Source organism: Dipteris shenzhenensis, chromosome 1 (genome assembly GCF_047967505.1).
Source record: "Dipteris shenzhenensis isolate YYH24624 ecotype China chromosome 1, Dip_SZ_1.0, whole genome shotgun sequence".
Taxonomy (NCBI): domain Eukaryota; kingdom Viridiplantae; phylum Streptophyta; class Polypodiopsida; order Gleicheniales; family Dipteridaceae; genus Dipteris; species Dipteris shenzhenensis.
Window position 1 is genome coordinate 22310314 of NC_141596.1, and position 71505 is coordinate 22381818.

The 71505-nt window shown below is 43.8% G+C and overlaps 3 protein-coding genes and 1 long non-coding RNA gene across 5 annotated transcripts; 1 reads left to right on the top strand and 3 right to left on the bottom strand.

Moving 5' to 3' along the window:
* The first annotated feature begins 1004 nt into the window (after nt 1-1004).
* Nucleotides 1005-35146, top strand: LOC147905542 (uncharacterized). Its single transcript, XM_087380492.1, has 8 exons — nt 1005-1060; nt 1102-1458; nt 1552-1673; nt 1822-1911; nt 2047-2099; nt 2198-2300; nt 34424-34571; nt 34705-35146. Exons 2-8 carry the CDS (start codon nt 1221-1223, stop codon nt 34713-34715), a joined length of 765 nt encoding a protein of 254 aa, XP_087236618.1. The 5' UTR covers nt 1005-1060; nt 1102-1220; the 3' UTR covers nt 34716-35146.
* Nucleotides 35147-42975: 7829 nt separating this feature from the next.
* LOC147905543 (chlorophyll a-b binding protein 7, chloroplastic-like) lies at nt 42976-44872 on the bottom strand. The gene is made up of 4 exons (XM_087380503.1): nt 44576-44872; nt 44104-44141; nt 43445-43959; nt 42976-43336 (listed from the first exon to the last, which is right to left on the bottom strand). The coding sequence occupies exons 1-4, from the start codon at nt 44797-44799 to the stop codon at nt 43319-43321; spliced, it is 795 nt and encodes a 264-aa protein (XP_087236629.1). The 5' UTR covers nt 44800-44872; the 3' UTR covers nt 42976-43318.
* A 21862-nt stretch (nt 44873-66734) lies between these two features.
* LOC147905544 (putative methylesterase 15, chloroplastic) lies at nt 66735-67492 on the bottom strand. Its single transcript, XM_087389860.1, has 3 exons — nt 67407-67492; nt 67242-67362; nt 66735-67134 (listed from the first exon to the last, which is right to left on the bottom strand). Exons 1-3 carry the CDS (start codon nt 67490-67492, stop codon nt 66862-66864), a joined length of 480 nt encoding a protein of 159 aa, XP_087245986.1. The 3' UTR covers nt 66735-66861.
* LOC147905545 (uncharacterized) lies at nt 67410-68122 on the bottom strand. 2 transcript variants are annotated; one of them, XR_015541751.1, is made up of 3 exons: nt 67996-68122; nt 67758-67920; nt 67410-67591 (listed from the first exon to the last, which is right to left on the bottom strand). It is a non-coding gene; the product is annotated as an uncharacterized LOC147905545 (long non-coding RNA). The 2 variants fall into 2 exon arrangements; XR_015541754.1 differs by having other exon boundaries at nt 67758-67914; nt 67996-68116.
* Nucleotides 68123-71505: the final 3383 nt, after the last annotated feature.

The window sequence follows — 71505 nt, forward strand, 5'->3', positions numbered from 1 at the left end:
CAATGTGGTGCTGATTGAAGAACGGGGAGATACATTGATATGTCAGATCAAGCCAACAACTAATATGTATGTACAACAATGTGATTGCTTGACATGCTCTACAAAGGAAGAAGTGCATCATAAGAATCCTGAGAAGATCGATGTATACTCGTTAACAAGATCTAAACTCCAAGTTTGAGATCTCATTTCAGAGGCACCATGGAAGGAGAAGTGTTTGCACTAGAAGGACCAAGAAGAGGTCCGCATGACAACTTTGAAGAAGATTGAAAAGATGCAAGAATCTGGCAAGCAAAAGGAAGAATCACGATCACTTATACCGGTATAATGGGAACACACACCATATTCTCCCAAAACGAATGCAGTCTCGCCATAGCATCCAAAGGTAGCCCCCATAACTCATGTTGATGTATAAAGGCCTTGAACTAGGAAAATTTTTAATTGGACTTTTGAGGCTTTGAAGAAGGCAAAAGTGAAAGTCTGTCTTGGCCTTTGTCCCATCCACGTCTCGTTTACCCGCACGCCACGTTAGCTCTCGTTTTGCCAACGGAATGCCATGTCACCATGTACCATGTTGCCAAACTCTCCGTCCCCAATAAACCATAGTAAAACACTGCTAGCGCTAGTAAGAGAGGAGTCACACGAGGCAGGCAGTTTTGGAATCCATGACGTTGGAAGCATCTACTACTTGTAGCTAGAAAACTGCTTCTTCGAACCATGGGCTGTCCTTTGAAGGAGGGGGATCATAGCCAAATTTCATTTATTAACATTGCCCTACTAGGGGCAGGCTATAGCATCGAGATGGATTCCGTCTAAAGCGGGATAACCATGTCCTCATAAAAAGCTGCGCTTTCTTCATTGGATCCCTTCTTAATTATTTCAGCCCCTCTCCTCTCCCTTCTCACCCCTTGCCCTTCTCGCCCGTCTCCCTCTCTTCAGAGATGTGAGTGGAGGGCAGTGCGCCTGGCACCCGGCACCCTGTGCCTAGGACGTGGGCATGCTCACACTTGTGTGAATCACTAGGATGGCGACGAGGCGTGATTGCGCTCTAAAACCCGTGCACGTGTCTGGTAGGGAAGCGGTCGGAAAAGGGCGGTAGTGAAGTGTGGCTTGCGGGGCGTCCCTCTTGGGAGGCACTTTTGCGTGCAACCATAAAACCGTCACCGTGGAGTATATATATAGATCACTGTAGTGTGTGTCGAAAACGAGGCTTAATAGGTAGGATGGGTAATAGGCTGCCTGTGTTGAGCGTGGCGTCTACCTCATCCCTGCAAGTTTGTTGTGCTTCATCATGTTTCGTACCCCCTCAGGCTTTCGCTTGGCCTTGGAATCCCCGTCCACCGTCGCCTCAGCACCCGCAGCTGCTACAGGAGCAGCCTGTCGTTTCTCATCCCAATGGAGTCTCTTCTACCAAACCGGAAAAGATAAGAAGTCCCTCTTTGGCCTCTGGATTCGACCAAGGTGCCATCATTTGTTCCTTTTGTGACCTTCTCATTTCCAACTTTTGATTTTGGAGCTTGTCAAATTGGGTTTTGCTTTTCCGATGCGTTGCAGGGAAGGAAGACAATAAGTTGGAGGGAGGGCAGGTTTGGCTGCCAGCTGCTCCACATGTGCCCAGACCAAGAGCATCGTATAATGCAGCATCGTTGGCGTATCTGGGGGATTGCATTTATGAGGTGCTTCTTTGTGTTCTCCCCAGTCGACGGAGAAAGAATTACACGTAACTGTACTGCTGCATTGGAAAATATGTCCTCGAGTCTGTTGAAGTTTGACTAGAGTAAACATCTTCTCATCTTTGTTGATGTCGTCTATAAAGGTATGCAGCTGTACGTGCGGTGCCATTTTCTAAACCCACCTCAGAGCATTGACAAGTATAATACCTTAGTAATGGGTCTGGTTTGCTGTGAAGCACAGGTAAGTGATTGAAGTTGTGGCTTATGCTTCTTCCCTGACTATATCAAATTCATATTTCACATGAAGGAAATCTGATGTTCAATCAAGTATAATATTTAGGCTTGCGCTCACTGATCAACATGGCTTACTATGCAGGATGCGTTTCTTAAGAGATTATTAAAAGACAATTTCCTTTCGGAAGAGGAAAGGTTTGATTCTCCACTTAATGGCAAGCGCTTTCATTTTCTGCCAACAGAATTTTGCAAGGACTTGTTTCCCTTCAAACACTTGTGGCTCATTGTACTAGGAATGTAGTTCGATGGGGAAAGAATGTCAGCACTAACCACAAGCGGGCAACCAAACGCGCTGGGACTGCTGTCTACTGCAGAGCTTCATCTTTAGAAACACTTGTAAGTTAAAATTTGGTTGCTGTCTACTCAACTTTTGAAACACATATTAGTTGAAACTTTTTAGAAAGAGGAGTCACACAAGGGCTGCAGTTCTGTGGCCAGAGTCAATCAGAAGTATCAAGATTAATCATGATGTAGATGTAGTGTTACTCACTAGAGTGATGGTTAGTGTGAATTTTAGAAGTATTCATTTGTATATGTGATTGTCCTATGGAGATATTTTCGATAATTGAGTGAAACCTTCTAGATGATCTTCGTGTTCAAGTAAAGAATGAGAAAATACTAAGTTTCATATTTTATATTATTATCTTAGGTATGTGTCATTAAGCGTCTTGAACACAATCCTTGCCTCTTGCGAGAGAGAGTTTATGATGCTTGGATCCCAGCTGTATATATTACAAACAGCCCAAGGAATTACCTTTACATGCACAAGACACATGCATCTAGGTGAGTCGTTAGTTGATCCATAATTATATTCAGGTATTCGCTCAAGGAGGTAGAGAGGCATACCTCTCAACGGCTTCCAAGTATGTTTCTAGCTCTTCAGAAGATCTCAAAGGTGAGAACAGCCAGTCATCAATAGCAGCTGTCAATATGACTGCCTTGACTATGGAGAGCCTTGCCCTCGAAAATTGTGGCTCGAATAAGGCACAAGCCGGCAAAAAGTACGATTCAATGGGTCTCTGTCTTAAGGGATTCAAGTCTGCCAACCCTCTTTCTTTGCACCATCTAAGTCAAGAAAATGAACAATGAAGAAGCAATGCCATGCTAAAGTGATTGCAACTAAAATGAACATAAAAGAAGCAATGTCATGCTAAAGTCATCGCAACTAATTTTTTAAAAGCTTCTAGCTTGTACTTTACCTTTGCAATTCTTGGAGTGAGTATAAAAGAGCGGTTAATGATTTTGATGCTTGCCAAACTTATACCCCTTGTGTTACCTATAGTATAATAAATTTTATTGGGAATCAGTTGTTCCCCCAATGAGTTTTTTTGGGAAAGCACCGGTATAGTTACAAAAATATGGTTGAAGTAGATGATCTCTTTTTCTACCTTGATTTGTGAGGACGTGGCTAAAGGGGGGGAAAATGTCATGTTGTCGATGGGACTAACTGAAACCGGCCTCTAATCACTCAGAGGACAGTGGAACTAAACCTTAATCACTTCAGTACTTATTTATAGCTCACAAAGCATATATCACAACCATTAACCATTGCATGATCACCATTTGGCCATTTGTTCACAAACAAAACCATTGAAAAAGGGATGGAGGCTAGAATATCCTTGCTTAACAAACATAGACAAGTGCACCTGATTGGCCCCAAACACCGTGGCGCCCCTTTCGGTATTTCTTAATGATTACAAGTTGCATCTGGGAGACCTTCCCTGCAATTGAGCATGCAGTCCCAATTCACTGAGCCTTCGCAAGGCTTTCAAGCACAGAACACCATTAGAGAAGTGCACTTAACCCATAGGCTAAATCCAAAGGCATTAATTGTAGCTATAAAATCTTTGCTAAAGCTCTGGCTCTGAGTATTAAAAACAGAATGGCCAAGTGGATCCTATCTATTAAGCAACTAACAATCCCCAATTTCTGGGGCAATCTACCAGCTTACAGGCCAGCCAATACAGCTTACAGGCCAGCCAAAAGGCCAGCCACCTCAGCCAAACAAGTGGCGAGAAAGACCAGCTGGTCTGGCCGACCAGAACTGGCCGACCAGCTGGCCGACCAGCTAGGTCTGGCCTATAAAGGCACAAGCCCCCCACACTCCTCCTGACAGGATAGGACCTGCAGCAGCTCCTCATCTCCGCCATCCTTTGCTGCAGCCCCGCCTGCTCCATCTACCTCTCCTCTTCCTCTCTACCTTCTCTCTGCCTCTCCTTCCTGCCTCCTGGCTGCTCCATCTTCTCCTCCAGATCTGCCCCATCCTGCTCCAGATCTGCTCCTCTGCTCCTTCTGTTAGAAAATAGGAGGGAATGAATCACTCAAACCTCCACCCAAGATCTCTCCCACTCTTCCAACACACTCAACTCAGATAACTGATCACAGATGCAATAAACACTCACTCAGAGATAACTTAAACGGAGAGAGAGAAAGAGTATATTCATCCACCGGATGGTGGGCAGAAATGGGCTCCAAGGGAGCAATACAAAACTCAGCCAAGTGCTGAGGAGAACTGATGGAACTCTCTCGTCAAACTGAACCAGCTCTGAGTGCACAGCACAGCCTAGGAAGGAGGCTTTCTGTCCTGCACTGGATGCTGGAATGAAGGAAGGAGTGGGCCTTTTATAGGCACTGCCCAGGCCCTCTGGATTGGCCGACCAGCAGGGTCGGTACCCTGTCTGGTGGCCGACCAGACTGCCCTGGAAATCTGACCAGGGTTGGCCCTGGTCGGTGGCCCTGGTTGGGCCGACTGGCCTTGCCACAGGTCCCTATAAAAGGGTGCCTTGTGCAGCCAGTCTGGGACTGTAGAAGCCTCTAAGGGAGGCACATGGCCCCCCTATTTCTCTGCTGTTGCAGGCAGCAACCAGCCCGTGTGCTGGTTGCCCATGATGCCAGCCTAGGTCTCTCTTTCCCAGCCCTCCTACCTCTCACTACCCCTTGTCGCCTCAAATCGGGGGCTCACAGGTGGGCACAGTGAGTCTCTAGCACCCTCCCTCAATGTCACAACTATGGGCCAATCCCCATGCGTTTGATGAGGTGCTCCATCTGGTCTCGAGGGAGTGCCTTCGTGAAGAGGTCGGACAAGTTGTCGGCGGTCGGGCAGTAGATAAGCTCGATCACGTCGTCGATGATGAGCTCTCGAACGAAGTGGTAATGAACTTCGATGTGCTTGGTCCGCGCATGGTACACTGGATTCTTGGCAATAGCTATGCAACTCTGATTGTCGCACATCAGCATTGTTGCATCCTCCTGACACACGTCCATGTCCTCCAGAATCCACCTTAACCACAGTGTCTCACAAGCTGCTGTACACATGGCTCTGTACTCTGCCTCTGTAGATGAAAGGGCCACTGTGGGTTGCTTCTTACTTAGCCAACAGATGGCACCAGATGCAAGTAAGAAACACTACCTTGTTGTCGATCTTTTGGTGTCAGCATCACCCGCCCAATCACTGTCACAGAACCCGCCTAATTCGATGCCTTTGGTGTAGGTGATCCCATAGGTGCAAGTACCCTTCAGATACCTCAGCACGCGTAAACCTGCATCCCAATGACTCTTCCTAGGAGAAGCAGAGAACTGGCATAATAGCCCAACTACATAACAAATATCAGGTCGAGTATTGGTAAGGTAAAGCAAACTTCCTACCAATCGTCGGTACAAGGGAGTATCAACCGGCTGAGATGTGTCGTGAACACTTAGCTTGAGCCCGACCTCCATGGGAGTTAATGCTGTCCTGCAATCCTCCATCTGAAATCTCTTCATAAGTTCTCTGCAATATTTCTCCTGTGAAATGAAGATCCTGTCTTTGGCCTGCTTTACTTCAATCCCAAGGAAGTAATGTAATAACCCAAGGTCAGTCATCTCAAACTCAGACATGAGTAGCTCCTTGACCTGTGAAATCTTCTTGACATGATCACCTGTCAAGATAAGATCATCAACATAGAGGATGAGTACCCGTCGCAATCCCTTCTCAATGAACAAGTAAAGGTTTGCCTCAGAAGGACTTCGACTAAGCCCTATCTTCTGAAAGAATATATCAATCCTTTGGTACCAAGCTCTGGGGGTCTGTTTCAGCCCGTATAACGCCTTCTTCAACCTGCAGACCTTTAATGGGGACCCTGGATCTTGAAAGCCCGTTGGCTGCTCCACGTATACCTCCTCCTCCAGGGTTCCATTAAGGAATGCGGACTTCACATCCATTTGAAAAATAGGCCATTGGAATTGGGCAGCAAGGGCAATCACTGTCCGGATAGTAACCATGCGGGCTATGGGAGCAAAAGTTTCATCAAAATCCATGCCTTCAGTTTGAGCAAAACCTTTCACCACTAACCTTGCTTTATACTTATCCAAGCTGCCGTCTGATTTGTATTTAAGTTTGTATACCCACTTAGTGCCGATGGCTTTCCGTCGCAGGGGCCTGGCCACTAAGTCCTATGTATTGTTCTTCAGGATAGCATCCATCTCTGCCTTCATGGCAGCCTACTCTGGATTGTCCTTCGTCTCCTCGAAGGTCCTTGGCTCATCAAGCTGAGCTACCAATGCAAAATTCACGGATGGGGTCTTTTGAAGACGTTGAGACCGCCGCAATCCGGAACTGCTACTCTCAGGTAATTCGGTGACCCGAGACTCTTCCAATGTCCGTAGGTACCATTGGGGCAACCTTTTCTGCTTCTTTGTGGGAGGAGGAACGGGAACTTCTTCTGGAACATCCTGCTCTTCCTGAGTAGCTTGTGGAACATCAGCTTCTGATTTTGCCACCTCTTGGATGGTCAACCTGGGATGGGATAGGTTCGGGGGTTGAACAATCTCCTCCTCCTCAATCTGAGGCTCCTCCTGGGGTTCAGGTTCCTTTTCCTCGAAGACAACATCCCGACTGATAAGGATTTGCTTCTTTACTGGGTCGAAGAGGCGGTAGGCCTTGGATTCTTTGCTATACCCAACAAAGATACATTTTCTGCTCTGGGAATCAAGCTTGGTCTTGTCTTCCTTGTGCACATGCACCCATGCGTTAGAACCAAAAATGCGAAGATGAGTGATAGAGGGCTTCTTACCATAAAATGCCTCATATGGAGTCTTGTCCTTGATGGCCTTCGTCTTGGTCAGGTTGAGAATGTGTACGGCTGTATTGATAGCTTCACTCCAATAGGCTTTAGAAAGGTTTCTCCCTCAGAGCATAGCAAGTCCTGTCTCTGTGGTGGTTCTATGCTTCCTCTCGGCTACCCCGTTTTGCTGAGAAGTAGGTGCGGTGGTGAGTTGTCGCTTGATCCCATGCTTGCGACAAAATGTGTTGAACTCAGTTGAGGTGAATTCTCACCCCCTGTCTGTGCGGAATGTCTTGACATCCTCCCCTGTCTCCTTTTCAACTCTGGCCTTCCAGTCTTTGAACTTCTCGAAAGCCTAAGACTTTTTAGCCAAACAATAGACCCAGGTCATTCTACTGAAATCATCCACAAAGAGAAGTGAGTACCTGGATCCTGCCCACGATGCTGTAGACATTGGACCACAAATGTCGGCGTGAACCAACTTAAGTGGTTTGTTGGCCCAAAACGAGGCCTCTTGTGGGAACTTATCCCTGTGCTGCTTGCCTTCTAGACAAGCCCTACAGACATCATCCTTGTCTGTAATTGGTGGAAGTCCATCCACCATCTTCGACTTTGACATTTCAGCCAAGATTCCATAGCTGACATGACTGAAGCGCTCATGCCAAAGTTTGGACTTTCCGTTGTCTTCATGAACCAACATTGCATTGAGACAGTACAGTCCATTCTCTTCAACGCCTTGAGCCACCATCTGCCCATTTCCTTTGGATGTCACGGTGACCTTGCCATCTTGAAAGAGAACTGCCATGTTGTTTTTGTCCATCTGACTTACAGACAGTAAATTCTTGCATAGGTTGGGTACATAAAGTACTCCAGAGATATCCTTCTCCTCACCCGCCGTTGTAATGAAAGGAATGCTACCGATGCCCTTCACAGGACATGTCCGGCTATCCCCGACAGAAACTTTGGAATCCGGGTGTGTACTTTCCATGGTTTTGAACCAAGTCCTTCTGTTGGACATGTGCTTGGAAGCACCGCTGTCAACATACCAACCCTCTTCACCTTCACTGACTGCATATGCTGAACAATGTTCACAGAGTAAAAATAACTGTCCAGTCGTCACATTGGCAGAATCATTCTTAGGCTCTTCTTTGTTCTTGGCTTCTCTCTTCCGCTTTTGATCCGCCTTCTTCTTTCGGCATTCTTTGGCGGAGTGGCCAAGCTTTTCACAGTAAAAACACTTCATTTTCTTCTTGCGTTCAGCGTCCTCTGACTTCTTGGAATCCTTTGGCTTGCCTTTTCCAGGCTTGTCTTTGGCCACTAATGCCTTCTCGTTGGTTTGCGTAAAGAGTTTCTCTCGAGCCTCCTCCTGAAGCAGGAGTGGACCAAGCTCCTCAAAGGTGATTGGCTTAGTCCGTTGACCCGCAGTGACCGTAGTCACAAAAATTTTGAAACTCCGTGGCAACTTGTGGAGTGTGAGCAACGCCAATTGACTCGTGTCCACCTTTTGACCAACCGCTGCGAGCTGGTCCCGCACGACTTTCACCTTTGTCAGATGATCATGCACACTATCACCCTCATTCATATCAAGATTATAAAGTTGATGCTGAAGTGTAATGATACGGGTTGTATTATCGGTTTCACATGCACAGAGTTCATCCGCATCTGCTTCAACTAAAACTTCACCTCTTTTGTCCACAAGGTCCTCCGGCTTCTCTTCGGTCCCATTCACAATCTTCCACAACTTCCGTGCCAACAGATGGCTTCGGATCTTGACTTTCCAGATTGGATAGTTTGTCCCATCGAGCTTTCCAGCTTCACCGAAATTGGGGATAAATGAAGAAGGAAGAGGACTGGAGAAGGAGGAAGGACGAGCAATGGATGTAGAGGCTTCTGAACGCTGATCCATCTCGGTAAAAGATCTATAAGGTAGGGGTGCCCGCCCTATTGTCCCTTTACTCTTTGCAATTGTAGCAGACTCCCTGGGATGGCTTCTTCATCAACAAAGCCAAGAAAACAAGTTGAAAGGTATCGAGCTACCCTCAGGCAAGCACCTTATCTGTCAGCAGTTTGTTGATGATACAAACTTAACCCTCAAGAATGAGCCACAATATATCAAGGTGGCCATGGAGTCTTTAGATATTTTTTGCAAAGCCTTTGGGTCCATGACACATTACGAACTGATTTCTGCCTGCTTGTCGTCAAATCACGGGCACGGGCACTTGGTTTCTCCTCCTAGCCAACCTCGTTGGTTGCAAGTTTCCAGATAGATCTAATTTCGTAAAAGCTCATGCTTGCTTATTCCCAACGAGCCCCAAAACTCCCTAGATGAATCTAGTATGCCACATGTCATAAATGTAGGGTCCTTCCTTAATGCATTATTTACCCCTCTCTTGATATCTTTAAAACATTTGTCCCTAGGCACATTTAATGCATTAAAGTCCCTTAGCCTTAGATCCACCTAGTCTAGTGCCATGTCACCCACACCAAGGACCTTGACCTTTATTCCTTTTTGATCATTTACATGAAGCCCAAACAAATATAATACAAATATTGATCCTTTAAAGGAAAATGTCGACTGACCCTTCTGAGGTCATGTTACCTCGACTAGAGGGTAACATTCCTTCCCTCTTTAGCATCAACGTCCTCGATGATAAAGTCTGGGAACACTCTCCGTAACTGGTATACGGATTCCCAGGTAGCTTCTAATAGAGGTAGACCATGCCATGCAACCAACACCGTGGGTATCTTCCGATTGCGTACTTGCATTGTTCCTCGGTCCAGGATTCTCGTTGGTTTGTGTCTTGCATTATCCTCTATCTCCAGAAACAAAACATTACCTTCGATTAGTGAGTCACCTGTATGCAAAAATTTCTTTAAACGAGAAACATGAAACACTGGGTGCACCTTACAACCCTGTGGCAATTCTAAATTTATAGGCTACCTTGCCTATTCTTTTTAGAATTAACCATGGCCTACAATATCGAGGTGATAACTTAGCACACTCTCCTGCAGTCAAAGAGTGCGAAGGAACTCTGAGAAAAACTTTTTCTCCTTCCTTAAATTCTCTAGCGGATCGGTTTTCATCCGCATACGCCTTAGCTCTATCCATAGCTTAGTGTATGTTAGCTCTCGCAAGTGCTAGCATCTCCCGCATTTAAACCACAAAGTTCGGGGCACTAGGCACTTTCTGAGGTATTCCAACTATAGTTGGATTCGCTGGTCTATAACCATAGTTCATCTCAAACGGACTGAACCCTGGAGAGGAATGTTTTCTCTCATTGTTGTATGTTGCCTCAATGACACATATGCTCTAAGCATATCCTCTAAAATTTGGTTGATTCTTTTTGTCTGACCATCCGTTTTTGGATGATCCCCACTACTCATTCCCAACTCAGTCCTTAGTGTTTCAAATACCGCAGTCCAAAAATGACCGGTAAATTTGACATCCTTGTCTGACACTATGGATTTAGGTAATCCATGCAAACGAAATATATGTCTAATAAACAAATCCGCCACTTGCGAAGCACTAACAGACTCTCTAGTTGGAATGAAGTGAGCCATCTTGGTAAGACGATCAACCACCACAAGGATAGAATCATATTCACCTTGTGTCGTAGGTAGACCTACAATAAAGTCCATGGAAATGCTCTCCCACTTACCTAGTGGTATCTCCAAGGGCTGTAAAAGTCCGGGTGGCTTCACCCGCTCTGCCTTACTTACCTGACACGAAAAACAACGCGTCACATATTCATGAATATGCTTTTTCATCTTTGGCCAAAAGAAATCTCGCTTCACGAGATCATATGTCTTCTCGACTTCTGGATGTCCCGCACATGGGCTATCATGGCATTGTTGAATGACTCTTTGCCTGAGATCATTCTGATTAGGTACTACTACCTTGCCATTTCTTTTCAGCATACCATCCTTTATGGCATATCTTGCATAAGTTTGGCTTTTTCTAGATGCCAGGTCATCCTTTTTCCCGGGTTTAAACACATGAGCCTTAGGCCAAAGGCTCTAGACGAACTCGTCCACCTTTTGAGTTTCTCTAATCTCGGTCATTAGAGCACTCTCTAACACCGCGAAACTCAAGTTATGCATAATGCGTCACAACGCATCAGCAACTTTATTATCCTTCCCTCTTCGGTACCGGATCGTCAAATTAAACTCTTGCATGAGTTCTGCCCACCTAGCTTGGCGGCTTCTCAAGTCAGGTTGTTTACAAAAATGTTTCAGAGTATCATGATCAACATCCACATAAAACTCTGATCCATACAAATAATGTCTCCATGTTTTCAAAGCATGGACAACAGCATACAACTCTAATTCATGAGTTGGCCAATTTCGTTGAGAGAGAGAAAGCTTCTTGCTTTTAAAGGCTACTGGCCTTCCCTCTTGGAGAAGAACTGCTCCTACCGCAATGCCACTTGCATCGGTTTCAAGGAAAAACGGTTTTTGGGGATCAACTATTTTTAACACCGGTCCTGAGACCACAGCTTGTTTTATGGTGTTAAAACTTTTCTGTTGATTCTGTCCCCATATAAAAGATACTTTATCTGAGGTCAGATCAGTCAATGGTGATACTATTTCGGAATATCCTTTGATATGCCTTCGATAAAATTGGACAAATACCAAGCATGATCACAAAGCGGTCAAACTCTGAGGGATTGGCCAAGTCAGTATCGCAGCCACTTTCTTTGGATCCATTTCTACCCTCTCAGGAGTAATTATGAATCCTAAATATTCAAGTTTTACCATACACAATATAGTTTTCTTTTTATTTACATAAAGACTGGCTTTTCTCAAAGTATGAACACTATTCTTAAGTGTTCATAATGCTCAGTAATACTCTTACTGAATACCAGAATATCGTCAATAAAGTGTACTACAAACTTTCCGATATACGGACGTAGTAAATCGTTCATAGCATGATGAATGTAGCTGGAGCATTGGTAAGTTCAAAGGGCATTACTTAAAATTCATAATGTCCAAACTTGCTTCTAAAAGCGGTTTTATGCACATCCTCGGCTCTAATACGGATCTGATGGTAGCCACACTTAAGATCTATCTTACTGAAAATTACGGCCCCATGTAATGCATCTACCAAATCATCGATCCGAGCCATCAGAAACCTGTTCTTAATAGTGATATTATTCAATGCTCTGTAATCTATACAGAGACGAAAAGTATCATCTTTCTTCTTCTTTAATATCACTGGCGAAGCAAAAGGTGAAAAACTTGATTGAATCTGCCCCAACTTGAGGCATTCTTCCAGTTGTCTTCGCACCTCCGTCTCTTCAGTAAAACTCAACCTATAGGGAGGTCTATTTACAGGTTTTGCCCCCGGGATTAGTTCAATCTTATGCTGAACATTCCGCTCTGGAGGTAACCCATAAGGTAGCTCATCCCTAAAACAATCAGAGAACTCCTCTGTTATTTGATCAGCCAGCTTGGCCATCTTTCCATTTTGAGCATCATCAGTGCTAGTCGAAGAATCATCAATCGGCTCTACTGATGCTGTATAAAGAAACAAAAACTCTTCTCGAGCTTTTTGAATTTCCATCACGGAAACCAATGGTCCTTTATCACCTTGTAAGACATACAGCACATCATTCATCTTGAATTGATAAATGTGCTTTTTTCCAATCTATGGCAGGATTCTTCCTAGAATGCCAAGCCTTACCCACGGCTATATTTGCATGAGCAAGCTTAGTCATTTCAAAATCAAGCTTCTCAGCATAGTCCTGAATTCGAAGCTCCAACTGGATAACCCTTTGGTCCCATACTTCAGTTGAACTTCCATCTGCCATCCTGACTGTATATGCATAGTCAGATGGGCTAGTCCTTAGTTTCAGCCTCTTTACGAGCTTGGAGTTAATTACATTGTGCGTTGACGCTGAGTCAAACAACACAATGACCTGATGATTAGCTACTTGCTCTTTCATCTTAATTAACTCCGTATCATTAAAGGCTGTATACCCCGTTGCTGCGGGCTTTGACAGGATATTATCAGGTGCACTAGTTACTAACTTAGCAACAGACACACATAACAAAAAAGGTACTGACCTTTGAGAAGATCCCGCTAGCTGAATCTGCATCTGTTCTGCTGTTGTCGCATTCTGAGACCATCATCTCAGCCATTCGACGATCTTTGTTCCGTGGATAATCTTTGCATTGATGAGGCTGAAAGCAACCAAAACACAAGCCTTCTCTGCTCGCTTTTTCCCTTTGCTCTGGGTTTAAAGAGGACTTCGACCAAGCCCGAGCTGCCATTGGTGTTACTTTTCTTTTCATTCCAATGGTGGTACTTGATTTAGGAGTCTCAACTGGTTTCGCCTGCTTGGCTTGACTACTAGACTGTGAGGCACCCCCTTTGCTAATCCACTTCTTCTTAAACCCAGTTTTCTTCGGGTACCCATACTGAGTCCCAACTGGCACAAACCCACTTGGTCTGTTTCCTTTTGCATCTTCATAGTTCAAGGCTATGGCAATTGCTTCATCTAGCGTGTTCGCATACTTAGCCCGAACTTTCATCTTTATCCGATCATTCAGTCCAAACATAAAATCTTTTACTTGGATTGACTGAGGTAGGGGTTCATCAACCTTCATTACACTTTCTCTAAACTTATCAGTGTATTCTGCCACTGATAAATTTCTCTGACGAAGATTTCGATACTGATCCCCAGCTCGGGATGCTTCGTCAGGAGGTAGGAAGTGTTTTCTAAATTTTTTTTAAAACCCCTCCCAGGTAGTGGATGCTACTCCACCTTTCTGCTGTTTTATCCACCACCTATCTGCTGTTAAGCAACTAACAATCCCCAATTTCTGGGGCAATCTACCAGCTTACAGGCCAGCCAATACAGCTTACAGGCCAGCCACCTCAGCCAAACAATTGGCCAGAAAGACCAGCTGGTCTGGCCGACCAGAACTGGCCGACCAGCTGGCCGACCAGCTGGCAGGCCCACCGACCAGCTGGCCGACCAGCTAGGTCTGGCGTATAAAGGCACAAGCCCCCCACACTCCTCCTGACAGGACAGGACCTGCAGCTGCTCCTCATCTCCGCCATCCTTTGCTGCAGCCCGGCTTGCTCCATCTACTCCTCCAGATCTGCCCCATCCTGCTCCAGATCTGCCCCATCCTGCTCCTCTGCTCCTTCTACTCTAGATCTGCCCCATCCTGCTCCATATCTGCTTCTTTGCTCCTTCTGCTCCAGATCTGCCACCCCTGCTCCAGATCTGCTCCTTTTCTTCATCGTGTTGCTATTCCAAATAGCCTGAAGGTTCCTTCCTCAGAGCATGCTGGTTTTCAGCCATTTCCTAGGGAAGCTCTAGCCCTTCATCTTCTTCGTCATCATTGAGCTACACGGAGGACTGCGTTTCGCTCCCTCTGCTGCTATCTTTTCTACTGTTTCTCTACATGGAATCATCTTTCTGATTCACCTCAGGCACGGTCCTTGAGACACACCGGCTTGAGGTTCTTGTATTCAAATTTTTCATATTACCGACAGGCACTATGTTTTTTGAGTTCCGTTCTTCAGTTGTGTCTGAGTATTGTCTATTTTTTGATCGCTCCACTGCAAACCCTATCGTTTCTCTATATGTGCTGCCTCATTAAACATATGGGTGGCCTCGCGGATTTTCTTCATATCATTCCTGATTTCACAAATGGCGAATGCCTCGTCCCATTTGTGTAACCAGGTGTCAATCTCCTAGGCTCGACCATACGAACACTGGACTCCGGTTCCATCGGAGATTTATCTTTCTCTTCACGAGATGGTCTGGCAGACATACTATGCATCATTTTTCTGAGTTCAGACTGCCCCACATTTGTTTGTAACTGCTGCGCTAGAATCTGTTGCAAGGCATCCTCTAACATTGCAATTCTGCCAGACAATGTATGGCCTGCTGGGCGCGACACCTGCGGGTTCGGCCGGACTCCCGACTCTATGGGATCCATCCTGGAAGCTTCTTCTTCTACTTCCATTCAGATCAATAGGTGTTATTTAAAAAAATAAAAATAAAAAATAAAAAAAAATAAAACACCGCTTAAAACTGTGATTACAAATCGAAAGTCCAACTTCCAACTTTACATCTGTAAACTTCAAATACTCAAGACAACAGCTATCCCAACATATACCAAGCTGCAAACCACGAATACTTTTCTCTATGCTAGGAAAATAACTGCAAATTTTAAACTAACTGCAAATACCAAAAACTGTAACCTGAAAAAAACTCAAAATTTTCAGAACTTTAAGAAACTCCGTAGATACTAGATAGCCCCCTGATTAGATTGCTCTTTCAATTTCAGTCAACGGAGATCTCCCTACAGGTACTTCGAACATCGTCCTTCTTTGGATTCATCTCATTTGGGCACACAATCAGGTCTTTTGGTCAACGTCTTTTCTGATTGCATAAACTGCATAACATCTCAGCGCAAGTTCACTGATGGGTTCCCTGCTGATCACGGTGAACCAAACAGTGAGATGACAAATTCCCTATTGGTCCGTGAAACTTATAATCTGGAACGTCTTGCCATCGTAGATCCTTTGCCGTGAACCAATCTTCTACCCAAAACCACCTACGCTATTATTCACCTTCAGTCATGCATACATGCCACCTCAACTCTTTATGTAGTCTCCTCAACAATCTATTAAGAGTGTTGGTTCCAGAATTCAGAGATGAAAACGATCATCATTGATAATTTCGCTCAAGTGGCGGCAAAGCAGAGATTTTAGTGCCCCGAAAACCCCTCGGTTAGCCAAGCATACGGTATGACAAATGTGCACCGTGTTCTCTCCTGGCGACAACCAACAAACCCTCTACAAATGATTCGCGACCACATAGCAAATCACTAGCCTTGTCCAATTTGGCTCACGACTATAGAGCAAATCTTTATGTCCAACCAGCTCCAATCGAGGACGCACACGAACAATAGATGGATCTTAACGAGAAGCCAGGTCCTCACGTCAAGGTCACGACCTCCGTAGCCAGCCGTGACCAACCAATAGCACACGTCGCTCGCCGTTCATCCAGGGTACCCAATACAACATGCGCTCCCTTCGTACGCAACTTGTATGAATCCCAGCATCTAGCCTGAGCGCTCTGATACCAAATGACACATTACGAACTGATTTCTACTTGCTTGTTGTCAAATCACAGGCACGGGCACTTGGTTTCTCCTCCCAGCCAACCTCGTTGGTTGCAAGTTTCCAGATAGATCTAATTTCGTAAAAGCTCATGCTTGCTTATTCCCAACGAGCCCCAAAACTCCCTAGATGAATCTAGTATGCCACATGTCATAAATGTAGGGTCCTTCCTTAATGCATTATTTACCCCTCTCTTGGGATATCTTTAAAACATTTGTCCCTAGGCACATTTAATGCATTAAAGTCCCTTAGCCTTAAATCCACCTAGTCTAGTGCCATGTCACCCACACCAAGGACCTTGATCTTTATTCCTTTTTGATCATTTACATGAAGCCCAAACAAATATAATACAAATATTGATCCTTTAAAGGAAAATGTCGACTGATCCTTCTGAGGTCATGTTACCTCAACTAGAGCGTAATAGTCCAAAATCAATCACTCTAAAACTGGATATGCAACTCTCAAAGGTGATGAACAGCAAGTGTTGGAAGGGATGGGATGCCAAAGGGTCAAGCATGGCTCAGTCTTCAGGTTGCTGGGTATCCCCATGGGGTTTGATATTCCCCTCAAGCAAAGGTGGGACTGGTTCATGAACAGATTCTAAAACAAGATGGAGAAATGGATAGGATTTCAGGCTAGTCTGGCAGGAAGAAGAACTGTTCTTAACCATTGCATTTATCCTATTGTTATCTTCTACCTCACAGCTTGGTCCCCCTCCAAAGTTGGAATTAATAGATTCATAAAAATTTGCAGATCTTTTCTATGGGGAGGCAAGATACTCAAGGTCAGGTGGGACTTCTGTATCAAACCGAAGTAGGAGGGTGGATTAGGAGTTATTGACATAGAACAGGTTGCTCTGAAACTCTCCTTTACAGGCAATCCTAAACCCTATTGAAGACTGGGCTCAACTTCTCCTTAGGAATGTCAGCTCCCTAAGACCCCTCAGAGTCCTCAAGTGGAAAAACTACCCCATGCTATCAGCTATTTGTAACTCAGAACCATGCTAACCTAAGGGCAGCCAGCTTTGGGTCTCTCTTTGGACAGCTTTTGAAGGGATTAAAAGCCAAATTGTCTTTTTAGGTAAAGGTGTCTTTATGACCTTGGACTCAATTTGGATTTTAGTTATTTTCAAAGAAGCTGTTCTTTCTGATGAAGCGATAGCCAAGGCAGCTCTTCTATTTAAAAAGGGTTTGCAAAGCTGGGGGCAACTATGGAACAGATCTGAACTAAGGTGGAAAACTTGGGTAGAGATTAGGAGAGAGTTTAGTCTAAACAACAAAAGCCAGTCACTTGTTATGAGTAGATTACAACTTTGGAGTGGCAGCCAACAGTGGAGGGGGGGATCTTTCCTTGTGTACAGTAGGGACTGGGTGGAAAGTTCCTCTTTCTTCCCCATACCCACACCAAGCAGGGACATGGGTGATCTCTGTAGGGTTCTTAATGACAGGTGGAAACTTCATGACTCCAAAGAGAAATGGAAATTCAGGTTTTGTGCCATTTGGTCTCCTTTAATTCTAGACAAACTATCTGCCTTGATGTGGCTCATATTGCATAAAGCTGTGTGGACCAATATCAGAGGACTCAGGATTGGAAAGGGAAATAGTAAATGTATGAATTGTCCCTCTACTAATGGACACTTGGTCACCCTTGAGAGCACATGCACTTTGGTTTATATGGGTAACTAGGAATAATCTTCAGTTTAATCAAGTTATTTTGCAAGCCGACTTAGTGTTTGTTAACTGGCTAAACAGGACCAGAAGAAAATCATAGAATTGATCCACACTTTCCAAGCAGAGGTTGCCATCTTCAATGCTGACTTACAATAACACACTCAAAGCTGCTTTGGGATTGATATTTCCACACCCTTTGAAGTCTCTGCTGAGATCACTGAGTTTCTTAATTAGGTACCCTCCACAAAGGTAAAAAAGGAACCTGACTCACCTTGTGAAGCCCGGGCAGATGACACTGATAGCTCTGGAGATTCAGAGAGTTTCAATTACTCTGATTACTTCATTGATGACAATACAGATGACACTGAGGACTCCTATGTCCCTCTCTTTTGATTCTGTTTCTACTGTTTATGTTTTACTCAGAAATGTTTTGATGAAACTCTTCCCATGGGGGCTGGTTGTTCTTTACCAAAGAACATGTAAATAGTACTAAATACTTATGATGATGATGATATCCTAATATAACAAAAACTTTTTTTGCCAAAAAAATAAAATCCAAAGGCATTCTCTTTTCTGAGTGCAATTCCATTGGCTGTCCAGATGCAATCACACTTCACCCCAGCTGCACTCTCTTTGAGTGGTTTCCAGATGGCATTCACGAAGCTTTTCAAAGTCCAAAATAAAATCAGCAAGTACCCAACCAAAGAATGACTCATGTAGCACTACTAGGGCATCTGTGAACCCAGAAAGAGGTGGCACGCGAGGCCAACCAATAGCTTATGGCAAAAAGAAATCGCAGTAGCAAAATCACAACTCACCAAGCCCTGAAAACTCGAACCAAGTCCTCAATCGTCAAGAGGACATAGTAGCCAATGCCCGATTGCATTCTCAGCCAAAGAGGAGTGCAAAGGCATGAAGAAAGAGCATTTACAAGAGTCGACTAGCAAGAATTTCACTGAAAAATGCGAAAAGAAGCACTTCTATCGCGAAGAAGTGGGAGTTCTTGGGCTCAAAAGAAGCGTGCTTTAGAGAGGAATGCCTTGAGAAGGTTTTGGAGAAGTTTCATCACCGGAAAGTCCTCCAAAACTGAGAAAAATCAGTCAAACAGCGCGTGTGGGACGACTCGAAATTTAACAGAAAGTTGTAGCTTTGCAAGAGGAGAGGCCCAGGAGGCTGTAGAAGCAAAAAGGTCCAGAAAAAGCCACTTTTGCAAACTCGACCAGTAAAAGAAGTACTCAGCTCTGCCCGTTCTACCAAACGCACGGTGGGAAAAGCATATCATTGCGAAGGGGAGGCAGAGGGGAAGCCATCGGGCCAAACGAAAGTCAAGGAATCCAAACGGGTGAGGAGTTATGAAGAAAAACGGAATTCAGCTGAAGGAGGCTGAAAAACCAGTCCCAAATCTCAACAAAGGGAGAAGATGAGAGAGAAAACCACACATGTGAAGTTTAGAAGGCCCAGGAAGGTCCAGGAATGGCAAAGGAGCATGTAGAAGGCACTAGAGCCACCTGGAACTCTAGGGGGGGCCACTGAAGGTACATGGCCCTCTAGGGGGTCCATTAAAAATTCCACGTCATCATTTTCCAACAACCACTCTTTTAATTCCTTGGAATGCCTTTGGGCCTAGGGATTAATTACGCTTATGTGCTAGGCACCATGCCGCGTTTAATTACACGTTATTAAGCCCATGCTTGGACTTTTAAAACCAAAGTTGTCACAGTCTTGTAGTACATTAAAGTACTTAGAATTTCACTCACCCGTGACACTAACCACGGCTTAACCAAGTTTTGGATGAGCTAGGGCTAAGCTAGTCTAGATGGTTTGGGAATAGTCTAACCTAAAGATTGGCTTAAAAGAGGTTTGAGATAAGTCTAACCTAGTATTGGTTGAGAGTGTAATCAAAAGGTAAAGAATAGGATAAGGTTATGGATGGAGCTCGCAAGAGATAAGGTTTCGATCTTGTGGAAAGGGCTATTCCAAGAAAGCAAGGCTAATGTAGAAAAAGTGGTTCGTTTATGAAAAAGCAAGCTATTTAGTCACAATTAGTTGGATGCTAGAGATAGTGGAGCTAGGCTTATAAATACAAGCTAGGTCTCATTATTTGGAACTGATGATGCATTGCACAAGAAAAAGTGATTTCTTCATGGATAGGTAGCTAACATTCCATTGGATGATATATGTGTGCACGTGTCAAGTCTACATGGATAGGTAGCTAACATTCCATTGGATGATATATGTGTGCACATGTGTCAAGTCTACATGATGATCCTTTTGTCGGAGTAGTGGACACCACAGGTAGTCTTGCCACACAAGAATCAACACGAGTTACTACATGTGTAGAATATAATGGTAATTTATTTCCATGAAATATCAAGTGAAAAATCATTGAATTTTTTCAATGACCGTGCACATGTTGTAGCATGTTCGCTGTCATTGCTGAGTCTATCGTGAAACCTCCGAATTGTTGAGAAATACTCTGTAGTCTAAATGGATGCTCAAGTGTGTGTGGGTGTGTGGAATGTATGTGTGAGAGCATTTGTTTATATCCCAGTATTGGGCAAATTGGCTGTGGGGATGTCATAGATTATGCTTTACATTACAGTCTTCAACCTTGTGACCAACTATCATGAAATTGAAACTCTGGTATTTGTATTGTTTTCAAAGGATGAGTTTGGGCATGTTTTTGGATTCATCAAGATATATGTTGTAGCATGTGTTGTAGACTTGGGATGGTTACCACTTGTTGGCCAATAGAGCCACGTGTCCATCATGTGTGTGTTGGTTTGCTGCCAACAAGTTTTGGGCTGTGTGCCAATAGGGCCATGTAGATACCTGTTCTCTTACTCCAAGGCAAAAGGGACCACCTATAGGGGTGTTGGATGAAGGAGATGGGCATCAGCTGATATATGCTAGTGTATATAACTCTAGTATCCAATTGGTATGTGGGACTAATGGATGTATCTAACAATGCTAATTCAGGTCTCCCAAGCCTCTACATCCCACTATTTTTAATGCATGTCTTGGATGCAAGGTCCATCATGACCATATTTCTCATTGCCATGGGTGAACCACCACACTTTAGGATGTCACGATGTCTCTTTGCGACAAATCTAGAGCCAGTCCTCTAGAGTCTAGATTGCTCTAGCAAGCTGTTGATTGACGTGGTGTACCGCTTTTGGTTAGTCAGCTTAGATAGGCCAGATGTGGCAGAATTTACTTTTCTTGTATCACAATATGGACCATTAAATGGAACTTGTTAGAGATCATTGTTACACCTGTGAGCCCAGGGATATGAGGACTTGGTGGCCATGGATCTAGGGTAGGTTCAGGGTATAAAAGGGATGGAGAGGCTGTTGTAGGCAAAAGGGCCTATTTAAAAGCATTGTACCTAGATTAGATTTGATCTAGCAGGGGTGTATAGGTCGCTAGCATAGTTATCAAACAAGGGACACTATTCCCCTCTACAACTTTTGGAACACTGTTCCTGGAATCAAAGGTGACCCAGAAGTCTAGAACGGTCCCAGAATGTTCATCAAGTTTGGAACTCCAAGGAAACCGTTTTGGCATTTTAGGTTTTGAGTTTGTGCCATTGTGGGATGAGGGGGTGAAATTGCCGAACCAATGTTGAAATGACATCGTTGTTGCTCTAGCCTATTGGTCCCTCCTCTCCTCTCAATTGGTCATAAGGTGGACTCAAGCCAGCTAGCCATGTTACTTCTAGGTACCTTTCCTAGGCAGCCCCTGCCCTCGCCTTGTACGTTGACTAATGTCACGATCTGTGACGTATTCCTTTCTCTATTTCTAGACTTATGGATGGTTTGATGAATGGACACTTGTGGAAGGGTATGCCCTTTCGACGGGACACTTCCTATGAGGCACAACCCTTCACAAGAGACATTCTATTGAAGAGACATTCCTATTGTAATGTACCCTCTCATCAAGGGTCACACCCTTCACAAGGGGTACACACCTCTTCATGCACATACACTTTGGAGTACACACCTTTTCATGTGTGACTCTTCACTCTCTATATAAGAGAGGCCCAATTGTATGGATGACACACAACAGATACCGTACAGACATTCAAGCAATACAATTCTTCCTTGTTCTCTGCTATTTCAGTCTCCTTTCTGTTCCTTAGCACATTTCTAAATATAGTAAATCTAGGATTTCTTACAGTGATATCAGAGCAAATTTCGCTCCTGCGTGGAGGAAATGCCCCCCACCTTCTAGCGCCAATCTGATACATCTTTTTCCACTAGAAGGACATCCGTGCACATTGTGCATGGAAGAGATGGAGAGGATGAGCGTAAAAATTTTTAGTGCCAACCCTGCCTAAAGTCATCAATGGCCTCTCCATCTCCCACACATCACGAGTTGATGTGAATGGACACGACAAAAATCCTGTCTTTTCATGTGCTTGGGCTGTCCCAAAACCAAGGGACGCACCTTTTCCACCATCGGACACACCTTTTGATGAAGAGTTTTGACTCCTCACCCAAGGGACACACCCCATCGTGGAAAAAAGGACACACCTCTTCATGTGGGGACACCCCTTTTAAAAACAGGGACACACCCCTTCATGAAAAGGTGCACCTATTCCAAGGGTCACACCCTTTCGAATAGGCACACCTTTTGGCACCAAGCACTTATAAAAGGGTACCTAAAGGGGTTAAAAAGGGAAACCCAGCCCCCAACCTTAGCTCTACCCTAGATTACCCAAGGGTCAAATAAACCCACCCTTTAAATTTTTTTGGGGCAACCACCCAACGTAGGCAGCACAAACAAAAAAAAAGGGACGTACCTTTTCAACGCCCTACAGATTTTCGTCAAACAGGTTGGCCTCGCTGCGCAGCCCCTGCTTTCGCCATTTCGCTGCGAGCCCTTGCCCTCGCCATTTCGCTGCCAGCCCCTGCCCTCGCCATCTGCAGCCCCTAGTCTCGCTAGTTTACGGCCTTGTTTCCTGCCAGCCTGCAGCGTGAGCACAGCGCCAGCCAGCCATTCTGCCGCAAATCAGCCTGCAACCAGTTTTTCGGCATTGACAGCCTTGCCTCCCCCTTTCTGTTTGGCCAGTCTTTCTTGACATCAGCAGCCTGGTGCGCCAGCCCCTATTGTGATCCAGAATTGGGTACCTGCAGCCTGTTGCGCCATTGATAGCCTGCTCCCCTTGTTTCGCCACCTTTTTCCTGGCAGATCAGCAGCAGTTTCAGCATCCTATCGCGATGAAGACAGCCTGTTAAATGCCAAGCCCAGATCTGCTCGTTGCCACCCATTGCAACATGGACCTCCGGACAGAAATCTGCAGGCCTCTTCTACGCAACAATTTGGCAGATTAAATCAATGTCAGGTGGAGTCTTTCCATTCTACTTCTAAGGATTCTCTTGTCATTATCAAATTACAGCAAATGAAAGATGCTTCCTTAAAGCATGGAAACCCTTGGGAATTCACCTGGCATTTCAAGGACACCTCAGGCATCATCTACTACACAATATCGTATTCAGATTGCACAACCAGCCCATTTCGGAGCTTTTGCATCGTGAGTTTTCTGTGTCACGTGCCCTCCTAGTGATTTGGACCACATCCTATATCTTCTGCGTGAGGCACCTCAGTTACATTACCAGGTTGTGTTCCATGAGACAGGAAGATACCCAGAACCGGTATCCCTCAAGAGTTTGTTGTCCATCTTTGGAGAGAATTTTACCCCTCACCTTCGGCATCTCCAAGGTACTCTCCACCACCTTCAGCTCTCAGATATCCTCCTATACAGGTTGTACCTTCCCCAAGACAGTATTTACGCTTTGAAGGCACTCCTTCTCTTGGATATCCTCCACTCCTGATAGCAGCTCCTTATCCCTTCTCAGATCCGTGGACTCTGCAACCTACTCCTGTACTCTCACGAGCAGTAACACCACTTTCGGAATCACCAGTGTTACCTCAGACAGGACCTCCTTTCGGCATCTCCGACTTGGTCCAAAAAGTCCAACAACTCCAAGATTCTCGCAGTACCACACATACAGAGGATGACGTGGCGCAACCAGACGACTATGCGGATTCATTCCCACTTGAGGTAGAAAACACTGAACTACGTGCCCTCTACTGTTTACTCCAAGCTTCCAAAACTAAAAGACTTGACGTCAAACTTCCGGAAGCCTACACTGGTCAACGCAATCGCCGAACAGTTGATCAATGGCTCGTAAAATTGCGCATGTATTTTGATACTGTTGACCTCACTCAAGGCAAAAAGATCGCCTTGGCAGCCTCCCTCCTCAAGGATACAGCTTTTCTATGGTGGCAAAAACACTTAAAGGACGGCAAAAGTGTGTTAACATGGGAACGTTTTGAACACGTGCTCCGTAAGCAGTTCATACCTGCCAATGCGGACTTCCAAGCACGATCAAAACTCCGACAGTTGGAGCAAACAGGCTCCCTGTCTTCCTACATCTCTCAGTTCACCACATTGGTGCTGGAGATTGATGGTTTAACTGAGGATGATCGCCTTCATGCTTTCATCTCAGGTCTAAATCCCTCGTTACGCATTGATGTCCTCAAAGCAAACATCACTAGCACAGCTGGCGCTATTGCTTATGCAGAGCGCATTACAGATTTCCAAAACACAGGCAAGCAGAGTGCTAATCGCAAACAGAACTCTACTATGGCCAAAGGTGCTCGTCCTCAAGATAACACCAGGTTTTGAAAAAACCTCGGTAATCAAGGTCAGCGACAGTCTCAAGATCCCCAGAAGTCTTAGAAATCGTATGCTGGATTCCAATAGAAGCACTTCTTCAAGGATCGCGCCTCTTCTTCTTCACAAAGTCATTATCGACATCCCCAACATAAAGGTGCGGCCACTGACAAGAAGAACAACTGTAGCACAAAAGGACTTTGTACCCTCTGTACAGGCGACCATAGATGGTTCGATTGTCCCAAGCGACCAAAGCCAAATTCCAATATGGAACCTAGGACTTTCCAAACAGAAGATGTTACCCCAGCACAAGACAAGAAAGGCAAAGCTGTTCGAATGGCAAATACCATCCACCTGAGTCTTGCCAGCAATCCCGAAGCTTCCCTGGCCACTCAAGTACTTTGTGTTCAAGGATCGATTCGTGGAACAACGGTCACTATCCTCATCGACAGTGGCTACTCTCATAACTTCCTAGCTAGTTCAATGGTCGACAAACTTCGATTGACCACCAGACCTAGTCTCATGGACTACCAGATTGAACTCGTAAATGGAAATATCTTCTTGTGCTACACCAGGATCAAAAACTTGTCTTTTCGCATCCAACATTATACGGACAAGTTGAACTTCAACATCATGCCTCTTTCTCGGTACGATGTCATACTCGGACAACAGTGGCTCTACGACTATGATCCATCAATCAGTTTTCGCAGCCATACTATCCAGTTTGTCCATCGGGGAAAACTTATTGAGCTAACTGGTTCTAGGGACTTTCCTTCAACCCCAGTTGCCTCTGCCCGACAAGTAAAGAAGTGGGTTTGTAAACGTCAAGTAAAGACTTCACTTCTGTTGGTTACGATAGTAGAGGAGACACCAACAAAGGATCCTCCTGAATACCTCAATCAATCTTTTTTCCAGCCCTAGCTGGATATTTTTCCACAGGAATTGCCAAACTAGTTACCACCTCGACGACCAGTGGATCACCCAATCGAACTTATTCCCGGCAGTAATCCACTGTCGAAACCTCCTTATCGGGTTTCTTACACTCAAAATGAAGAAATCCAAAGACAGGTGACCGAGCTACTCGACAAAGGTCACATTCGGCCCAGTCGCAGCTCTTTCGGATCTCCTGTACTACTTGTGAAAAAAAAGAATAAGTCAATGCGCCTCTGCATCGACTATCGAGCCCTCAACAAGCTCACTATCAAAAACAAGTATCCATTGCCTCGCATCGATGACCTCTTCGATCAACTTCTACATGCAACGCAATTCTCAAAGATTGATCTTCGTTCAAGTTATCATTAAATTCGCATACGAGAAGGCGATGAGTACAAGATAGCTTTTCGAACACAGTATGGACACTATGAATGTTTGCCCAAGAGACTCCGCGGGTCTTTAGAAACCCAGTATAGGTGCTTATGCTTGGGCACTGATGATGACATAAGTGTTGCTTTGCTTGCTAAGTATGTCTTCCTTTTGCTTTTCATAAAAGTTTTTGTTTACCTCTTTTTTCTTCTCTTTCATTTTCTCTTTTATTTTCTTTGTAGATTTTTGATGTTTAGAACAACAGAAATTCTAAATTTGTATGATTGGACCTATTCTAGTCTTACAAAGGTATATATGAATGTTTGGTCATGCCTTTTGGGTTAAACAATGCCCCGGCCACATTCATGACACTAATGAACGACATCTTCAGGCCTTTCTTGGATAAGTTCGTCATCGTTTACCTCGATGACATCCTCGTTTTCAGCAGATCCGTACATGAGCACAAACAACATATTCACCAAGTTTTTGAAGTTCTCCGCGCAAATTCTCTCTACATCAACATTGAGAAGAGTGAGTTCTTCAAGACCCAACTTGAATATTTGGGACATGTTATTTCAGCTCAAGGCATCTCTGTGGATCCCAAGAAGATCGAGGTAATCCGAAACTGGCCTACTCCTACGAATGTTCATGATGTCCGCTCTTTTCTCGGATTGGCAAACTTCTACCATACAAAGGTCTATTAGTTTTTCGAAATCGCAGCTCCTATGTCTGAATTATTGAAAAGCATAGCAGTTTTTCAGTGGCTTCCCGAAACAGAGTATAGTTTCCAACAACTCAAGCAAGCACTCACTACCACACCAGTTATGGCTATTGCTGACCCGAACCTTCCATTTGAGGTCATGACCGACGCTTCCGACATTGCTACAGGAGCAGTCTTGATGTAAGAAGGCAGAGTTAGTAAGAAATCCTAGATTTACTATATTTAGAAATGTGCTAAGGAACAGAAAGGAGACTGAAATAGCAGAGAACAAGGAATAATTGTATTGCTTGAGTGACTGTAGTGTAGATGTAGTGTCATCCATACAATTGGGCCTCTCTTATATAGAGAGTGAAGAGTCACACATGAAAAGGTGTGTACTCGAAAGTGTATGTGCATGAAGAGGTGTGTACTCCTTGTGAAGGGTGTGACCCTTGATGAGAGGGTACATTACAATAGGAATGTCTCTTCAATAGAATGTCTCTTGTGAAGGGTTGTGCCTCATAGGAAGTGTCCTGTCGAAAGGGCATACCCTTCCACAAGTGTCCATTCATCAAACCATCCATAAGTCTAGAAATAGAGAAAGGAATACGTCACAGATCGTGACATCCCCTCCCACTCAAAATAAGACCCCGGTGGAGATAATGAACTGATGTAGAAAATATCACTGTAAATTCTGAAAATACTGCTGTAAAATATCAGGGTACTACTGTAAGTCTTCATCAGATTGCCAAGTAGCGTCGGAGTCGTCCAGATCTCGAGCGTTCATGACTGGCTGAGTAAAGATATACTTTAGAGAGTGATGGTCTGTCTTGACCACCGAGTCGGCTCCCATGAGATAATGTTTCCAAGAGCGATAAGCATGTACAACGGCAAGAAACTCCTTATCATAAACGGGGTATCAGGTTTGGATATCAGAATGTTTATGGCTGTCAAAAGCAATAACTCTGCCTTCTTGCATCAAGATTGCTCCTGTAGCGATGTCGGAAGCGTCGGTCATGACCTCAAATGGAAGGTTTGGGTCAGCAATAGCCATAACTGGTGTGGTAGTGATTGCTTGCTTGAGTTGTTGGAAACTATACTGTGTTTTGGGAAGCCACTAAAAAACTGTTGTGCTTTTCAATAATTCGGACATAGGAGCTGCGATTTCGAAAAATTGATAGACCTTTGTATGGTAGAAGTTTGCCAATCCGAGAAAAGAGCGGACATCATGAACATTCTTAGGAGTAGGTCAGTTTCGGATTACCTCGACCTTCTTGGGATCCACAGAGATGCCTTGAGCAGAAATAACATGTCCCAAATATTCGAGTTACTCTTCTCAATGTTAATGTAGAGAGAATTTGCGCGGAGAACTTTAAAAACTTGGTGAAGATGTTGTTTGTGCTCATGTAGGGATCTGTTGAAAACGAGAATGTCATCGAGGTAAACAATGACGAACTTATCGAGGAAAGGCCTGAAGATGTCGTTCATTAGTGTCATGAATGTGGCCGGGACATTGACCAAACATTCATAGTGTGGCATGAATGTGGCCGGGCATTGATCAAAAGCCATGACCAAACATTCATAGTGTCCATACTTTTCGAAAAGCTGTCTTGTACTCATCGCCTTCTTGTATGCGAATTTGATGATAACCTGAACGAAGATCAATCTTTGAGAATTGTGTTGCATGTAGAAGTTGATCGAAGAGGTCATCGATGCGAGGCAATGGATACTTGTTTTTGATAGTGAGCTTGTTGAGGGCTCAGTAGTCAATGTAGAGGCGCATTGACTTATTCTTTTTTTCCACAAGTAGTACAGGAGATCCGAAAGGGCTGCGACTGGGCCGAATGTGACCTTTGTCGAGTAGTTCGGTTACCTGTCTTTGGATTTCTTCATTTTGAGTGTAAGAAAGCCGATAAGGAGGTTTCGACGGTGGATTACTGCCGGGAATAAGTTCGATTGGGTGATCCACTGGTCGTCGAGGTGGTAATTGCTTTGGCAATTCCTGTGGAAAAATATCCAGGTAGGGCTGGAAAAAAGGTTGGTTGAGGTATTCAGGAGGATCCTTTGTTGGTGTCTCCTCTACAGCCGTAACCAACAGAAGTGAAGTCTTTACTTGACGTTTACGAACCCACTTCTTTACTTGTAGGGCAAAGGCAACTGGGGTTGAAGGAGAGTCCCTAGAACCAGTTAGCTCAATAAGTTTTCCCTGGTGGACAAACTGGATAGTATGGCTGCGAAAACTGATTGATGGATCATAGTCGTAGAGCCTCTGTTGTCTGAGTATGACATCGTACCGAGAAAGAGGCATGATGTCGAAGTTCAACTTGTCCGTATAATGTTGGATGCGAAAAGACAAGTTTTTGATCCTGGTGTTGCATAAGAAAGTAGTTCCATTTGCGAGTTCAATCTGATAGTCCATCAGACTAGGACTGGTGGTCAACCGAAGTTTGTCGACCATTGAACTAGCTAGGAAGTTATGAGAGTAGCCACTGTCGATGAGGATAGTGACCGTTGTTCCACGAATCGATTCTTGAACACAAAGTACTTGAGTGGCCAGGGAAGGTTCGGGGTTGCTGGCAAGGCTCAGGTGGATGGTATTTGCCATTCGAACAGCTTTGCCTTTCTTGTCTTGTGCTAGGGTAGCATCTTCTGTTTGGGAAGTGCTAGGTTCCATATTGGAATTTGGCTTTGGTCGCTTGGGACAATCGAACCATCTATGGTCGCCTGTACAGATGGTACAAAGTCTTTTTGTGCTGGAGTTGTTCTTCTTGTCAGTGGCTGCACCTTTATGTTGGGGATGTCGGTGATGACTTTGTGAAGAAGAAGAGGCGCGATCCTTAGAGGAGTGATTCTGTTGGAATCCAGCATATGATTTCTGAGTCTTCTGGGGATCTTAAGACTGTCGCTGACCTTGATTACCGGAGTTTTTCCGAAACCTGGTGTTATCTTGAGGGCGAGCACCTTTGGCCATAGTAGAGTTTCGTGTGCAATTAGCACTCTGCTTCTATGTGTTTTGGAAATCTGTAATGCGCTCTGTGTAAGGAATAGTGCCAGCTGTGGTGGTGATGTTTGCTTTAAGGACATTAATGCGTATCGAGGGATTTAGACCTGAGATGAAAGCATGAAGGCGATCATCCTCAGTTAAACCATCAATCTCCAGCACCAATGTGGTGAACTGAGAGATGTAGGAAGACAGGGAGCTTGTTTGATCCAACTGTCAGAGTTTTGATCGTGCTTGGAAGTCCGCATTGGCAGGTATGAACTGCTTACGAAGCACGTGTTCAAAACGTTCCCATGTTAACACACTTTTGCCGTCCTTTAAGCGTCTTTGCCACCATAGGAAAGCTGTATCCTTAAGGAGGGAGGTTGCCAAGGCGATCTTTTTGCCTTCAGTGAGGTCACCAGTATCAAAATACATGCGCATTTTTGCGAGCCATTGGTCAACTGTTCGGCGATTGCGTTGACCAGTGTAGGCTTCTGAAAGTTTGATGTTAAGTCTTTTAGTTTTGGAAGCTTGAAGTAAACAATAGAGGGCACATAGTTCAGTGTTTTCTATCTTTGGTAGGAATGAATCCGCATAGTCGTCTGGTTGCGTCACGTGATCCTCTGTAGGTGTGGTACTGCGAGAATCTTGAAGTTGTGGACTTTCTGGACCAAGTCGGAGATGCTGTTCTGAAGCTGGGAAATTTGAAGTTGCAGTAGTGTTTTGGCTTGTACGTTGATATCAGGGGTCTTTTTTGGACTTGAGTCTTTGATCTCTGGAGAGGCTTCACGCGAGTGTTGCGACATATCGGAGGTCCCCGTGAGAAAAGCACGAACTTGCGCTCTAGTTTGTACCATTCCTGGAAGAGGATTCGGGCTGCTCCCTGAGGTTGCTCATGTTGGAGGGGGCAGGCGAGGCAGGATGGAACCACCCGTGGAAGTCTGGTAAAGGAGGTCCTGTCTGAGGTAACACTGGTGATGCCGAAAGTGGTGTTACTGCTCGTGAGAGTACATGAGTAGGTTGCAGAGTCCACGGATCTGAGAAGGGATAAGGAGCTGCTGTCGAAAGTGGAGGATATCCAGGAGAAGGAGTGCCTTCAGAGTGTAAATACTTTCTTGGGGAAGGTACAACCTGTATAGGAGGATATTTGGGAGCTGAAGGAGGTGGAGAGTACCCTGGAGATGCCGAAGGTGAGGGGTAAAATTCTCTCCAAAGATGGACAGCAAACTCTTGAGGAATATCTGGTTCTGGGTATCTTCGTGTCTCATGGAACACAACCTGGACTGTGCTGAGGAAGTAATGTAACTGAGGTGCCTCACGCAGAAGATATAGGATGTGGTCCAAATCACTAGGAGGGCACGTGACACAGAAAACCCACGATGCAAAAGCTCTGAAATGGGCTGGTTGTGCAATCTGAAGACGATATTGTGTAGTAGATGATGCCTGAGGTGTCCTTGAAATGCCGGGTGAATTACCAAGGGTTTCCATGGTTTAAGGAAGGGTCTTTCATTTGCTGTAATTTGATAATGACAATTGAATCCTTAGAAGTAGAATGGAAAGACTCCACCTGACATTGATTTAATCTGCCAAATTGTTGCATAGAAGAGGCCTGCAGATTTCTGTCCGGAGGTCCATGTTGCAATGGGTGGCGAGGAGCAGATCTGGGCCTGGCATTTAACAGGCTGTCTTCATCGCGATAGGAAGCTGAAACTGCTGCTGATCTGCCAGGAAAAAGGTGGCGAAACAAGGGGAGCAGGCTATCAATGGCGCAATAGGCTGCAGGTACCCAATTCTGGATGACAATAGGGGCTGGCGCACCAGGCTGCTGATGTGAAGAAAGACTGGCGAAACAGAAAGGGGGAGGCAAGGCTGTCAATGCCGAAAAACTGGTTGCAGGCTGATTTGCGGCAGAATGGCTGGCTGGCGCTGTGCTCACGCTGCAGGCTGGCAGGAAACAGGGCCGTAAACTAGCAAGAGTAGGGGCTGCAGATGGCGAGGGCAGGAGCTGGCAGCGAAATGGCGAGGGCAGGGGCTGGCAGCGAAATGGCGAAAGCAGGGGCTGGCAGCGAAATGGCGAAAGCAGGGGTTGCGCAGCGAGACCAACCTGTTTGACGAAAATCTGTAGGGCGTTGAAAAGGTACGTCCCTTTTTTTTTGTTTGTGCTGCCTACGTTGGGTGGTTGCCCAAAAAAAATTTAAAGGGTGGGTTTATTTGACCCTTGGGTAATCTAGGGTAGAGCTAAGGTTGGGGGCTCGGTTTCCCTTTTTAACCCCTTTAGGTACCCTTTTATAAGTGCTTGGTGCCAAAAGGTGTGCCTATTCGAAGGGGTGTGACCCTTGGAATAGGTGCACCTTTTCATGAAGGGGTGTGTCCCTGTTTTTAAAAGGGGTGTCCCCACATGAAGAGGTGTGTCCTTTTTTCCACGATGGGGTGTGTCCTTTGGGTGAGGAGTCAAAACTCTTCATCAAAAGGTGTGTCCGATGGTGGAAAAGGTGCGTCCCTTGGTTTTAGGACAGCCCAAGCACATGAAAAGACATGATTTTTGTCGTGTCCATTCACATACTTGTGATGTGTGGGAGATGGAGAGGCCATTGATGACTTCAGGCAGGGTTGGCGCTAAAAATTTTTACGCTCATCCTCTCCATCTCTTCCATGCACAATGTGCACGGATGTCCTTCTAGCGGAAAAAGATGTATCAGATCGGCGCTAGAAGGTGGGGGGCATTTCCTACAGGCAGTAGCGAAATTTGCTCTGATACCACTGTAAGAATCCTAGATTTACTATATTTAGAAATGTGCTAAGGAACAGAAAGGAGACTGAAATAGCAGAGAACAAGGAATAATTGTATTGCTTGAGTGTCTGTAGTGTAGATGTAGTGTCATCCATACAATTGGGCCTCTCTTATATAGAGAGTGAAGAGTCACACATGAAAAGGTGTGTACTCGAAAGTGTATGTGCATGAAGAGGTGTGTACCCCTTGTGAAGGGTGTGACCCTTGATGAGAGGGTACATTACAATAGGAATGTCTCTTCAATAGAATGTCTCTTGTGAAGGGTTGTGCCTCATAGGAAGTGTCCCGTCGAAAGGGCATACTCTTCCACAAGTGTCCATTCATCAAACCATCCATAAGTCTAGAAATAGAGAAAGGAATACGTCACAGATCGTGACAAGAATGTTCATCAAGTTTGGAACTCCAAGGAATCCGTTTTTGCATTTTAGGTTTTGAGTTTGTGCCATTGTGGGATGAGGGGGTGAAATTGCCGAACCAATGTTGAAATGACATCGTTGTTGCTCTATCCTATTGGTCCCTCCTCTCCTCTCAATTGGTCATAAGGTGGACTCAAGCCAGCTAGCCATGTTACTTCTAGGTATCTTTCCTAGGGATTTCAAAGGATTAGTGATGATCGTGACTACGGGAGAGTAGACTAACCCTATTACGTTGGAAGAGCTTGGGCCCCTTGTTGCTACAAAAAGAAACCTAAGAGAGGTTGCACCACACCAATAGTGACAAAGCCTTTTTGGTAACAGGAAAGGACAATGGCAATCCTGAGATTGAAACAACACACTGTGTTGTGCTTTTAGAGGATGAGCTTGGGCATGTTTTTGGATTCATTTAGATTTATGCTCCCATTGTATTATCGGACATGCAACTTCAACTTGTGAAGTTTTCAATCCATGCTGATAAGTGCATTGATGGTTCAAGAGAAGTCAGGTAGCTCAAGATTGTGGGACGAAAGGCTTGGCCATGTCAACTACCGTACTCTGTTAGAGGTGCAAAATGCTAGAATGGTGGATGGACTTTTACCAATAGAAAGCATTGAAGGCATTTGCAAGGCTAGCATGGAAAGCAATCAACATCGAGAAGGAGGCCACATTCAAGGTTGAAGTCTTGCTTGAGATAGTGCACCTTGACATTTGTGGGAAGATGCCAACTTTGGCATTCATAGGTTCATTATATGTTCTTACCTTTATTGATGATTTTAGCCGCATAATTAGGGTAGATTTGATTTCCTAGCTAAATGGAATTTGAATAAATTTCATGATTTTGGGGAAGGTTTTGTGGATTCTCAATAAACTAAGATGTCTTAGGAGTAATCATCTTTGCAGCCCTAAACCTCTTAGTCCTATTCATTCCTCCTAAGTAATCTATGTTATCTACAATATTTATAGTATTAGAATGCTTTATGTAGGTCAGACTTGTCATACTGCTTTGGTTTGTTTTCAACAGCATGTTACAGAAGCTAGGAAAGCTCATAGAAAAGATTCTTTGATTGCAGATTGGAAACCTTCATATGCGGCAATGGCAAAATCTGGCTTTGAATCCTTTTGTTGTTTTCCTATTGAGCATATAGAGGGAGAATTTACTCAGCTAAGGCCTCGATAACTTTTGTGTGTGAGAACTTTGCATGCCTTCTTTCCTGGACTTATAATTAAGAAGGGAAATCGGCTCATCACAAGACTAAAGAGTCTAGTCAAAAGAATCCTGGGTGTTAGATATTACTATCACACCTGTGAGCCTCTATATGAGGATGGCGGTAGATCAAGGGTAGGAGGGCATTCCCTCCTCTTCTTTCATCCCACAGATACTGCGCAGACCGGGCAGCTGAGAATGGGCAGCCAGAGGGAGGCTCCGGCGGCAATGCGTGCCACAGTGGCATGAAACCTGTGAGAGAGCGCTAATGTCGGTCAGTCTGTGTGGTCCTTTGTGGTCTCGTAGCTGTGGCTCTCTGTTGGACAAGTGCCAGAGAGGCCTTGTTTTTAACTGAGACTTTTGCAGGTGTTAGCCTGACAGGAAGAGAGAGAGGGAGAGAGATAAGCACCATTCACAGAATTAAGAATGCATATACTCTACATGATATGTAGAGTCCTTTTTCCGGCTGGGTAGAGGACAACTTGGTTTTTTCTGATGGTTGAATGTAAAATGTTCCCTTTCAGATTGGTTACCTATACCTTACTAGTCCCAGTCGGCTGGAAGAGCTCATGATCAAGCTTGGACTAAATTGGACCAGAAGCGCGGGCATTCAGAAAGTTGCATCACAAATAGACATGATGTCCCGAGATGCACCAGATTGTGGAGTGCCTGGTAATTAAGGGTTCTTGCTTCATTTGTTTTTTCTCGTACCTTGAATGGGCATTCAGTTTTCAATTAATTGCAAGGAGGGAAGATGAAAAAGCAATGTCACATTGGTGAGCTCTCTATAGAATGGTTTCTGCAGGTGGGAAATAATGCTAGTTATTGAGAGAATCTGTGCAAAGTATGAGAAGACATTTCTTTCCAGGAGAAGCATATAAATGTGGTGGGGCTGCTTGCTGGAGTGAGCACTGAATATAATAGCCTGCTCTCAAATATGTTTACTGCACTTTAATTACAAAGAGATGCCAATTGGCATTGCAGGATTTATGTAGTTGTTCTCTTGAGAACTGGACCACAGCATTCCATCTTCTGATATGAGGGGTAAATATTGGGTTCATGTTGAAATGTACCAAATTTAGATTACACATACACAGATTAAAATATGCCAACCTTGATATAGAATGTTTGTCTTTTGATTGTCCCAGCTGGAAATATTATGGGTTGTGGGAGACTTGACTGGAAATAGTTGATTGTTTCAGTAAAATGCCTGTGAACTTCTGCATAGCCTGTGGGTTGTTTGCAAAAGTTATCTGCAAACAGGTACAACCACATCAATGATTGGCGAAAAACATTGTACAGATGGCTAGAAAATGATCACAGAGTAGCGTGGTGCCAGCTTTCATGATCACAGACATGTTTTTTATCTTTTGACCCTGGTACAAAATTAATACAAAGACCTTTTTGTGTGTGCGCGAGCGAGCGAGCGAGCGAGTGTGTGTGTGTGTGTGTGTGAGAGAGAGAGAGAGAGCATGAGCATGTCCATGCGCTTAGGTGCATATGCATGTGGGAGCAGGTGCAAGTACATGCGGGCACATCTATGTACATGAACAGGAGATTCTGTTGGAGATTTGAGAGAGAGAGAGAGATCTCTATAAACGCCTGTAGAAGAGCTCACGGGTCTAAGTACAATACCATAAGTGACGTACTATATCTGGTTAACTAGAGAATCAGGAGTCTTGAGTTATTGTACGGCACAACTATATTCTAGTACTATCATTATATGGCCTTTATAACATCAGTTCAAGACTGAGAGTCTTTGGGTTTTTGTGTAAGTCCATTTGCCTGCTTTGGGTGCTTCCTTTACTTTCGTGAGCTCACTAATTCTTTGTTTGATATGGATCGGAGTGAGCTCCTCAAATATCCAAATCTTTTTACCATTCAGCTTATGTGTCTGAGGATCTTAAATCTTCTTGAAGTGACTTATGCTTGTGTGCCATTTTGACTAATATTGCATATGTCATTCTTGTCCCATTCGACTTGTGGTACTTTCTTGTTAGGCATATAATTATATAGTCTTTGTCTTTATCCTCATCATCATGAAGGCATCTTTGAATGAGAGTTGGGACTCAAAAGACAGCCTGGTTGTAATGAAGGGGAAAAAGAGGCCAAGTTAGAGGCCCTTTAGGTGGAATATGTGGAGGGACTATATAAGTCTCCATCCACTCCCTACTATGTACTTTTTGATGTGACATCTAATCCTATCTACTCTCCCTTCCTCCTCCTTGCCTATGCTCACTCATTCTCTCTCTCTCTCTCTCTCTCTCTCTTCCCTACTCCCTCTCAATCTCTTCCTCTCTTTCCTACCTGATTCTCTCTCTCCTATCCTTCCTCTCCCTCTTCCCCTCTCTCTCTCCCCCTTCTGCTCCTCTATCCCCCTTTTTCCAAATCTGTCCCTACCCCCTTCTCTATATTGGTATCAGAGCACCTTCCTAGGGCCCTTTTTGGAACTAGCTTCAACATCAAGCTGTCAACGCCAAATCTTGCCCAGCCAACGTAAATTTGTCAACACTCCTATCAACGCCAAATCCTACCGTACGATGCACGTGAGTGATGGTAGAACGTGAGCAATTGTTGGTTGCAACAAATCCCAACTCCAAGCACGTGAGAAGTTTTTGGTTGCAAGCACGTATGGGCCATTGTCAAATCTGTTAACCTTTCAATTGGTAAATCCTGAGGGTTGTGGCACCAAATTCCAAGGGTTCAAGGCATCAAATTCCAAGGGTTGAAGGCATCACTCAGACCCATGCGACGTGTAGACCTTGTGTGCTAGAGCCGTGTGCATCTCAATGTGCGCCATCAATGAGACCAAGAGCTCATTCGTCAAATCGTTGAGACGTCGTTCTATTCCACGTCATCGCTCGATTGTGCTCGTGCGTCGCCCTACTTGACGCCGTCGTCGCTTCTCTTTTTTCTTTCCATGCAAACCTTAGTTTATAAGGTTTGCTACCTAGGTTAGACTAATAAGGGTTGGGTTAGGTTTGGCTAGGTCTAGCTAGTTTAGTGGGTTGAGTTACTTTGTTTAGGTTTAGTTAGTTTGGTTGGGTTTAGGTTTAATTAGTTGGCTAGGTTATTGCTAACTAGGGTTAAATGGTCTAGTTAGGTTACCTTAGGTCAATGTCCTAACTATCTTACGAGTCATAGGTTAGGAGTCCTAATTGTCTTAGGTGACTTAGGGATCCCCTTCCTCAAAAGAAGAAGAAGAAGAAGAAGAAGAAGAAGAGGGTAAATAGTTCACTTTCAACCTCTTTTTAGGGGCCTTTCAGACCCTGTTTGGAGCCATTTTGGCTCCGTTTGGAAGCTTCTTCGACGACCTTTCCTCTGAGCTTCTCCATTGACATTTTCGTGTTTTCCACACACTATCTTAGGGCTCGTTATAGTAGGGTTTTGTTATCCATTTGTCCTTGCCTACATTCGAGCTCCTCTCTTTAGGGCCAGTCACAATGGCATCGAAGCGTGTCCCTCGTGATATATCGCATGACACTGACGAGGTTGCTCAGTATGAGCAAGCTTGCCACAGTGGTTGCATCCATTGGTGGTGCAGAGGTTCTTCCACTCAACCTCTCTTGCATCTCGAGAAGTGCAGGCAGGGCTCTTTCCTCTATGCTCCAAGGTGCTTTTCGTCAGATAGGACAGGAGTTTAGCCAACAGCTTACCACAGCCATGGCTATGCAGGATACGGCTCTTGTCTAGATGGGGCAGCAGATCACATCTGCCATTGTTATGCAGGATAAGGGTAAGCAGCCCGCACCCCAGCACAGGGACCATTCAGTCAGTTAAGATGTTTTGTTTGCTCCATGCAGGGGTTTTATGGCAGATCCCTGTCGTGCCTACAAGCATTAGTCTTTTGGACCATTGCATGTATCCCAGCCTGGGGATTATCTGGACATAGATGATGCATTTTCTGTGCCACAGAGCACCTTCTTGCAGGATGTCAGGCCATCTTTTGGCTCTCAGCTTTTTGCATCTATGCAGGCTGAGCCGTCTCTTTTGGGCTGACCCGTTGGTGTGCATCCGGCTAGTGCTCCTTTCACCACACCGAGTATGCTTGGAGTTGGCTTCGGTTTATATGGCAGCCCACACCCTTGGGAGAGAGGTCAGTGCTCTTCTTAGTCCTTTGGTATGCCTTTATTTCGGAGAGATGTATTTGGCAAAGCAGCCAGGGGTTCATGCACTTATCGCTATGTCAGCGAGCACATATAGGCAGACGCAGCCACTATATCAGATGGCAGCGGCTTCTACGTAGCGGGGGGTTGGTGGTGGGTAGCAAGCCACTTTTGATGACATGTTGGCAGATTCTTTGCGTTCATACAGAGCCTTGCGTGAGGTCATCAAACTTGAGATGCCCTTCTCTGATTATTTGAATCTCAAGCGTGATGATGGCCGCACTTTTGGAGGTTACACACAAGAATTATGCATCCAAGGATATCAAGGACAAACTCACAGTGCATAAGTTTAAAGGGGACACTCACACTCCCAAAGAGTTGGAGGAGTGGCTCACGAAGCTGAAAGACTATTTTTGCTTCTACCACAAGTTTGAGAGGAGCGCATCATTTTTACAGGTATGCATTTGTAGGGACACATGGTGGCGATACATGAGGGATTCGCCTCAGAGACCAACCACTTGGAGGGGTTTCAAAGAATTAATGGTCACTACATTTGTATCTCCACTTGTATTGGATCAATACTTGGTTGAAATTTATGCCTTATCACAGACCGGTACAGTCCAAGAGTACTTGCAGCGCTTTTGGAGGCTTCCCTTGTTTCTGTAGGACGTCTCTGAAAAGGGATAGCTATTGCATTTCATCCATGGGTTAAATTCTTCTTTCGCTGCAGATGTGAAGGCACACAACCCTTAAACAATTGAGAGGGTAGCTCAGCTTGCAGAAGTATTTGAGCCCAAATATGCTGGCAAGCACATAAATGCCATGGGCAGCTCGCATTCTACGGGGTATGACGCAGAGTCGAAGCCTAAGTTTGCTAAGTGGACTGACAAGAAATTTGCAGTAGCACCATTTCCTTGCTTTCCTATTGTCTCGGGTAGTAAGATACCGTATGCCAGGCCTCACAGGTATCCTGATGCCAAGCATGGAGGCAAGCCTACAGTTGGAAATGAGCAGGCTGAGGTAAAAAAACATACACGGGCAATAATGGACAGTAGAAAGAAGGCCAACTTATGTTTTAAATGTGGTGAGTCCATGCGAGAAATGGACTCCTGAGCACAGGAATGTGTGCAAGATGCGCAACAGTGGTACTGCCAAGCTCAGCATGATCATTGACCTCTTAGATGACGAGGAATTGTTTGATGCCCTAGGTTCTTTGGATACGTCTCAGGATGAGATGGCAAATACAGATGATGCAGATGAGGCTCCTGATACTGGAGCCACATTGAAATACCTTCATACGTATTCATGATGAAATTAAGAGATGAATTGTAATCATGCAAGCACAAGTTAAAGGCCAACCCAAACTTGGCAAAGGGTGAAAAGCCCTCTCCATGATAAACTAGTCGGGCAGTACTATTTACATGAAGTATTGCATCTTCCATTACAAAAAAATTGGATTCAAAAAGGGCCCTATAAGAGAGCCCTTGGGCTGGTGACATGAAAGGATGAGGTGAATAAAACTGAGTAAAATATTGGCTAGTGGATGGCAATAGAACATTGAAAATTGTCTATTTTTCCTATTTCTTTATTCAATGGACCAAAGATTGATGTAGATTTCCACTTGCTACCTCAACTTTCCCATCACTTTTTTGAACTGTAAACAAATTGAAAAACCTAGTTTCTTAACCAAACTTGCACCATTTGTACTCAAATTAAATCCTTCCATCCAACTACGACACACCTCTCATTCTCTCTCATTTCTCTTCCCTCCCTCATTTCTGAGCTCCAACCCTATTTTCAAATCTCTGGCTTTCTTTTGCTTACTTCTTGCTCTATCTTGGGAGCTTCTCTTTCAAATCTTGTCACTTCTTCTCTCATCTAGGATTCTCTTGCGATCTTAAACCATTTTCATGCAAAAACTTGAGGAACTCAATGTTATGGATGAATCATGAATAATGTAAGGTGTTTTGAGCTTAAAAGGAGCTACTGGACGAGATTCTTTGAGAAAGGATGAAAGAAGATTGATTTTCAGGTACTACAATTGCTTATATATGAAAATCAATCTTTTTTTTTGCCCATCTCTCAACATTGGTCTTTAAGGGGGCATGATTTCAAAGATCTAGTGAAGTTTTGGAATCTACCCAAGAAGATTTCATGAATGTTGAGGTAAGATATCCTTTGAAACAAAGCAAGATAGTGGAAATGACAAGATTTTAAATCTTGAAGAGCATGTGAACTTATGGGAACTATCCAAGTAGCTTTTGTGGAGGTTGAGGTATGAGGAGCATGATTTCAAAGAGCTTGTGAAGTTTTGGATGTTTGTAGATTTGTTGATTATAGTGTTCTTTGAGAATTATCTATGACAAAGTCACCACTATGGCCTTGCTTTCCACACACAATCACTAAGTCCCCTTTTTTGAAAAAATGTAAAAGAGGCTCGAACTAATATTACAATAAACTTTTCCAATAACTCGTAAGGGGAACCGACAGGTGTAAAAAGGAAAGAGAGAAAATGCAAGTGAAGGTGAATGGACCATTAAATATGAGTGAAGACCGTGACCAAAACATCTCATTTAAATAGTATCACATGCTTTTAATAAAGGTGGTGTCATGCAAGCTAAATGACAAAATAATTCACCACCCCTTATGTATAAGGCCAAACACTTAATTTACGTGAAGTGACGATGTCATTTACAGTCTCCACAAAAAGACAAACCTGAACGTAATACTCATTCCAATAGCCTAAACTACCACTATCCATAAGCTAGATATATATTCTCTAATCAACACCATCTTTGAGAGCCTTACAATAAAAAATGGGAGATCTCTCTTTAAAAAAGCTCTACAAAGAAAAAAAAGCAGAAGAGTTGATAACCACCAAAAAACTAAGGCTAAACTAATTATGTTGAGCCACTTTAGCTAGAGATTGCCTTCAAAGATTGGGTTGGTTACATCACTTTCCTTGCCTTCAAAGATTGGGTTGGCATCAATAAGATCTTAAACATGTTCATGAAAGATTCCTCTTACATATGTAAACAAACTTAGCAAAAACTCGCCTGTATCTTACATCACTTTCCTTGCCCTCAAAGGCCAGGTTGGCATCAATAAGAAAGACTAAACAACACATGATATTCTTATGATAGTGCAGCTTCAATCTCATGATAGTCACTCATGAGGTTGAAAACAATAAACTCCATCATGTATAATAGGTACTAGCTACTCTAACTTCCCTACGAACATCATCAATGCCGAGCTACTGGTGTACATCGTAGTATAAACATATGCTCTCACATACAAATCCGTACATACTTGGCATCCATTTATACAAAGGTCTTTGTGTTGAGTTTCAATAAATACTCGGGAGGTGAAGGGCAAACTTAGTTGTGACAAAGGCTAGCACTAAAGGAGAAAGGTCTTAAGCATCTTCTTGAGAGACTCTACACACCATGATGAGGGAGATTATAATCGCAAGCAAATATTTCATTTGACATGCTTTTAAATACAAAATATACATTCTTCCAAACAAAGAAAGTGTGTGGGCAGTTTTTGAGATTGGCGTTGGTGAAAAAAGAAAAACAAGCTGAATACATTCAAAAGGCTTGCCTTGAAAGCCGAGAGAGAGAAGAATAAGAAGAAGAAGAAGAAGAGAGAGAGAGAAGGGGGAGAAAAAAATAGCGCCCTTGGAAGAAGAAGAAGAAGAAGAAGAGGAAGAGAGAGAAGGGGGAGAAAAAAGTAGTTGCCCTATAAGAAGAAGAAGAAGAAAAAGAAGAGAGAGAGAGAAAGGGGAAAAAAAATGGGGACAAAAATAGAAAGCACCAATTGGATGAGGACAAAACTGCAACGCCAAAAAGAGCATTTTTTATCATCTCCACCAAAACAACCGACCTTTCCTACGTGCAAGCCAAAAACTAATGAAGGGTTCACTTGAATATACAACACACCTCGCCAGTGCTGATTAAAAAGTAGATGACACTGCCATGCTAACCTACCCCTGCTCTTTGACTCAGTAATAGGAGCTCCCTGCGTGAGCTAGCAGGACTATCCGAGTAACTTGTTTCCAAGACCCCATGTGACATGAGCCTGCTGGAGTGAGCATCCGCATTTCCAAAATCCAAGCGAACATTCCCAAAATCCGCATCTCCAGCCTAGCATGGGCTGCTAGACTTGAACTCGTGGAAGGCTGCATTGAATGAATGAAAGAAACTAGATAGACCCGTTTCTACGCTGTGCAGCAGGTGCAGCGATGGAGGTTGAAGATAATGCATCTACAGACGGGGACGAGTTTTCTCAAAAGTTAGGGATGCTCTCGTGTGTACGCGCTTTCTCAAAAGTTAGGGACGCTGAGAGAGCAGCCCTCCCTAGCACCAGCGTTGGGGCGGGGAGGTGCTCTAAGCTAATTGGAATCGGGTGTATTGAAAGCATGAAGCTGCATATGACAACGTTTCGGGACCATGTCTCTTGGTTATCATCTGGAAACGAGTACAGAGATGAAAGGATCACAACAGGATGAAAAAATTCTCCGAGTATCTCCCCGCGGCTTAGTCGAGACTCGAAATCTGCAAATGATAACGTCTGCCAAACGTACATGAGACCGTACCTGAGGCTAGAGTGAGAATCATAGCAAATATAGAGCTTAGCAGAGAGCGAGAGAAGTTTCATACAAGAAAGGGGACGAATTCTCAAGTAGCTTTTGGATAACACGAGGACATTCAGCTAGAGACAACCGTGGCTTAAAGGTGTCTACCCCAGCACAAAGATACATGACAATCCAGGGTTTTCTCAGGACATCTATCGGATCAATTTTGGAGTTAGACTAGGCCCCCCGCATCTCGCTGATAGAGGTCCTCGTCAGTTATTATCCAAGAGAAACTCTGTGGCGAGTGGCCCGTGGGACGAGACGTTACTTTTGGTTGCATTCAGTCCTCATGTTAATCCCCGTCTCAGAGATGTTAATCCCCGTCTCAGAGAGAATGTTGCTGTATAAGTTAAAATGTGAGTAATTGCCCGGAGAAAATAAGATTGAAGAGCACGACTCGACCAGATTACTGTGAGAATGAGAGCTCTTCCACCTACTTAAGAACCAATCAACCAAAGTATAGTACATCAGGAGCAGAGAGTACAGATAAGAGTCTCCAATCCAGCAAGGAGATGCTACAGGACCGTATCGAACGCCTGGATGACGAATGCCCAATCTTGATTCATGGTTGATGGACTCAAGCAAGACTGACTAAAACCAAAAGCCTATGAAGAAATGCAATGCGACCATTTTATGTATTCACAAGAATGTAGCACTGACTGGAGCATGTATGCGGCTCATTTGGATGAAAAAGCCTGCAACAACAAAAGAAAACGAGTATAAGAATCAATAGGGTCCTGAAAGCTTTCATTCTACACAGCAAGTGCACAAAGTTTATTCCGTGTGACAGCGCAATCACTCACCGAGAAGACGGTAGCATGTCCGGGATCTGAGAGGTGAGCGAGAAGGTTGTCGATGGGACCAGTGCCAGTGTAAATAGCTTGGAACCAAGCTCCCATGACCGCCAACATGGCCAGTCTCCCGTTCTTGATCTCTTTGGTTCTTAACTCTTTGATCTTCTCAGGAGAACCCGAGCCCCAGCCAAGAGGATCAAACCAGAGGCCTCCAGGATAGCCCACGTCTGTTCCTGTTAGCTTGTTGTTAGGAAAAACTGGGTCGGTGTTCACAGACCCAGGAGTAATAATGTCGGCCCATCTTCTTCCTTCAGCCCATCCAAGGAAGATCATTTCGACGACGAACAGAGTAGTGGGATCGGCAAAGTATTCAGCCTCGCCAGCAGTGAACCAGGATGGGGTGTTGAGAATTCCAGCTTTGGTAAGAGCTTCGGGGATGAAGATGCCGGCCGCTCCAAGCATCGCCCATCGGCAATGGACGATCTCAGCTTGAACGAACCATTTGAGCAATTCGGGTTCGGAGCCTGAACAAGGTAAAGTTCCAAGCATTCCAAAGTTCTCAATCACCCCGAACAAGCAAGTATTAAACATTCCGAAGAGCTGAGTCCAATAAGATTCGAAAGAGGAAGATAACAACGGGGCAGAAAGAAATTAGTTGAGAGGCGAACCGAGTCCAAGGGGGTCGAAACCGAAGTCACCAGGAAGGCTGAAAAGCACATTCAAGGCAAGTGTCAACGGAAAAAGCAGAGAGGAGCTATGGATATAAATTACGTAGCAACGGATACAACGAGCTAGCCAAAAGCGCACACACCATTTGGAAAGAGCGAGCAGGAAGGAATTCGTCACGGAAGGATAGAAAGTACATGGCGTTTCTTCCCTCACATATAATATCCAATTGCAGAAGTAACAACGCTCTAAGTGGGTAGAAAGATCAAAGGAAGCCCCAACATTCACCAGCCAAATGGTTACAGAGATAAACGCTTAAAGAAATCATCCTCAAAACGATACACAATATGCGGGATCAGCCGCAGCCGCAGCCGCCCGACGAGACGAGCTCGCACGATAAATGAAAACTACAGAGGCGCGCGTTGTCAAGAAGCAGCGGCCTAGTTTTAATCCTGACGGTTGGAGAATGGATACCTTCCGTCGAGCCAAGCGGGAGGGGTGCTACCAGGGAACCAGAGGGGTCTATCGGTAGCGGCGGCGGAGGAGACGGGGAGGAGCGATCGTTTGGAGGAAGGAAAGGTGGCGGAGAAGGAGGAGGAACGGAGGGATCGGCCGGAAAGGAAAGGGGAGGAAGATTTAGAAGCTGCGGAGATGGAGGAAGTGAGGTTGGAGGAGGCACACAATGCAGCAGACGCCATAGCTGGCTATGGCGATGGAGCTCACAACAAGCAACCTGCAACGATGACAAACAAAGCAAAAGCTTACATTAGAAACTCGTTTGCAAAATTTCAAAAACTAATTGATTTGCCTTTTTTATTTGTTTCTAGTCTTTTTGGATAACTAGCGATATTCGGATATCGCCTCCTCCTCCCCCATTGGCCCTCCCTCCCTCATCCCCTTCCTCCTCCTCCTCCTCCCTCCCCATTCTTTCACAAGCAATTGGTCATCCGAAAGGTCTCTCTTCATAGTATAAGTCTTTGGAGGTCCCTCTTGCCTCCTCCTAATGTGGTCATTAGAACCGAGGCATCGCAACCTCCATAGACTACTGATACTCTTGAGCACGTAGGAGATCCATGAGCTCCTTGATGACCATTTGGTTGTTAGAAGGACTAGTAGCATGACCCGTCTACGACGGGTGAGAGACCTACATTCCTAGGATCGTAAGGCATGGATCCTAGGTTAGCTACCATAATCTACCAGTAATCTAACAAACTCTTGTGAGAAACATGCTTGCAGTGACGCACTCGATGAATCTCTTACCCTGATTGGAATTCTAAGAGGCAGACTACAAAGCGTGTATCTTCCAAGCTCAAAGCATTGTAAAGCTCCCTATCGTAGAGCACAACAGGAAGTCCTTTTGAAGCAGTCAATCCAATGCTGAAACTATCTAGGAGGCACAATGAGGAGCTTTTCCTTACGGTACACCCCTCGTCATAATTCGACGACTAGGAGAAGATAACTCTTCCTTGCCAGCAAATCCTTAGTGAGTACTATTTGTGAGGGAGGCAACGTTGTGCAGGGAGTCCACGCAAATCATCTTGCATCTTAGTTGTGCATGACTGTGGGAAGGTGGCTGGCCAAGATTGCGGAAGCTGACTAGAGAACATTGCCACATGGTAGGGAATAGTAAGGAGAAGAGAGGAGCTATATGCATGCCATGTGGCACAGTCATTGAGTGACACCTAAGTTCTTCAAAATAAGTAAAGATAGAAGGCCCATGATAAATCACCACTGCAGAGCTCGACACACAGTAGCTCTGCACTACATCGTGCATCTTCGCACTACTTTACACAGCACAGCCTCTGGCCTGACCACATATCATTGCACAGCCTTTTGCCGTAGCTTTGCCACCTATCACTGGGCACCGCACCCATGCAGATTAAAATTCAAGGTTGGCTTGGAGAGACTATCACGCTGGTTCTTGGCATAATAATGAGATGCAATCTATCATTCTGAATATCGCCGCCGTAGCGCAGTCTCTGGCCTTGACCACCTATCATCATGCAACCTTTTGCCTTGGGGGGTGCACTACTAAGAAATCCTAGGCATCACGTGCCTTCAAGAAGTCTTTAAAGAACCCCTCAACTAAAATTTTGTCCCCAATAAAACCACTCCTCTTTACTTATGAATTAATGGATTTTTTTCTAAATTTGAATTAAAAAAAACCTTTTGTTATTGTAATCCTGTTAATTTTTTTCCAAGGTGCTACGGGGAACCCATACATCACAATCATAAAGAGGCCAGAGGTGAGCATGTCATCTAAGGTGGTGACATGTAGATATAGGGGGAATCGACTGTGGGAACGAAGGGTCTCCACTAGTGCCAGCATTTCTACTCTAGGTGAGTGCATTGCAATCACCTTATATGAGAAGGCAGATGACATTGGGATCATAGTGCATCGAGGGGGGGTGGTAGTAGGCATGGTGAAGATGAGTGGGTGAGCAATAGATAAGCAGGGGGGCAGGATGAGTGACGAGGGTTGGAGGAGGGACCGTGGAGCAAAGTAGAGCAAGGGCAGAAAAGAGTTAGAGGAGGGGTGTGGAACAAAGTAGTAGAGCATGTGGAACAAAGTAGCAGAGCAGGGGCAGATGAGATCAATGTAGTAAAATGCCAAATGCCACAGATCTTATATATTATAAAGTTTGAGCCACTGTGGTGGTTGGAGCTCGGAGGTTCCATCCATGTTGATTGCAAGTCACCGCAGGGCTCATACTACATGAAGTAGACACTCGGTGGTGGGTGAGCAGGCCACTCCAATGGCTGGTAATTAACTGCCAGCCTGATGGAATCTTAGCCAGCCTGGTGGAATCTTAGCCATGACATATGTGGCTGATGAGAGCCACCACCACCGAGCAATAATTCCCACAAAAGTAAATCATGAAGCCTAATCACCTCTAATCACTCATTACCAGGCACTATAGTACTCTCTAAGCATGCGGTGACTGGTAATTTTTACTGCACTCGTAGTGATCATGCATGCTTAAGTCCGGTGGTCGGTAAGCAGGCCACTGCAGTGGTTGGTAATTGACTGCCAGCCCAGTGGAATCTTAGCCACGACAGACGTGGCTGATGAGAGCCACCACCACCGGGAAGTAACTACCATAAAAGCAAATCATGAACTCTAATCACCTCTAATCACTCATTACCATGCACTATAGTACTCTACTAAGCATGCAAGCCCAGTGACTGGTAATTTACTACACTCATAGTGATCATGCATGCAAGCCTAGTAGTGGTAACTGGCAGGTGAGTAATTGCGGGCCACTGCGGTGGCTAGTAATTCCCTGCCCGCCTAGTGGCCACACACGTGACTGATGAGAGCCACCACCACCGGGCAATAATTACCACAAAAGTAAATTATGAAGCCTAGTTGTCTCTAATCACTCATTACCATGCACTCTAGTACTCTCCTGAGCATACAAGCCCAGTGACTTGTAATTTACTGCACTCATAGTAATCATGCATGCAAGCCCGGTGGTGGTAACTGGAAGGTGAGTAAATCGGGCCACTGTGGTGGCTGGTAATTAACTACCAGCTCAGTGGGTCTTAGCCGCCACAATAGATGTGGCTAGAAGTCTTAGATTCCACCACCTCTAATTACTCATTACCATGCAAGGTACTACTGCCTTCTTGAATTAATCAAAATTCGAGCCAACCACCGCAGTGGCTCTCACCTTGACAGTGTAGTTGGGCTACTAACTTAAGCCTCCGCTATTCCATTCCCTTAATTGTTTTGTCTTCTATCCCTCTCGACCGTTTCTTTCTCCCTTGTACTCGGATTGCAAACTCAAGCCTCCCCTATTCCATTTCATTCACTATTTCATCTTCTATCCCTCTCGACAATTTATATCTCCCTTGCACTCTTCTTGCAGCTTCTATCCCCTCTCATAATGGACCTTGCACAGTCTCGGAGCTCCTCACATAATCTTTCCTCCCTCCTGTAGTATAGTGCGAGAGCCTCTCCTTCCCTGATCTTGAAATTGTGACATATGGGAGCTCCTCTCTCGCTCTTCAAAAGCCCAATTCGGATGCCCTCAAAAAGTTCACTAGGTTGGTACAAAAGGTGAACGTGAAGCAGGGGCAACTAGTTTGTCAAGGTCAGAATATTACCATCACTAAAAGCATGATTGAAATTGTGCTAGGCATTCCTGGAGGCAATTTGCAAGCACAGTTCATCGAGAAGCAGTGGAAGAGACAAGATATTCTAGATGTATACCCCAACTCTTAGATTGGTAAAGATGGTGGAGTCAAGCTTTCTAGCTTGCCAATAGACCTTCAAGATGTGTTGAAGAAGACCATTCACTTCTTTCTCGATACGAGAGGAATCGTGAAGTTCTGGCAAGTTCAAGCAGCAATAGAGCAATTGAAAGGATCAATGGCGATCTCTAAGAGCGTGATAACCAACCTGAATAATTGCGTGGATGGAAACATTGCCCTTTTTCAAAAAATCCATTCTCTCCTTTTCTCAAGATTCAATTATTTCCTCTGCCTTTGCTCTTTGCTTTAGCATTGAGTGCCTTATTAGTGTTAGTGCCACTGTACATCTTTATATATTGCTCTTGCTTAAAAATCATGGTGTCAACCTCCTCATGTAATGGAGTGGCTCTCTAACCTGTTGTCAATGCCATGACGAAGCCCTATTAGTGTAGAGGTAGCTTACTGAATCCAAGCCTTGCTCACCTTCTGAGGCTATCTGATCCACCATGGGCATTGCTTGCTAGATGGATTAAGGGAATCACATTGTCCTTTGTGGTTTCTATGAGCATCACACGTGTTTGCGTCTTCTTGTTCCCTAAAGATGAAGCTACCCATGTCCTCAAATTAGATTTCTCTCCAAACCATCAAAGCCGTTGGCCTCTTTCCCATTACCATCTCTAGTAGTATGATTCCAAAACTGCATATGTCTTCTTTATTTCTCACCTTCTGTGAGTATTGGCATTCTGCCATCAAGTTCAGGCAATGACATTCCTATCTTGATCAAATTAAGAAAAGAAGACAATTTCCTTGTGAGGAATGCAGATCACTCTGGTTGTAGTCTGAGCAGTGTGCGCTCTTTTGTGGTTTGCATTGGGTTACAGTGGAAGCTTTACAAGCCATTTGGATGATTGCGATCCTTGTTGGATGCGTTGATAGGCCCAGATTGCCTTGTGGGATGCTTTATTGATGGACGCTTAGCACCATATGCTATTTTATGCTGAGGGACAACTTTGACATTTTGTAGTGGATGCACAGGTTGTGCTATGATCTTTTGGATGAGACATTATTGATGCTTATTCCCATGGATAGTGTTTATGCTTGAGGCATCTGGCTCTTATTGGCATTATATCTGCCATTGTTTTGTCATTATGGGTTGACATTTTCTTTTGGGCCAGATTTGCTCATATGGATGCATAGTATATGCACATGATTCAGATGCATTTTGATGCTTTGAGCCTTGAGTTTTGGTGACACTACATATTGGGTGCACCTAGTATTTGGTGTGATTTCTCTTTTACAAGTACTAGCATTTGGGATTTTGTTTCATTTGCATCATGGCATCCTCTTCCATGTCTGAAAAGGAGATTTTCAGCATTAAAAAGTTTGATGGGACAAACTTTTCTTTGTGGAAAGAATAGATAAGGGATGTGCTTATTCAAAAGAAGCAGATTAAACCCTTTGCAGGGATTGAAGCTAAGTCTACAGATATGTCTGAGCATGATTGGAATGAGTTGGATGCATTAGCAAAGTCTACTATTAGACTTCATCTTGCAGAGTCAAATTATTTCACAGTAGTAAATGAGCAGACTACGAAAGATTTATGGAAGAAGTTGTGTGCCACTTATGAGAAGGAAACTGCCTCTAATAAAGTTTACCTCATGAAGAGGTTGTTTGAGCTGCAAATGAAGGAAGGGGTCTCCATTGCTTCTCACTTGAATGAATTCAATATTATTTTCAGCCAGCTTCAGGCTCAGAAGATGAATTTTGATGCGGAGACTAAGGCAATATTTCTCTTATGTTCATTGCCATCCTCATGGGATACCTTCTGTACAGTTGTCACAGTAACTCTGCACCTAGTGGAGTACTGAAGTTTGATGATATTGTGGGTAGCTTGTTGGCCGAGGAGAGTAGACGGAAGTCTATGGATGGCAACAAGCATGATGCAGCCTTAAATGTGCAAAGGGGTAGGATCACAGTTCAAGGGGAAGTCCCAAGAAAGAGGGAAGTCTCATAGCAAATCCAGGGCATGAAACACTGAGTGTTACCACTGTGGCAAGAAGGGCCATATGAAAAAGGATTGCTACAAGCTGAAAAGAGAGCAAAAGGATAAGAAAAAGAATGCAAATTGGGGTGCATGCCTTCATCACTTTCACCGTGAGCACCACATACTGTATGCTTGAACTTGAGCCAAGTTGTCCATTTGACTACACATTATGTTGCTTCTAAGAATGCAAAGAAAACACATTTGCATGTTGGGTTGGCCTTGTATGGTTTACCTGTGCCTTTGGACAAGAGGCTCCAACTCCTCAAGCATTGCCACATCAACTCATTATCTGTAAGGGAGACGCTCGGGAGGGCACTTGAGAATTTTTTTTGTGACTACCATTTGTAGGTGTGTGGGACCTACTACATTAAAGTCCTTCACCATCTCTTTGACTGTGCACCTAAGGTATTTTATGTGGGCTTTACAAGTACCTCTTTGCACCTTGTGATTGTGCGTGCCCACATAGAAAAAGAGTCTCGTCATTTTGGGCCCTGCCATCACGTAGTATGCCACACATTTGCATTTCTTCAGAAGAATGGGGGACCTTTTGCAAAAGAAATAGGCCAAGGTTCCTAATCCTGTAGCAGACATTCCAGTAGTCAAAATTTACTGCTAAATTTTTACTACACCAGACGAGAGAAGATTATAATGTGCAATCAAAGAGACATAGTCAACGTTCTTTAACTCAATTTCTCGGCAATGGGTGTGCTATGGATTGACCTATCCATACAGTGTACAACAATCTATTAATTGATCTACTGGAGAAAAGGGGGTTTGTACACTCTAGTTCCCCCACACACCTATTATGCGATGAACTTTTCTAGGAAATGTCATTGTTTTTTACATTGGTTTCGTCTAGCAATGGCCATCATACTTTTTCTCCTTGCCATCCATTGCACTCGCTCCATGCGACATGGGCGGTAGCTCAGACACAACGTTCCTATTGTACATTGTTAGAACTTCCATCAACTTTTCCACTATGGTTGAATTGTGCAACAGTTGATGAAGTAGTTGATGATGTCCCTCAGAAGACTTGATGTACAACGACATGCTAATGACTACTTGAGGACCCTCCATTGTGGCTATTATATCATTGTCATCATTGATCAGTACTGTGCCATGGCCTCCTAATGCTTGTTTAACATGGCTTGAACTCAACCTCGAGCTCAAGCTTCCTGGCTAGTTGTGAAATCTATTATGGGTGTAACTTGTGCAATCGTTGCCCTCCCTCGTGCTCAGAATGATGGGTTCAACTTGCATGGTCTCTGCCTCAAATTGGCTAGGCTTCGGGTGAAATCTATTGTGGGTGGGTCATGGGCATGTGCTCTCTTTGCTCTCTCTAACACATAGTCATGTGACAGGCATGTACAATTGCCCCAATCCACTCGCTTGAATGGCTTCCACTTGCATAGTCTGCAAGCGGCCATTTGCATGTGTGATGGCCATCACACGAATGCCTTTGCCTATCATGGGGTCATCCTCACTTAGCACAACAGTTTTGCCATTTGCATATCGTATCATTGGCTCCAAGACAAGAGGGATTTCAAATAGATCCGCACTACATCGAGGTTGCTAGATCTTGCACCAGTTGGGCCGGCATTTCAAGAGGGATCTGAGAGAGAGAGAGAGAGAGAGAGAGAGAGAGAGAGAGAGAGAGAGCCTTGCACCAGTTGGGCTGGCCATTTCAAGAGGGATCAGAGAGAGAGAGAGAGAGAGAGAGAGAGAGAGAGAGAGAGAGAGAGAGATGTAAGATAAGGGGGAGAGAAAGAGGGGGGAGAGTATGGAGGGGGAGTTGAGAGAGAACGAGAGCTTGAGAGAGATGGGGGGTGAGGGCTAGGGGGTCTTTATATAGTCGGTTTATGACAAATAGCATTTAATGAGTATTTAATGCAAGAATATGTGTAAGGGTGAAGATGCCATTTTTTGTAATTTGTTTGTTGTCAAATATTTAAAAATACAGCTATACCCCCCACCTCCACCCCAAAAAACAAAAAAAGCTTTTAAAAACCCCCAAATAATGAGCATCTTGGCTCTTGGCATAGCAATTGTAATTATGCAACAATTAGAAAGTGTGAGTGATTCATGTGAAAGGCAAGCAAGCCCTTAGAAAAACATGAAAACTAGTAAAAATTATATAGGATTCCTGTGGGCACCAACTTTGCCCTTTTTTTTCATTAAAAAAAATTGGCAAAAAAATCTCCCAAAAAAGGGCGAAGTTGGCACCCAAAGGATAGTGCGGCACCTTTTCTGGGCACCAACTTCACCCTTTCTAGGGGACTTTTCAAAAGAAATATTAACCCCCCCCGATAGGTCACTTTGTGAGTGAGTATTCAAGGTAACCCCCCCCCCCCCCCCTCTCTCTCTCTCTCTCTCTCTCTCTCTGCCTCAAAAAGGCCTCTATCATTCTCCCCCTATCTTTCCCTTTTTTGTCTTGTAATGAGGGTTTTTGTGCCATGAATGCAAGTCTTGCAAACCCTAACTTTGTACCGTATCCTCAATCCACATCCTAGTAATAATGGCATCACCTGTATTCAATCGAGATCACATCATCATCTTGTATGATGACAAAAACAATCCCGTGGCTCACGCACACATTTGTCAGGCGCTTGAGTTAGAAAGCATTTGATTCGACGATGTTGGTGTCATCATTTCGAACATGTATGAGAAGGCCCCACTGAAAGAAATCAAGAAGGATGGGGCTGAATTGGACATTACTCGTGTGGCCTTGAATAAGGGGTGATCTCTTCTATCATGTTCTTCTTCCTTTACATCAGCTTAGAGTAGGCTTTGTTGGAATTTCATGAATCCATTTTACCATTTTTTGTAAATAGAGCCTTGAGGTTATAGCCCAGCCTGCCAATGATGAGGACATGCCTCTGATGGGGGGTACAACTTCTGCGAGAGGAAGACTGCATGTCCTAGGGGTGCTACTTTGATGCAATGGGGAGGTAGATGAACAAGAACAATTTGGTTTGATCCCTCAGACGTGCAGGCTCTTATTAGGGCATCATCAATTGGAGGCTTGTCCTCGAAACTCCATGGACTCTTGGCGACATCTGCTCGCCGGTGCTTCTATGCGAGATTCCAAGGGACAAAGGAAAGAGAGTTCAATCGAAGAAGAGGAGGAGGAGGAAAATGAGGATAGTTCCTCCGGCAAGTGTAGCAAAAGTGTGAGCACACCCTCTTCTTGAGGGCGACATGAAAAAGGTAGAGGTCGATGTGCACCAAAGCGATCGGCTAGAGAGAAGTCCAAGGATGATGACAAGGAGGGTGTGCTTGGGGAGGCAGCACTGAACATCTCCTGCAGCAAGACAATCATGCAGGAGTGCATCGAGGACCAGCTACAATCATTCATTGTGAGTAGTTTGTTCTTTTTAAGGTCTATAATCTCAAGGCATGGAGTGAGAATGAATGTTTGGGCTAAATTTAAAAAAATCCTTTATAGGTGGAAAAAAATATCCCTCTGCCCCCGATCCCCTTGTGTCAATTACTCCCAATGCCCACTATCTGCCAGATCACATCGCACACCCAAGAGATGCAAGAAACATTCTTCTTAAGTGGGTACTTATCAGGTTTGGGTTTCTTCATCATGTCCATCGCCACACCAAAGATGCAAAAGAGAGATGTGGACAAGGATGTGAAAAGGGAGTGGAATGCGCACTGGCTCCAGAAGCACAAATAATTCAAGGAAGAAATTAGGAACATAAAGTGGGTGTTCTCTTGGCCAAAATTCCTTATTTCACATTTGGGATGGGAACCATCGCCACACAGGGTGGATGATCGAGATAAGGACATGTAAGTATTGTAGTCCATTGATTTGGGTGATTCAATATTAGTAGCCACGTTTCATTTGTTTTCAACTCATGAATTCTTTTTTTTCTTTTGAGTGGCATCCTTTCCTAATGACAAGTGCCAGCATATATGCATCCAATGTTGTTTAATGGAGGTGCCCTCAGAAGGTAAAGGAGAGTTGTTATTTACATTATCAAGGATTAGCAGGTGAGTTCGATGATTCCATATGAACACATTGTGTCTTTAGCTGCCTCACCCTCATTGAAGGATTGCTTAATATCTTGCTTTTGATGCCACGTTAGCGTAGAAGGGGGTTGTCACCACTTTTTTGGACCTCATTTACAAGGCAAGAGTGTTGGGTACTACATCGGATGTGGCAATCCACCAAAGATTGTCAACCAAGTAGAAAGAGTGGTTGGATGCCCATAGGAAGAAGGCAGCTAAGAAAGAGCATTCGTACCAAAACTCTCTTCTAATCATTGCACTGGTGATGTGGAAGGTAAGGATCAATAACAGGACACTTTTCCCTTTCCTTGTCTTGTTTTTGTAATATGTTTGATGACAAGGCAACAAATGCATGTGCAGAACACATATGACAAACACTTTCTCCCATTCATACATAGCCACAGCGAGTTGTCGGATGTTGAGTTTCGAAAGAAATGGAGCGAAGCATACTATAGTGTGAACGACAAGATCTTGAAGCATATGCATCGACTCCTAAAGTTGTCAAACCCTACACTAGGGGCAAGATGGTACAAATAAGTGAATTATGGGGATTAAATGTGGAAAGACAATGATTGTGTACGAAGTGATTGTTTATTGAAACCACTTTTGGTTTGTAGGATTGTCACCACGCTGGACTGGGGGATGAAGCCCTCGAGGACAATCAACGAGGAGAGGTTGTATAGCCTCACAATGTCAAGGTTGATTGAGGATGATAAAGTAAGTTATGTGGAAGCTTTGGCAAGTGCAACAAGGGGATGTGTGTCATGATGGGCATTCTTGAGCATATGCTTTAGCACACCCTAAACCCACGATGAATAGGCTGCTTTGCCTTTGAATCATGTTGTCATTGCTCAATTGATGAACACTTGTTTTGGGTGCTTTTTTGTAGATGGAAGTGTTGTTTTCAGGACCTAGCTGAGGCTGGAGGCACTATGGTCCAAAATTCATGAAGCTAGACTCCACATTTTATGGTGCTAGAGAAATTTCTACTCAATTGAGTGCGATGAGAATAAGTTCTTTAGACACATATAGGAAACTAAACACAGGGAGCACCTCTTCATGCATGTCCACAAAAATTTCAAGCCCAGTACTGCCTTGATGTCCCAAGAAGGGGCAAAACTTGCAAGCTGGAGGTAGGTGTATCGGTATGCTTTGATGGCACATGTTTTTTTATGAGATGTATTTGTTTTCATTGGCTATTCTCCCTTAAAGGAACATTGGTTTTAAGTGGGAGGTTGTGGGGGTTAAAGGTCACTGTGCCTTTTAACCTCAACTATGTAGAATTCTGGTGAATTCTCAAATACCTAAATATATGGATGACATAGAAGATTAGGGTGTTTTGCACCCACCAAAACTTGTGTGGATCTCTTGTGGCTCTCCCTCACTCTCACCCTCTTCTGTTCCACTTCTGTTGAGAGCACTCTCATCCACCTCAAACTGCTTGCCCTTGAAAATAATGGCTACCTCATTGTGGGTTTATCTAAGTGGAGATTCCATCAATCTTTTGTTTTTGAGTTTCTATCTATTGTAGTTCCTTCTCACAATTCATAGGATTCTTCTTGTAAGGAATAGAGGAGCCTTAATGTCTCCTTCTAGGATTGTATGATCCTTGTCCATGGCCATGACGATCCATGGAGCTGTTTAATTTTGTTACATAGGGAGAGTCCTTTTGGACTCATAGAGGAAATGAAAGTTGTGGGTGAGGAAGCCAAGACCCTAGACGTCATGGACAAGATGAGCATAATCCAGTAGAGATGGGAAGAAAAGTCCAAGCCATTATGAAAGCATGAGGTTGAGACTTCAACTTGATGTAGCACATCGAGTTGAAGGATCACTTTACTCAAAAGTTTATTCACATCAAGAACAAGGCCTTTGAAAACATTTCAAAAACAAGCTCAATGTACTTAAAAATATATTTGTGCCAAGAGAACTTGAAGATCAAGGTCTTTAAAAAATTTCAAGAACAAGATTGGAATGCTTAAAAAGTACCAATGTTTGCAATAACTTTTCAACAAGACCAAGCATCCAAATGCCTAATTGGAACTCAATGTTTGACTTTGAATCAAATGCTCAAAGTAGATAGTGGACATATATCATCAACTTGAACCTCAAACTCAATGCCCTACATTGAATTCAAGGTTCAATTTGGTATATACACATTGAAATTGAACCTTGAACTTAAGGGTCAATGCAAGCTTGGGTATAGCCAATTTTTGTGAGGTTTGGGTCATTTATCGTATATAGGTAACTTGCTCAACCCAAAACTTGTGCATTTTCCAAAAAAATGGTTTCTGATAAATTGTACACATTCAAAACTTGAATATGAGACAAATTAATATGAAATTAGCATTTAATGAGATCATTAAGTCATTACAGGTGCTACATCATAGATGAAACATGTATCCTAAACAGTATAGGACACATTAATTTATTCAAAAACTTGTTCTTCATATACATAGACCATGTAATTATTCATCAAAAGCAAAATATTTGAGCCTCCCCTACACCAAGAGAGCACCTAATTGAGGATATTTGTGTATGGTATAAGGGGCCTCTAGTGTCGTGTTGAAATTATGCACACCCATTCGAGGGCACACTCCACAAATTTGCACACTCCATAAATTTTTCTTGATTTGTTGAAAAGTAAAAAGGATCAAAGAAATGGAATCCAAACTTATGGGACTAGTGCATGCTGATCTTAAACATTCAAATTTGACCATATTTGTGTCTTGATTCACCCTAGAATGGATCAATTAGAAACTAATCAACTCATGCATGTCCAAAGACCTTTAAATAAAACCAACTCAATTTACAAAGTTTCCATGTGCTTTCTTGATGTAAGGCCCATAAGCATGTCAAAGGTCATTGCATTTAATAATCCATAACATCAAACAAGCTAGCATGCCCTTTGGCCTATTCTTTTTTAAAAATTTTAGGCACATTGCACTTACTTTGAGAGGAAAATAATATATCCAATTTACTTACATGTACCAACAAAAGGGGAAACCATTGTGCCTAAAACTTCACATCTCCTACATGGGATTTTGAACCATCATGCCTCTCGCTCTGGCAAATATTGAATATGTTACATGTAAAGTTGCATCTCACTTCAATCTACTACAAGGTAGTGTACCTCCTTCTAGCAAACACATTTGTTTGGCATTATCTCCTTGATTTATTCAAATAAGTGAGACACATCGTCTTACTTTTTTTCTCACTTTACAAGCTATTTGGTCTCTACTCTAGTGGTTCATTGCTCATTGTGGCAAGATGCATCTCGTCATGGCTTGCAAGTGGACCAAGGACAGGCTACAAGATAGGACAAATGAAAAGCTTGGTTAGGGAACAAGGAGCAAATTGTGAGGCAAGGAAAGAAATGGCACAATATTGATGGAGCAGGTACAGTTTTGGAGTTCTATTTAAAACCTAATGAACACACTTGCAAGTTTGACTCCAAAGAGAGTGAGTGTAGCAACAAAACAATGAAAAAGGAACAATACATGGTGGAATTGAACTCCCCTCCACCCCCCCATCCCCCCTTCCCCCCTGCCCCCCTTCCCCCTCCCCCCCGCCCCCTGCTGGTGGCTGCGGCCGCCAGCCCCCCCCTTCCCCCCCGCCCCCTTCCCCTGCTGGCGGCCAGCCCCCCCCTTCCCCCCTTCCCCCCTTCCCCCCCTCCATGGCTAGCCCCCCCTCCCCCCTTCCCCCTGCTGGCGGCCGAGGCTGCAAGCCCCCCCCCCTACCCCCCCTCTTGCTAGCCAGCCCCCCCCCTTCCCCCCTGTCCCCCTTCCCCCCCTCCATGGCCAGCCCCCCCTCCCCCCTTCCCCCTGCTGGTGGCCGCGGCCGCCAGCTCCCCCCCCTTCCCCCCCTCCCACCAGCCCCCCCCTTCCCCCCCGCCCCCCTTCCCCCCCTCCACGGCCACAGCCCCCCCTCCCCCCTTCCCCCTGCTAGCGGCCGTGACCGCCAGCCCCCCCCTTCCCCCCCTCCCGCCAGCCCCCCCCCTTCCCCCCCTCCAGGGGGTCTGGCGGCTGTGGCCGCCAGCCCTCGCCCCCCCTTCCCCCCCGCTCCCCTTCCCCCTGCTGGTGGCCGCGGCTGCCAGCCCCCCCCTTCCTCCCCTCCCCCCTCTCCCCCCTCGCCAGCCCCCCCCCCCCCTTTCCTCCCCTGCCCCCCTTTCCCCCCTCCAGGGGGGGTGGTGACTGCGGCCCCCCCTTCCCCTTCCCCTTCCCCCCCTCCAGGGGAGGCTGCCCCAGCCCCCCCCTTCCCCCCTCCTTTCCCCCCTCGACCCCGCCCCCGCCTCTCCCTCCCCTCCTCCCTTCCCTCCCGCCCCTCCATCCTCTCGTTCTCCTCCTTTCCTGGCAGGAACCTTTCTCTCTCTAGTTCCTCTCTCTTCAAATTAAAAAAAAAAAAATCTAGATAAAGAATTAATCAAAATTTTTAAAAAAAATCTAGATAAAGAATTAAGTTTGCTCTTTCTTGCTTTCTTGCTCTTCCTTGCTTTCTTGATCGTCCTTGCTTTCTTGCTTCAATGAATGAAATGAGGGGAGAATGAATGAAGAAGGAAGACTATATATAAGAAAAAAGGTTTTCCTCCTCCTCTCCTATTGGCTTTCCATTCCTCCCCTCTCTCCTATTGGCTTTTCATTTATGCCCTCTCCCATTGGCTCCCATTACTCCCCCTCTCCCATTGGACCCCCATCCCTCATCCCAATCTTCCATTAGCCCTCCCCCCATCCATTTCTTCTTCCTCCCCCATTGCCACCACTCCCATCCCACATTTCCACCACGTCCCATACTCCTCCCATTTCCCAAAATCCCATATTTCCCCATCTCACCCTCCTCTTTTTCATTCCCTATTAACTCCCCTCACTCATTTCACTCCCTTATTATCCTACTCCCCTATTGCCTTCCCCTCTCCCATTCCATTCTTCCCTCCCCACTCTCACTTCCACTTCCCATTACTCACTTGCCATTTGAAAACTATTAATATATTATCATACTATTTTTTATACTTATTATCATACACCCCTATTACTTCCCTCTCCCATTCCACTCCTCCCTCCTCACTCCCACTTCCACTTCCCATTACTCACTTGCTATACACATTTGCAAACTATTAATATATTATTATATGATTTTTTATACTATTTGCAAACTTACATGTGGGCAAAATCACAGGTGTCAAAGCGATCCTATTGTGGTCATACAACAACTGTGCTTTTATTCAAGGGCGTATTTATCCTCATCAACAAGCTTATTTTTTCAAGGTATGAAGTGCATAATTTGTGCACTAGGTGTTTACTTTGTTGTATCAAAATTGTTTGCCACACACACACACATATACACATAACGAGAATTTTCTAATATTATCGCATCTACATTTCTCCGATGGGCACAAAACTTTGTACACGCCTCAACCTAGTCTTATTGACTTGCATACAAAGTGATGCACCCATCCCATAAGTACTTGTTCGGATAACAAACCTCCAAACGTATTTTATGACGATTGTGCATAACACTAGGAACAAAATGATGTATAATGTGAGATCGACTATGCAAAGCATATCCAATGGACACAAGACTTTGCACGTTCCTCAACCTGGACAGTATTAACTTGTGTGCAAAGTGGCATCCCCATCCGATAAGTACTTGTTTGAAAAATACACCTACAAAGGATATCCGATGGGCACAACACTTTTCGTACGCCTCAACCTAGGTGGCATTGGAATGTTCTCAAAGAGACACACCCATCCGATAAGTACTTGGTTAGATAACACACCTAAGGGCGTGTTTCTTACGGATGTGCATATCACTCAGGAAAAAATGGTGTATAATGCGTGATCGACCATGCAAAGCGTATCCGATGGTGACAATACATTGCATGCACCTCAAGGTAGTTGAAACGGACTTGCGTGCAAAGTGGAGCCCCCATCCGATAAGTACTTGTTTGAATAACACACCTAAGACCGTGTTTTTTCATGGTTGTGTGTGACACTAAGGCAAAAACGGTGTTTTATGCTTGATCGACAATGCAAAGAATATCCGATGGGCACAATACTTTGCACACACCTTCAACTAGTTGGAATTGACTTACATGCAAAGTGGCACGCCCATCCCATAAGTGCTTGATCGGATAACATACCTAGCAGCATGTTTTTTTACGGATGTGCATGACACTAGAGCAAAAATAGTATTTAATGCTCGATCGACCATGCAAAGGATATCCGATGGGCACAACACTTTTCATACACCTCAACCTATGTGGTATTGAAATGTTCTCAATGAGGCACACCCATCCGATAGATACTTGGTCAGATAACACACCTAATGGCGTGTTTTTTTGCGGATGTCCATATCACTAGGAAAAAAATGATGTATAATGCGTGATCAACCATGCAAAGCATATTCGATGGTGACAATACTTTGCACGCACCTCAACGTAGTTGAAACGGACTTGCGTGCAAAATGGAGCCCCCATCCGATAAGTACTTATTTGAATAACACACCTACGACTGTGTTTTTATATGGTTGTGCATGACACAAAGGCAAAAACGGTGTTTTATGCTTGATCGACAATGCAAAGCATATCCGATGGGCACAATACTTTGCACACACCTTCAATTAGGTGGAATTGAATTACATGCAAAGTGGCATTCCCATCGCATAAGTACTTGATCGGATAACACACCTAGTAGTGTGTTTTTTTACGGATGTGCATGACAATAAGGCAAAAATGGTATTTAATGCTCGATCGACCATGCAAAGCATATCCGATGGGCACAATACTTTTCCTACACCTTAACCTAGGTGGTATTGAAATTTTCTCAAAGAGGCACACCCATCCGATAAGTACTTGGTCAGATAACATACCTAAGGGCATGTTTTTTTATGGATGTGCATATCACTACGGGAAAAATGTTGTATAATGCGTAATCCACCATGCAGAGCATATCCGATGGTGACAATACTTTGCATGCATCTCAACCTAGTTGAAACGGACTTGCGTGCAAACTAGAGCCCCCATCCGATAAGTACTTGTTTGATTAACACACTTAGGGCCGTGTTTTTTCATGGTTGTGCATGACACTAAGGCAAAAACGGTGTTTTATGCTTGATCGACAATGCAAAGCATATCCGATGGGCACAATACTTTGCACACACCTTCAAATATGTGGAATTGACTTACATGCAAAGTGGCACTCCCATCCCATAAGTGCTTGATCGGATAGCATACCTAGCAGCGTGTTTTTTTACGGATGTGTATGACACTGAGCAAAAATAGTACTTAATGCTCGATCGACCATGCAAAGGATATCCGATGGGCACAACACTTTTCGTAGTTGAAACAGACTTGTGTGCAAAGTGAAGCCCCCATCCGATAAGTACTTGTTTGATTAACACACCTAGGACCATGTTTTTTCATGGTTGTGCATGACACTAAGGAAAAAACATTGTTTTATGTTTGATCGACAATGCAAAGCATATCCGATGGGCACAATACTTTGCACACACCTTCAACTAGGTGGAATTGACTTACATGCAAAGTGGCACACCCATCCCATAAGTGCTTGATCGGATAATATACCTAGCAACGTGTTTTTTTACGGATGTGCATGACACGAGCAAAAATAGTATTTAATGCTCGATCGACCATGCAAAGGATATCCGATGGGCACAACACTTTTCGTACGCCTCAACCTAGGTGGTATTGAAATGTTCTCAAAGAGGCACACCTATCCGATAAGTACTTGGTCAGATAACACACCTAAGGGCGTGTTTTTTTGCGGATGTGCATATCACTAGAGAAAAAATGGTGTATAAGGCGTGATCGACTATGCAAAGCATATCCGATGGTGACAATACTTTGCACCCACCTCAATGTAGTTGAAAGGGACTTGTGTGCAAAATGGAGCCCCCATCCAATAAGTACTTGTTTGAATAACACACCTAAGACCGTGTTTTTTCATGGTTGTGCATGACACTAAGGCAAAAACAGTGTTTTATGCTTGATCGACAATGCAAAGCATATCTGATGGGCACAATAATTTGCACACACCTTCAACTAGGTGGAATTGACTTACATGCAAAGTGGCACGCCCATCCCATAAGTGCTTGATCGGATAGCATACCTAGCAGCGTGTTTTTTTATGGATGTGCATGACACTAGAGCAAAAATAGTATTTAATGCTCGATCGACCATGCAAAGGATATCCGATGGGCACAACACTTTTCGTAGTTGAATTAGACTTGCGTGCAAAGTGGAGCCCCCATCTGATAAGTACTTGTTTGATTAACACACCTAGGACCGTGTTTTTTCATGATTGTGCATGACACTAAGGAAAAAACGTTGTTTTATGCTTGATCGACAATGCAAACCATATCCGATGGGCACAATACTTTGCACACACCTTCAACTAGATGCAATTGACTTACATGCAAAGTGGCACTCCCATCCCATAAGTGCTTGATCGGATAACATACCTAGCAGCTTGTTTTTTTACGGATGTGCATGACACTAGAGCAAAAATAGTATTTATTGCTCGATCGATCATGCAAAGGATATCCGATGGGCACAACACTTTTCTTATGCCTCAACCTAGGTGGTATTGGAATGTTCTCAAAGAGGCACACCATCCGATAAGTACTTGGTCAGATAACACACCTAAGGGCGTGTTTTTTTGTGGATGTGCATATCACTCGGGAAAAAATGGTGTATAATGCATGATCGACCATGCAAAGCACATCCGATGGTGACAATACTTTGCATGCACCTCAACGTAGTTGAAAGGGACTTGCGTGCAAAGTGGAGCCCCCATCTGATAAGTACTTGTTTGAATAACACACCTAGGGCTGTGTTTTTATATGGTTGTGCATGACACTAAGGCAAAAACGGTGTTTTATGCTTGATCCACAATGAAAAGCATATCCGATGGGCACAATACTTTGCACACACCTTCAACCAGGTGGAATTGACTTACATGCAAAGTGGCATTCCCATCGCATAAGTACTTGATTAGATAACACACCTAGTAGCGTGTTTTTTTAACGGATGTGCATGACACGAGCAAAAATAGTATTTAATGCTCGATCGACCATGCAAAGCATATCCGATGGGAACAATACTTTTTGTACGCCTTAACCTAGGTGGTATTGAAATTTTGTCAAAGAGGCACACCCATCCAATAAGTACAAGTGGTCAGATAACATACCTAAGGGCGTGTTTTTGTGCAGATGTGCATATCACTACGGGAAGAACGTTGTATAATGCATAATCGACCATGCAAAGCATATCCCATGGTGACAATACTTTGCACGCATCTCAACCTAGTTGAAACGGACTTGCGTGAAAAGTGGAGCCCCCATCCAATAAGTACTTCTTTGATTAACACACTTAGGGCCGTGTTTTTTCATGGTTGTGCATGACACTAAGGCAAAAACGGTGTTTTATGCTTGATCGACAATGGAAAGCATATCCGATGGGCACAATACTTTGCACACACCTTCAACTAGGTGGAATTGACTTACATGCAAAGTGGCACACCCATCCCATAAGTGCTTGATTGGATAACATACCTAGTAGGCTCGTGTTTTTTTACGGATGTGCATGACACTAGAGCAAAATTAGTATTTAATGCTCGATCGACCATGCAAAGGATAACTTGGCATGTCCATCTGATGAGTACTTGATCGGATAACTTCTCCCACCAATAAATTAAGTACTAATTAAAAATTATAATAAATGAGCAGATTATTAAAAAGAGACTAATATTTATGTAATTATTGCTACTGCAGCTTGCTTATGAAGGACTCTCACAAAGGAGATGGCTATAGATTTTGTTCTAGGGATGAATGTGATTTTATGTAGCAAAAGAGAAGTAGTTGCATTTGCTACAATCCATAATAGTGATCCCAATTCAGTTTGCCACTTTCGAAGACTTGGCGAAGATAAGGTGGCAGTTACTGTATCAAAGATTCTTAGCGCACATGTTGAGCTAAAGTAAAAATGTGGAGATATGGAAACACTTGGAGATGTTATGCCCTACAATACATCCAACAAATCATTTATAGCATGGGACAAAGATGAGACTTATGCAACAGACATTATCAAGAAAACAAAGTGCACCACCTTGGATTTTACTATAGGGGACATTTTACAAATGAGATCATTTGCAAATAAGACTGTAGCAGAAGGTGAAGTATTGGGATTTGAACAAGTGGAGCAATGGTCATTTGCACAGATGAGGATTCTAAAAGTCACGGATGATGGTATGGTTGATAACATAACATCCTTATGTGATTCCTACTATGAGGTAGGCAAGAATATGAGATGGAGCATGCAATTTTTAAACTTGAGAAAGAGGCACGTGGTTTTCAATGATAAAGACAAGGTATACTACAATATCAAAGGACCTAAAAAGCGTGCCCATGTGCCAGGCTCTATCACTTCAAATGTGGATGATTTCAATATACTCAATTATAGAAGTGACATCTTATCTGGAGTGGATGAGTTCATTGGTTCCGAGAAACAAAATGATTTTAGAAGTGAAGCCTTATCTGGGGTGGATGAATTCTTGCACAGTGAGAAGGGCAAAGGTTTCAATAGCGATGTCTTGTCAAGTGTGAATGAGTTCATGCATATTAACAAACCTGGTGTCAATCAAGCTTGTGGATTTGTGAAAGCCATGCAAGATGTCCCAATGAGTGATGTTCTCTCAAGAGTGGAAGAGTTTCAAGGTTCTCAATACTCTCGTAGAATATTGAATTCATTGAATGGTCCTAAGAGTATGTTAAAAACGAGGATGAGATCAACAGAGGATTATTCAATATTTAACTTTGATTGCGATATGGAGAAGGATGCAACGACCAATCATGGATGCTTGGTTACAAACAAATGTGAGGAGAAGAAGTGCCTAAATACAGATAACAACGTGCACGAGGAACGAAAACGGTCATACATAAGCATGAAGACAAAGCGAATCCAGGCAGATTCACAAAAGCAACCAAAGAGGAAGAGAGTAATGAAGGAAGAGAACATGTTAAATGCCTTGGGATATCTATGTTGCAAGCGAAGATATATGCGCTTCATTGATCTTGCAGACATCAGGGAATGTAGAGGACACGTGTGGCAAAGAAGAGGAAGCGAAAGAAATGAATACCTTCTCACAAGTCTCTCTTGCTTTCTTCAGAATGGCAATAAAAGACTAAGTTCAAGACAAAAGGTAAAACCTCTCGTAAATTGAAAAGGATTTGCAATAAGGCATATCGCAATATTGATGGATTATCCCATGGTACATATTGGGATTTAGTCACCAAGGCAAAGGGCGGCAACAAATTTAGCATTCACGGTAATAGAGGAAGGTCCAAATCAAGAATCTCAACTGTCAGGGCAACAGCAATTTTGCAAGACTTCATACATGAAAATGCTTTACCTCAACCCCATATATCCACCAAACTTCCTAACGGTGACGCGATCACTGAAATGCACCTTCCAATGGGCTTGACAAAGCTCGAAGTATTTGACTCTATTGCAGAAAAGCAAAGGCAAAGAGGGGATGCCGTAGCTTCTTCTCATACTTTGTATACTCTTTGGAAGAAGAACTTTGGATATGTTAAAATCCCAAGGAGGCAAAAAATGTCAAAGTGCAATGTCTGTGATGATTTAAAGCGAGCGATTGAGAGTGCAACATGTCCAAATCAAAGGGAATTATACTAAAAAAACCAAAAATCTCATCATGACCTTATTTGACATTCCAGACAAAAATATGCATTTTGGAAGGAGCAAGCTATTTCGCATCCCGATGACTACATGTGCCTTATTGTAGATGGCATGGATCAGAATACAACAACATTGCCTTGTTTTGTTGCCACTTCACCTAAATTACAAGGAAAGCACTTTCTAAAGACACATCTATGTGGAGTGTTAGTGCATGGAATTAAGTTCTTTGCAGATATATGGATTGATTCCTTGCATCTACATGATAGCAATCAAGTTGTAACATCTATTATGAAGGCAATTCGCAATATACATGCAGAAAAAGGTCGCCTACCACGGACTTTGAGAATACAAGCTGATAATTGCTGGCGAGAAAATAAGAATGTACTCATGTTTGCATTCTGCTCCATGCTAGTTTCTCATCGAATCTTCAATGAGGTCGAATGTGGATTTTTGTATGTTGGGCATATACATGAGGATATCGATCAGGTTTTTAGCACAGTCTCAAGGGAGCTTAAATGCAAGGTGAACTTTTGATTTGGGAAGAATATTTTCAAAAAGTAAAATTTTGATTTGGGAAGGATATTTTCACAAAGTAAACTTTTCATTTGGGAAGGATTTTTGGGCTTCGTCCAAAAACAACAAAAAAAGTCCAAAATTAATGAAATAGGTGTTGTTTATTGTTAAAATCTTTGGGATTAATTCGTTTTAACATTCCACCGTAATGATTGAGATCCCAAGGATGAATATCCGAATGGATCACATGGAATAATACCCCATTGCCCTTCAGAGTTATCAACTTGATGCTATGGACAGAAGGACATTTACGAGAGCCACAGGCTCAGAGAAGAAAGCCGAATGATCACTGTTCTTGATATCAAACACGCCATGTGGGGGATTTTGCTCGACTATGCTGTCTTGGATGCTTCTAGGGAAAGCACGGTCCGATGTTGATGTCCTGATATAATAACGTTTGATGCTTCCATAATTTGTAGCTGTCAGGTTCACGATGGCTTGGAATATTGATACTGGGGTTGGGTTCAATACAGTTTCTGCAAGCTTTACATCCTGCACCCATGAACGGATTGGTTAACTAAGCCCGATAAGCTCTGATGCATAGCTTTTGCAGGACAATCAAGGAGAATTTCTAGTTGCTTGTGAGCGTTTTTCCATACCTCAAGTGGGCTCTTGTTGTACAAATAATCCTTCGCCATGGTAACGTTAGCGTACGCAGACGTAGGGGTCGCGGAAGATGCGTCGGCAAAATTTTCAACTATAGCACCGATCAAGCAGAAACTGCCGGCAAAAGCCGCGTATGACGATGAGAATTTGTTGTTTACCGATTTTTCTCTCGGGCATTTAGAAAAGAGAATTGGTATACCTTCTGAAGCGCCGGAATTACAAACGTTTGACCGTTTGACGGCATAACGGCAGCAAGGAAAATGGCCTTATAAACCTTTTCCGGAAACAGCTCCATGGCATACGAGATGCTTCCTCCTCCCATGCTGTGGCCGACGAGAATAACCTACGCAGAGCAAGAGCAAACAAAAAGATCTGAAGAGGACGCGAGGAGAAGCGACTGAAACTCTGTCGAGTAAAGGGATGAGTGACATTGTTGGCCAAGAAATCGGTTAATGGCTTTGCATATTCAGGGACGGAGGTGACGGAGTCAGCGAGGACTTTGCTAATACCGTTGGAGGTGAGGTCTATAGCGGTAACGGAGGCACCAGCGGTGTCAAGGAGAGCGATGACTCGATACCAGCACCAGGCTCCATGACCGAATCCATGGATAAGCACGAAATGGTGGTGGTGGTGATGATGATGATGAGCGGGTGGAGCCGCAACAATCTGCAGCTGCAAGGAAATGTATTTGATAGAGAAGGAATGCAATCAAGTGGAGCAAGCAAGGCAGAGGGTGAGAGCACTTACTGGATGCAAGGATAAAGCCAGGAGAAGCAAGAAGACGGTAGTGGTGAGGTAGGAAGCCATGTTCTATACAAGACGAAGTAAAGTAGAGGACTAAAATTTGAATTGGTGAGTATAGAGAATTAGAATTCCTCATATTTTAAGGGCTACCGCTTCTTATATGCCAATTTATTAATGTGATGACCATTGGATCCACATTTTGAGTTCTTATTTTCTTGAAAGACAAATGTCACATGTGGCATCACTCATGACTCATAGCAAGATGTTGGGCGTTTCTATATTTTGAGCAAAACCATCCGAGCATCTGAGCCATACATAGGGCCCCTTTTGTGAATAAAAAGAGGCCCAAAGACCCCTTTCTTCAACGAAAAGGGCTGTTTGGGGCTATTTTTTTCATGGACCATGTGAAAAAAAAGCCCAAAAGCCCTTTTCGTTTAAGAAAGGGGTCTTTGTGCCTCTTTTTTTTTACATGTGCCCAATGACCCCTTTTTTCAATGAAAAGGTTTTTGGGCTACTCACCCCTTTTGTAGGGAGTTAATGAAGTATAGAGCCCTCATATTTTAAGGGCTACCGCTTCTTATATGCTAATTTATTAATGTGATGACCATTGGATCCACATTTGAGTTCTTATTTTCTTGAAAGGCAAAGGTCACATGTGGCATCACTCATGACTCATTAATCATACATACTCGTTTAGCAAGATATTGGGGGTTTCTATATTCTGAGCAAAACCATCCGAGCATCTGAGCGAATTGAATCGTAAATGTATATTTTTGTCTCAAAGTTCATGAAATGAAGCCATACATAAGGGCCCCTTTTGTGAATAAAAGGGTCTTTGGGCCTCTTTTGTTTACATTGCCCATATTGGGCAGTTAAAAAAAAGAGGCCCAAAGACCCCTTTCTTCAAAGAAAGGGCTTTTTGGGGCTATTTTTTTCATGGACCATGTGAAAAAAAAGCCCAAAAGCCCTTTTTATTGAAGAAAGGCGTATTAATTGGGCCTCTTTTTTTTTACATGTGCCCAATAACCCCTCTTTTTAACGAAAGGGTTTTTGGACTACTCTTTAGGGTTGCTTTCATGTGAAAAAGAGTATCCCAAAAACCCCTTTCGTTGTTTTCCTACAAAAGGGGTTTTGGGGTTGCTTTCATGTGAAAAAGAGTAGCCCAAAAACCCCTTTCTTTAAGAAAAGGGGCTTTGGGGTTGGCAATTTCCAATTAGGAGATCATGTCTCATAAGTCATTCAAGCAAAATGGAAGACAAGGAAAAGGTAATGTGCCATTGATATGCCCCCTAATATATTATGCTCCATAGTGGAGAAGAATCTTTTGCACCAATAGAGCGGCATGTAGAGAGAATTTTGGCTATCCTCATCCTTTAAGATTTATCATACCATCTTTCAGGCTCAAGATATTACAAGCGGAGCTTTGCTGCTACTCTACACACACAATGCTCTCATAGTTGTTGTCCTAGATTGCACTTCTGGCCCTTGTTGCCACAGGGTTAACAAATGTGGAACCAATCCTTTGAGGGAAAGAAGCAAGAAGGTCCCATATTCCAAGCGATTGGATGTAGCTAAAAGACCCCAATCTATGAGATGTCTTTGTTCAATTTTTAATGAAGCCAATCTTAATTTTTGCCATAGGTCTTGAATGCTTGCAACCATTCAAATAAAAGTTTCCTTTTTACAAATGAGCTACTTTAGGATATTCCTTTATACAAACAAGCTGTTTTAGAATCACAACTAGTACGGTGGTAGTACAATATAAGTGGTCTCATAATTTTTCTTTATACAAGCTATTTTAGGATCGCAACCAACACAATGGTAGTATAGAATAAGCAGTCACTAGCACAATGGTTGATTACTTTTCATGGTTGGACATGGATATTTTTGTGTTTTCTTACCTAAATCATAAACCCTAAACCCTAAGCCCTAAATGCTAAACCCCAAATCTTAAAAGTTAAACCCTAAACCATAAAATATAAAATAAGCTGGGGTGGCAGTTAATTACCAGCCACTGTAGTGGCCCGCAATTACTCACCCGTCAGTTACCACCACTGGGCTTGCATGCATGATTACTATGAGTGCACTAAATTGCCAGTAAATTTGCTTCATGATTACCTTCCCGTCTAGGGTGGTGCCTAAGATTCTATCACGGTGGCCTACAGTTAATATGGATGGAACCTCGGGCCTCCGGACCTTCAACCACCACGACGGCTCAAACTTTGTAATATATAGGATCCATGGCATTTGGCATTTTACTACGTTGCTCCCATCCACCCCTACTTTGTGCCCTTGCTCTGCTACTTTGCTCCATACGTGCCCTCCTCCAGCTCTTTAGCTCTTTTTCACCCCTGCTCTACTTTGCTCGAAATTCCTTCCTCCAACTCTCATCACTCATCTACTCCCCTCTCATCTGCTCCACTGCTCACCCGCTCATCTTCACCATGCCTACTACCACCCCTCGATGCAACGTGATCCCAATGTTATCTACCTTCTCGTATAAGGTGATTGTGTTGCACTCACATGGAGTAGAAATGCTAGCTCTAGTGGACACCCTTTGTTCCCATGGCCAATTCCCCCCATATTTACATGTCACCACCTTAGATGACATGCTCACCTCTGGCCTCTTTATGGTTGTCCTGTATGGGTTCCCCCTAGACGTTGATGAAGGCCTCAGGATTTTCATAGCAAAGTACTCTTGTCTTGTTGTGGAGGCCGTGATTTGAGTCCTAGCAATGTGTATGGTCTTCGGCCTCTCCATCGTCTCCTCCATTGGCTCCCTAAAACTTTTCAATGCAACAAGATGGGCTGGTGGCAATACTAAGTTGTACCAATTTCCTCTTGCTCAATGAGGCTTATAACCACTCAGCAATGGCTTGATGTAATCTTTTCGCCTCTAAGGCTCTCAAACATTGTATTAAAAAAAAAAGGGACTTGTATAAAGTCCAATTCCAAAATTGGACTAAATACATGTCCAAAGTTGTTGAATATCATAGTCCCATGGTTTTTTTTCCATATACTTCAAAACAAATATTGCAATAATGGTTGAAACTTTACACACCCACTTTTATAGAGTAACCATTGGCAGTTTTCCTAGCAACCTTTGAAAACCCAAATTTTGTCAAATTACCAAATACTAGATAAGCTTACAAAAATACCTTCTATGATTTATAATTACACTTTGGTCAACATCACATAGTTTTGAACCAAAGTCCAAAGTATATCAAGATGACTTGTTCTCTTGAGAGATGGTGTACATATACACCTTCTTGGTGTAAAAATACATTGTTTAAGTGTAGGCCTTTTGCAATTATAATTGGATTCGTGCTTGTTTTGACCAACTTTATGATGAAGGTTGGAGCTTGTCCCCCTATATTGTCACTGGGGAATCCAAGTAGAAGCAAAAATTGCATGTAGAGGAGATGACTTTTTGTTATATATATATATGTATGTATGTATGTATGTATGATTTGATATCAATTATAAAATTTTCCAAAAAATAATTCAAAAAAT

What these genes read in the sequence shown, in the direction of transcription:
- LOC147905542 (XM_087380492.1), top strand. Translation starts at nt 1,221, where the DNA reads ATGGGTAATAGGCTGCCTGTGTTGAGCGTGGCGTCTACCTCATCCCTG. An exon ending in TGGGGGATTGCATTTATGAG is followed by an intron (nt 1,674 to 1,821) that starts GTGCTTCTTTGT and finishes AAAGGTATGCAG; the next exon opens with CTGTACGTGCGGTGCCATTT. An exon ending in TGGTTTGCTGTGAAGCACAG is followed by an intron (nt 1,912 to 2,046) that starts GTAAGTGATTGA and finishes CTTACTATGCAG; the next exon opens with GATGCGTTTCTTAAGAGATT.
- LOC147905543 (XM_087380503.1), bottom strand. Translation starts at nt 44,799, where the DNA reads ATGGCGTCTGCTGCATTGTGTGCCTCCTCCAACCTCACTTCCTCCATC. An exon ending in CCCGCTTGGCTCGACGGAAG is followed by an intron (nt 44,142 to 44,575) that starts GTATCCATTCTC and finishes TGTGCTTTTCAG; the next exon opens with CCTTCCTGGTGACTTCGGTT. An exon ending in TTTCGACCCCCTTGGACTCG is followed by an intron (nt 43,960 to 44,103) that starts GTTCGCCTCTCA and finishes TACCTTGTTCAG; the next exon opens with GCTCCGAACCCGAATTGCTC.
- LOC147905544 (XM_087389860.1), bottom strand. Translation starts at nt 67,492, where the DNA reads ATGCCGTCAAACGGTCAAACGTTTGTAATTCCGGCGCTTCAGAAGGTA. An exon ending in AATGCCCGAGAGAAAAATCG is followed by an intron (nt 67,363 to 67,406) that starts GTAAACAACAAA and finishes TTTTGCCGGCAG; the next exon opens with TTTCTGCTTGATCGGTGCTA. An exon ending in ACAACAAGAGCCCACTTGAG is followed by an intron (nt 67,135 to 67,241) that starts GTATGGAAAAAC and finishes TCATGGGTGCAG; the next exon opens with GATGTAAAGCTTGCAGAAAC.